General features: G+C 37.0%; 1 protein-coding gene and 2 pseudogenes across 1 annotated transcript in view; 2 read left to right on the forward strand and 1 right to left on the reverse strand.

The window, feature by feature from the left end:
* LOC109676079 (olfactory receptor 7A10-like) overlaps positions 1-349 on the reverse strand; it is a 927-nt gene extending 578 nt beyond the window's left edge. Inside the window, exon 1 of the mRNA XM_020152596.2 lies at positions 1-349. This exon is cut by the window's left edge and continues 578 nt beyond it. Coding sequence (XP_020008185.2) covers positions 1-349 — 349 coding nt within the window.
* An 8,192-nt stretch (positions 350-8,541) lies between these two features.
* On the forward strand, positions 8,542-43,420 carry LOC109676064 (actin-like protein 9; annotated as a pseudogene).
* Positions 43,421-52,559: 9,139 nt separating this feature from the next.
* LOC109676066 (olfactory receptor 7A10-like) lies at positions 52,560-61,126 on the forward strand (annotated as a pseudogene).
* Positions 61,127-72,089: the final 10,963 nt, after the last annotated feature.

A 72,089-nucleotide genomic window follows, 5' to 3' on the forward strand; every position in this document is an offset into this window, starting at 1 on the left:
CAGACAGGAGGAAGTTATCCAAAACTACAAATAATGCAAAAAAATAAATCTGGATAATGCAGCCTTCATAAGTTATTGCCTTGTTGTGTGTCTCAATGTTCACCAGCATCTTTGGGACAGTGGTTGAAGTGAAGCAAATGTCTACAAATGACAGGTTGGAGAGGAAGAAATACATGGGTGTGTGCAGGTGGAAATCCACAATTGTAGCCAGAATAATGACCACATTCCCAAGCACAGTGACCAGGTACATGAAAAGGAAAATCCCATACATAAGAAACTGTAGTTCCAGGTCTTCTGAAAATCCCAGAAGAAGAAGTTTTGAAATGTGTGTATAATTTCTTGTTTCCATTGAGACTACCAGAAAGAGAAAGGGAACACAATTACTTTCCATATTAGCTGTTCATTTAGTTGCTTCCTTGTGCCATCTCTGATTAAGGATTCCTGAGCCTCTATCTGTTGTTTCCTAAATATGTTGAGTATTCCACAGATTTTACACACAAGTCTTTCATGTACTTTAGAAATATAAATTCCAGCCATGTTTCTAGCACGGTCTGGACAATGACTGCAGTGTGCTGACACATCAAAGTCCCTACATTCCACTTGTGAAAATAATATAAACAGATAAGGAAATTATCAAACAATATGACCTTGAAGACGATGTGGAATGTGTTTGCTTTAAAGATATAATGCATGCTGAGGATATAGGCTTGAACATTAGAGTATGTATACATTGTATACATTGACATTGCATCCCACAAATATCTCCAGTTTTATGTATGTTTAAAAACACAGAAAATTATTATATGAAAATCAGATGGGACTAATGGCTATGAACCAAAGAATGCAGGTAAGATGGAGAGGGGATGAATATACTTTTTATGTGGTTTAGGCAAGACAGATAAAAAAGATGATATATGAACCAAAACTTCAAAGAAGAACTATTTTAAACAACAAGGTTACCCCAGACATTTCTGTCTGGCAGGAAGAAGTAGCAGCGCAATGGCCATGAAGATGGGACCCTTTCCACATATCAGATTTCAGAAGAAAGCAATGGTGGTGACCAGAATAAGTAAGAGAGAGGTGGCCTCCCTGTTACTACAGAAAATTAAAGCTTGTCAGATGCAGAGAGTCCTCCATTCTGATGTTATTACTGTACTTTATTTTAAGCCACCTCTTGAATAATAGGTATACAGAACTCACCTATGTAATTGTAAAACCTTTGGAGTTATTCCTTTACAATCCCTGGTCACACCATCATCACAGTTAATATTACAAATATCCATTGCCACTCAGAGTGTCCTCATATCCATTTTGTCTTATTGATGATTCTGGTGGATGGAAACACCTTATATAAGATCCATCCATATAGAAAATTTTGCAGTGCTAGTGCAAGGTACTCTGTTGTATGGGAGAATTAATCAACTCATACAAAATAACTTCATATCCATCAAAGAAAATTCCACATTTCCCCTCCCTTTCTCTTCTGATGTTACCATGCTATTCATGCATATGTGAATCTCACTAACTCAGATATTTAATTTACATTGAATCTGGCAGTATTTTGATTTCAAAGGCATCAGAGTGGATCCTTCCTTATTTCCTTCTTTGTGTAGCAATCAGGCATCTGTATTATAACTATCATGATTTGCTTAGACAAGGATTCTACAAGAAAAAAAATGTTGTAAGTCTACATCCTGGAGGAAAAATATGGAAAAATCTTGTATAGAACAATGAAAAATTGTAAACAGTATCATGTTAAAATGGATTATTTCCACTTTGGAATATATGAACTCAAGAACTCTGGCTACAAGAACTGCAAATCCTGCAAATACATGATTGCAATATATTGGTTTCCTTCAAATGACTCATCCTTGTGGTATTTATACCAGGTATGAATACATTTTATTAGTTTCTGCCTTGGCAATTGTGATGTTATATCATAATATCTTACTTACTTCACTCTGTTTTGAGTTTTCTCAATGATGAAAACAATGTACAAAATGTAGAAAAAGTTAACAAATTAAGAGTTCAAATAAAAAGAAAAATGAAGTAAATAAGTGAAATTATAACAACTGTTCTTAAGAGAATTGAATGAAAATCTAAAATAAAATTCTCAATGAAAATATCTTAAATGGCAATAAATCATAAAAATATTTTTGATACCATGGAAGAAATACTCTAAGGTTATGTTATTCTATGATAATATGTGTTACAATTGTGCTTTTCACACAAGATCCAATAGCAATAATAATGAAATTAAGTACTAAGCATTATTAATACATCCTACTAGCTCCTTTGTGAGTTCCTGCCATTCATATGAGCCCATGTGGTACATGCATCATCTCACTCATTCTTCACAGTGAGATCATGATTCTGATTATTTTAACATGTTGTTCACAAATAAGATCATTGTAAATATAATGAAGTTTATTATATGATGTAGGTGAGGGTCAAGCTTTTGTGTACTTACTTTGGGAATGGCAGCTTTGCAAACAAGAAGATTTGAGGCCAAACCCCAGTCCCACCAAAAAATATACATGTGAAATGGATGTAGGTGATGTTATTTGAAGGCAAAAGAATGAGCTTCACAAGATGGCAGAAGATGATGACTACTTAAAAAATGGAACCAATCTGAAAATGTAAAGAAGGGTAATAAAGAAAAACAGAGGAAATATGACAGCAAAAGGTACAAAAGGAAATTGATTAATACTAATAGTGAAGAACTTTTAAAATTGAAAACTCAAGTGAGGGATTAAGGTATTTGACCATCTATACTACAACTTTCATATACTCCCCAAAAAACTCTATACATATATGGAGGACCGAAATGGCAATCCAAAAACCTAGTGAAAAAACTCCAATTCTTCCTTAGGAAAACTAAAATCAAATGACAAACTCAGTTCCAAAATATTAAAGAATATGCAGGAAAATTTGGATTTGCAAAAGAAAGGAAAAACAAACAAACGTCAGAATATACACAGCCTGAGCAAAAGCAAAAGAATTACAGCATAAGTCTCTTTAGTTTTCCACTTAAAAATATCAAATAAAGATTATTTTATTCCTGTGAATCCCCAGTATGAGTCAAGACATGGTGAAATGTCTTACTAACTGTTGTCCAAAAGAGGTGTTTGTTAGCAAGGCATTAGTGTGTTCTTTCTAAGGAATATAGAAACAATCTCAGGTAAAACTCCATATCAAAAATCAGAGAAAAATGCCCCCACTTCACTATACAGGCTTGCAAGTCTGATACTCAAGTTTCTTCCTCCCTAATACAAAACTCATTGGACGTGTTCTATTTTATTGGAATATTTTACACCACTGCTTTATTCAGTCTCATCAAATTAGACTTCCATTCTCATCACATAATTGTCAGCAAAGATCTATGCATGCAGTCTATAAACATTTATTTAAAAAATATTGAATAAGTTGATAATAAATTAAGCAAACACACAGGAATCTCTCAGATCTCTGCTAGGTGTGGTTCTCAGGTGACACAGGTAAATTTTGTCTTGCTAAAATTCTTGTTGAACCTTTCTACTTTCCAGGGACCCAGACTCACCTGAATGGGGTCAATGAATAGAAAATCTGCATATGGAAGTCTGGATTCCTCCCTGGATGGTTAGGATGAAGAATAAAGTACTGCCCAGACAAGATGTCAAGGGGGAGTGAAGAACTGGTGCACTGGCCAGACTTAGAACTCCAAAAGGAACCACACGTCCTGTCCAGCCCAGGAATATGCCCTCTGAAGAACAATACCAGAGGTTGTATTTGTTCCTCTCTACCTACTTACTAGTCATATTTCCTCTTGTTACTTTAGCCTCTGAGCCACTGATTTCCCTGGGGGCCACTGGTCTGAGCAGAAAGAAGAGCTTCTTGCTCAATGTATGTTCCCTGGAGATCAGCTTAGAAATCAGGTGAATCCAGTCTTTATTACTCCTTTGCATGAATTCTCCTGACTTCTTGGTCAAATCTCCTCAGCACTTTTGCTTAATTCTTTGTTCCAGTTTTACTCAAAATCTGAGTTGCCAGACTTTTCTTGATTTGTAGTGAAAATACACCCCTTGCAAGCTCATGAAATGACTGTTCCCTCTTCATCAAGATGTTCTTTTTATAGGTAATCATGAGACATTATCACAACCCTTGTCTTCTAGTTCTCCATGAAAACTTCTCCATGAAAGCATGGGGAAGTTTTTGTTGACAACACATCCTTAAAACAGGAAATTCAGTTCTAATTTCTTAAATATTTGATATTTAAGATTTATATTTACATTTTTGTCCACTATAAGCCTACATCAAAATCTTATAAGAATTGGATTATTTAAATTCCATGCATGTGATATATGATAGTTCTACCATTCTGTACCCATTTTTCATTTAGAGAACAACCTCTATGTCTCACAGAGGCTTAATTATTTGCCTACAGTTTTGGCCTAAGTAAGGCATAGTTTTGTTTGAAACTCAGTCAGGATGTTCCAGTTCCCATGCTTGAGTTCTGGTTCCCATGCTTGAGTTCTGGTGTCCTCCAGGACAGGAGGATAGGCACCCAGGAGACACTTGGCAGTGTCTGCAGAAAACTCTGTATGCTACAACTGGAAAGTTGGTGCTGTTGCTTGCAAGTTGAAGCTAGAGATGATGGTCAGCATTCTAAGATGCACAGCACAATTCATCACAAAGTGTCATCTGGTAAAATGTGACCACTAGGGAGGATTAGAAGTGCTACTGCAGTTCAGAACCTCTCTACTTCCATGTGAATGTGCGTCACTGGGCATTTTGTTCAAATGCAGAATATAATTATGCATGTCTAGGTTGACTTACAGGATTTTCATTTGCAACATGGTCCCAGTTGATACTGAAGTTGCTGCTCTGAGTTTGTGGACCACACTTTTTTGCTTTAACAGATACATTGAATTTATGCTTTGTACCCTGATGTTTTGAAGTTCAAGTGTTTTGTGAAATAACTAAGTAATCTCGTTAACATATACATTACATCATGCTAGCATTTCATTGCTGAGAATGCTCAATATCAACACTTAATATGAATTATTAGGAACATAATACATCTCTTGGTCTTATTCCTCACACAGAACTGTCAATTTATGTCATGGGAACAACATTTCCTCTACCATTCTCCACCACCACCTCAGTCCCTCATAACAATCACACTAGTCCTGGATGAAGTCAACAATTTTAGATTTCAGATGTGAGTGAGATATTGTGACATTTGTCTTTCTCTGTCTTTCATGTATCACAGTGACTTTCAGTTACATCTCTGTTGTCCCACATGTCAATAGAGTTATCAACACGTTCATGGCTGAATCCTATTCCATTGTGCAGTTGCACCACATTATCCATTTATCCACTGATGAGCAAGGGGATTTGTGTTGCTTATATATAAATTATGTAAATACTAAGCCATTTTATGTAACAGACATGAGTATTTGTGACTTTTGGTATATGTTATGCTGGAGGGTTCTGAAAACAATCTGTTGGTAGTGAAGGAGTGTTTATACACCAAGGTGTGTGGGACAGATCCAGCTCATGGGTTATTTTTGTACATAAAATTTTATTGGCACACATACTACCATGCTCATTGACTGTGTGAACTCAGTAGTGTTCCTGCACACGGGCAGATTGTCTTGTCTATGGAGTTCCTGAAACAACTTCCTCATGTGTACTGAGAGGTGACTGTCTCTTCACTTTAGTTTCTTCTCAAGAACACGATTCAGTTGCTGAGGATGGATGTAGAAGTAGTCATCCAAGGCTTGAGTTGGACTAAGGATTTTTAGTATGTTTTAGCAACAGGATATTTCTGTTGCTCTTTGTTGGAATCCTACCTGAGCCACATGACAAATCCAACTAGACAGCTGGAAGAGCGTACATGTTAAGGAAAAGCTAGGGTCCTGGACAAGGCTATAAATCTGCCTACAGTCATCTGTGTCCATAATATGTTAAAAATCCCAACCAAAATTGGCAGAGCCTCCCCAGCTGACCCACAGTGGATGATAACAGATGTATAAGGGCCAAACTCAGCTCTTAACCCCCCCGCTTGGTACCATCTTGTTTATGATAAATGCATCATATTAAGTGGCTTGGTTTTGAGAGGTTTTTGTGCACCAAAATTCTAACAGTTACCTTAACCAATAGAAATATAACTGAGGGCAATCATAAAAATTTGGTACTTTGTATTTTTCCCATTTCCTCTGATAATAAGGGAGTCATTCACACTTAATTTTTATACAAATATATTTGATACAACGTTACTTAAAATGATTATAGGTAGATTGACTTCCAGGCAAAAGAGTATGGATTTTTATGCAGGAAATATTGTGACTCCAAATTACAAGAATTAGCAACAGTTGAAGCTACCCTACAAATTATGCTTTGATCTTAAAGGTCAACATTAGTCCTGAGCATAAAGTTGAAATATAATGGATGATACTTTCATTCTTATTAGAATATGTTCACTGTTCATGGGAATTTGTTGTGACATTTCTGCATAGCCTTATATTGTGTATTGACTAGATCCCTCCCACCATTTCCCCACTGAAACCATTTCTGCTTCACTTAAAACAAAAGCCCGTAAATCACATTCCTTCACCTTCATGCCCACCATTTATTTTAACCTCTCCCACCAGTACTCACCATCATGCCTATTTTTACATTCCTGTCTTTCTTTTTTTATTCCAATTTCACTGTTCAAAGTGGTTTCTTCAGGTATCCAGCTGTGAATATACTATACATTGGTCAGTTCATCCTCCTCTATTACCCTCCTTCCCCTTTCCTGCCTATTATTCAATATTTTAAAAACATATCATTATGTCATCTACCTGTGTAGATGCAATGTATGTCAATATTTCTGACTCTCTATTTTTCTCTTTAATGGATGATTTTTGATGCTGTTCACTTATCACACTTTTAGTGGTTATGCCAGAATTTAGAAATGATAGGCAATTTATTTAAAACAACTGAACAATTCATACTTATTGGTAGCATTGGAAGTTTTCAAGAAGGACCACACAGATAATCCAATAACAAAATGCAACACATACTATAATCCCCAGGGAATAAATCCCCTTGCACATATATAGCAGCCTTCCACACTTGAATGATTATAATTATGGTATGAAAAAGTTATGTAGAATTAAGACATTTATCTCATCCTGATTATGAGGCCAAATTAATCAATCTTTTTCACCAAATTTCTCCTTCTATATAGAATTCCCTTGTAAACATGTACTTGGTAATCAGATTTTGCCACCGAGGACAGTAGGAAGTGTGGACACAAATATGAATAAAAATCAGAATACAGGTAATGTGTAGAACAGCTAATGTTCAGATCTAGCACATACAGGTCAATTAAAACTGACTTTTTGGGGAACAGCAGTTAATGTAGTGATTGTTCCAAGATTCAAACTTTGTCACAAAATTTCATTTGGTACAAAATTACATAATTTGTTCTAATTGTCAAATGTAGGATTTTTTTCAATAGTATGAGGAGAATACATGTGTATTCTTCATACTGAGAATGTAAGTAATGGGCTAGAAATTCTGCCAACAAATCTGAAGCCCTGAGTTCAACCACATTAACACAAACGAGAACAAAAACCAGTGTGTTTTTGTCCCCATAGGTAGAGTGCACAACAGGATTATATTTTATATATACAATAGAAAAATAATTTGGTCTGATGTATACTATGGGAGAAATTATTGTTAAGAAATTGGCATAATTCCAATTAATTGTTTTCATGTATCTAATCCAATTTGTAAGTTAGATTAGTTTGTAAAATAAATTTTGGATGAAGAAAAGTGATAAATTTGACAATTATTAATATATAAGAGAGAGCAGAAAGCTTAAGAAGAGTAGTTGATCTTTTTTTTCACCACAATTTCATATAGAAGTTTAATTCAACAAAGCAAACAATTCCAAAATTAATTTGTGGCATAATCTGATCAAATATGGTATTTGCTCACTGGACGTCTTGGAGATTTTTATCAGCAGCATTGTTTGATTCCCAGGACATAGGAATGCTTTTATAGTATTGCTCTCAAAGAGGGTTTTCAGACTCCTCTTGATGCCCTTATTCCTCAGACTGTAGATAAAAGGGTTCAGCATGGGGGTGACCACACTGTACATCACTGAGACCATTGCGTTTGAGTTCATAGCAAAGTTGAGGTATACTCACAAAAGCATGGAATAAAGTGAAGTAAGAACTGAGAGGTGAAAAGTACAAGTGGAAAATGCTTTATACTTGCCTTGACCTGAAGAGATTGTCTGGATGGAGGAAACAATCCTACAGCAAGTATAAAGAATGTAGGTGAGAGGACCAATACCCAGCAACCCAGCTGCAAAATTCCTGACATTATTAAGAAAAGTATCAGATCAGGCAAGGTAAACCAATTGATTAGTTGTGCAGAAGGACAATCCAAACACCATGAAAGTCTCTAATAAGGAATCAAGGGCACTTATGAGCCAGAAATATCAACACCAGCAAATCTCAGAGCTGGGAATTCATGATGACTGTGTAGTGCAGGGGCTGATAGATGGCCACAAAGTGGTCACAGGCCATCACAGCCAGGAGGAAGTTGTTCAACACTACAAATAATGCAAAAAAGGGTGATGCAACCTTCACAAGTTATGGCCTTGCTGTGTTTCTGGGTGTTTACCAGCATCTTTGCTGTGGTGATGGAAGTGAAGCAGATGTACACAGAGGACAATTTGGACAGAAAGAAATACATGGGTCTGTGCAGGCAGATGTCACATATTGCAGCCAGGGTGATGAGCAGATTCCCAAATACAGTGAACAGGTACGTTGAGAGGAAAAGTTCATATATGAGGAGCTGCAGTTCTAGGTCCTCCGAAAAGCCTTGAAGAAGAAATTCTGAAATTCATGTATAATTTCATAATTCTATTGCTGCAGGTGAATATCCAAAAGAGAAAAATAACTTGATTACATTAGATATCTACTTTGATCAACCACCAACCTGTACTATCTCTGATTAAAAATTCTTGTCCCTGTCTATACTGTTTCCTAAATATGTTCAATGTTCCACAGTTTTCATAACCAGTTTGTTCATGTACGTGTGGAATGTAAATTGATTTTGCACCATATTTCTGGCATTGCCTAAGCAATGACTTTTGTGTACTGGGAAATCAAATCCCTATAAATCATGCATGAAAATTATACAATAAATAAGGAAATTAACAAACAATATGAGGAGGATATGGACTTCATTCACCCTAAAGGCATGATACATGTTTGAGGAGAGAGAATTGAACATTATACAATATTTGCATTTACTAAAATATTACATTGTTTCCCATAAATTTCTACAGTTTTTAATGTATGTTTGTTAACCAGAAAATTATTATGTAAATATCAGATGGTGATAATTCTTTTTTTACTTTCTTTTTTATGGTTTTTACAATTACATTTATATTTGCTTACATGTGTATTCATTGCTTAAGCTACATCCACCTCTTCATAACTCTAATGAAGGAAAAGTGTGCAGGCAAAAAATAGTAAATATAGGCGTTTCTAGGCAGGGCAGGTAAACACGATGATATATTAACAGAAACATCAAAGAGGACAGGTTTGAAGACACAACATTATTTGAAGTCTGTTTCTAGCAGGAAAAAGTAATGATGGAAAAGCCTGAGGGTGGTACCTTTTTCACATATCAAAGCTTAGAACAAAGCCATGATGGTGACCAGAATGAGCTTGGGGAAGTGAGCGAGAGATCCTGTCTGAGAATGTGGAGGGGGCATGTGGCCTCACTGCTGCTGCAGAAGTAGAAATATTTTCAAGATGCAGAGTCCTTTGTTCCTGTGAGGTCCCTGTACTGTGTTTTAACCAGGCTTTTTGAGTATAATTTGTACGTGAATAACAACTCATATGTAATGTGTACAATTAGTTGTGTTTAGATAAACAAACCCTGGTCAAGCATCATCACAGTCAGTATGACAGACACATCTATCACCTCCCATAGTGTAGTGTTCTCATGTCCCATTTTGTGATTTTTTTTGTTCTATTAATTATTCTGGAGTTACAAACAGTAAGCATGAGATACATCCTCCTGTTAAATTTTGTAGTGCACAACATAACATTGTTAGTGCTAGCAGTAGAAAACATGGCATGTGCCTAGAAATTATTGTATGCAGCAGTAAGATTATAAACAGTAACAAACAACTACACATTTCTCCTCACCACCCCCATTACCCCACCAGTCTATTCAGTGCATCTCTTTGTTTGACTACCTTAGATAGCCTAAGTACATGGACTCATTCTGTAGTTTGATTTCAAAATCTTCTGTGTATCACAGAGGATCCTTTCCTGATTCTTTCTTTGTACGGCCATTGGGCAACTGTATTATAATAGTTAGAATCTGGCTAGTAAGGGACTCTGACATAAATAAATAATACAGGTCACCATCCTTGATGACCATGGATGAAAAATCCTCAGTAGAACACTAGAAAGATGAAATCAGCAGCATGTAAAAAGAATTATTCTCAGTTGGAAATATACGAACTTAAAGAAGTCTGGCTGTGAGGACTACCCATTCTGTAGTAATCTCTGTGAAATCCTGCAGGTATGTCATTACAATCTGTTCTCTTTATACACAGGCTTCATCCTTGTGTGTTTATACCATATGTAGATCAAATTTTTTGCTTTCTATTCAGCAATCATACAATAATATAAAATTGACCACGTATTTTACCTGTTTTGTTCAGTTTTGTGATTTCTCAAAGGTGAAAAATTTTAGAAAATGTAGAAAAAATATAAGAAATTAAGAGAATAATTGAAAAGAATGAGAAGATAAATAAATGGATTCAAAACAACTCTACTAAATGTTGAATGAAAATATAAAATGAATTGTAAATATAACTATCTTAAATACAATAAATAATTTCTCACAACATAATGCTGTCATTAAAAGTTTTATTGAAAAACCTGCAAATAAAATAATAAGAGATATTTTAGCAACAATGGAGGAAACAATATGGAAAATTATTTTATTATACACAAATATACATGGATTTAATTGTGATTTTGACATTGGTAGCAATGGCAATGATAACAAAATTAAAGGCCAACCATTATTAATACATTCTAATAATTCCTTTGGCGATTCTTGCCACACAGGTGAGCAGGTGCATTACATGAATCATCTCACTGATTCTTCACAGTCACCTTATGATGCCAATTATTTGAACATATTGTTCACAATAGGATCAGTGCAAATAGAGTGATCTTTGCATATATAAAATATTCATATGAAAAAGCTGTAGCTTTATGTTTATTTAAAGACAAGAATATGTAGCACAATGACAGAATATTATGGCTACTTATAAAAACAGAACTAATCACAAAAGTAAAATTTCAGTAATAAAGAAAAGTATATATACAATATTATAGCAAAAGCTGTAACAAGAAACTAATAATGATCACACAGAAGAACTTTTAATTTGAAAAAGCATGTGAGGTATTCAGTGATTTGACTAAAAAACTATAGCTTTCATATACTCATCAAACATAGCTATAGATTCGTAAAGGAATTAAATGGCAAACTGAAAACCTAATGCAAAAAAGCCTCCAAGCCTTCCTTAGAAAAAGGAAAATCAAATTATAAATGTGTTCATTCCTCATAGCAGCAAAAAAAACCTCTCAGGAACAATATGGAACTTCAAATAGAAACAAAAAAAAACTAAGAAGCTCAAAAACTCATCCTGAGTAGCAACAAAAGTATTGCAATATTAAGCTCTTTAATTTTACCTTTTTAACTATCAAATAGAACTTATGTATTCCTGTCAACCGCAGCATGAAGAAGAGATTAATGAAATATGCCTAACTTTTGTCAAATGGTCATGTTTATGAGCAATGCATAATTACTCTGTTCTTTATAAGAAACACAGAAACAGCCCCAGATAAAACCACATGTGAAAATTAACGAACAATGCCCTCACTTCACTGTATACCACTCCAAATCAGAGACTCAATTTTCCTCCTCCCTAATTGCATGCTCTTTTACGTGAAATGTTTTGTACCACTTTGTCATTCAGTCTCAGTCAATTAAACTTTTACTTTCTTCACATAGTTGTCAACAATGGTCTATGCTTTGCAAAATCTACAAGTGTATCTTTTCACCATATTAAGTATATTGTCAATTAATCAGTCAAGCAAGAGAAAAGACAGAGATCTCTCAGTTCTGGGCTAGGCTGGCTTGGTCCTCATGTGACAAACGTAACTTTTGTTAGCTTCCATGTTGGTTGAATGCTTCCTACAATACCTATCAGGTTCTCAGACAAAACTGAAAGGGGGATTTGAGAAGAAGACCTGCATTTGGAAGTCTGTATTTGTCTCTGGCTGGCTATGATGGAGACTGTAACTCTTCCTCATATAAGACAGTAGGAGGTACTAAAGCAGTGAACAGCCAGGCTTTGAACTCGAAATCATGTGGCCATGGCCTGTCCAGCTCAAGATTTTATCCTCTGAGAGACATTACCAGGTGATGTATTTATAGTCCCTACCCCTACCTGCTCATTAGGTGTATTTCCACTTGTTATTCAACAGTCATGCAAACTTGATTTCCCTGGACACATTGATAGGAACAGAAAGGAAATTTTCCTCCCCATTCCATGTTTTCAAGAGACAAGATAGAAATGAGGTAAATCCAGCATTCCTTTTTATTTCTCTATGAAATCTGTCTCCCTGATGTCTAACCTCCTGAAAACTTTTGCCCATTCCTTCTTTCTCCAAGGCGTGAGATATCTGGATTTGCTAGATTCCTTGTAAAACCGTGGCTTATAGAGGTGACTAAGCTCCTGACCACTTCAGAAAATTAGTATTTCCTCTTAATCAAGGGAGACAACTGTCTTCACTCATCATAAGACCTCAGGGCATTAGCAAAACCCTTGAAGTTTTGGTTAGGTTGATGAGCTGTTGGAGTTTGATTTTTGGAATAATGTTTCAAAAACTATATATGCATTTTCATTTATTAAATAATAGAGAGTTGTAAGAAACATATTTGGATGATTTTAATGCACCATGGACTGAAGTTATAATCTCTGAAGAATTGTCTGGGATAATTTTCACACACGCCTACGATATGATACCATTATCAGGCACGCATTTGTGATCTGAAGAACTGGGGCTCAGAGGGGCTTAGTGATCTACCCACAGCTGTGCATTTAGTAAGGACAATCTGTGCTTGGAACTCCATCAAAGTGATCCCAGTTTTCATTCCCTAGGTCATTGGTCCTCCACCAGGAGAGAGATCAGGTAACCTGCAGATACTTTGCAATGTCAGCAGAAAACTCTGGTTGCCACAACTGGGGAATTGATACTGTCCCTAGTAGTATAAGTGATGGATGCTGCCCAATTTTCTTAGATTCACAGCACAGTACACCACAAAGTATCCCCTAGCACGCATGTCACCTGTGGAGAGGTTGAAAACCACTACTGCACAACAGAACTTCTCCTATTTCAGTGTGAGTGTGGATCACCGTGGTCTCATTCAAATGCAGGTTCAGATTTGGCAGGTCCAGGTGACCCTGAGATTCTGTAATGTGCTCCCAGATGGTATTGCTACTGCCAGTTCCAGTTTGTTGATCACTGTTTTTTCTTAAACAGATGTATGTGTTATGCTGTGTAGCATAAAGTTTTGTAGGGCATCTACTTTGTGAAATAACTGTATACTGCTAATAACACGAGCACTTCCTCATGTGGGTATCATTTAATTGGTGAGACTGCTTAATATCACCTCAGTATTTCAAGAAGGAAATGTATTGATGGTTATAGTCAACACATTGTATATTTCTTCATCTTTTTTCTCATATGTAATTGAAATTTTGTATCCTTTAACGAACATCATCCCCAAACCAACCCACTCAATCACTTCAATCCATGGCAACCACTATTCTAATTTCTATGAAATATCCTACTTTAGATTCCAGGTTTGAGAGAGCTCATATGATATTTCTCTTTCTTTTTCACTTAACACAGTAGCATCCAGTTACATTTGTGTTGTCCCAAATGACAATGTAGTTATCAGGGTGTACCACATTTTCCATTCTTCCACTAATGAACACATAGATGAATTGCAAATATGAGAAACTTCCAATAATATTGCAGTGAACATGGATGTGCAGGTGTCTCTTTCATACCTTAATTTAATGACCTTTGGATTTTATATTCAGTAGTGAGTCATATTATAGTTCCAAACTGAGCCCAAAGGATGCAGTCCAGCATTTGAGTCAAGTGTGGGCACACTGATTCTTCATCCCCAAGAATACTCTCACCCACCTGAGTTCTGAATGTCGGTGGTCAGATGTTGAGATGTGTAGTTCAGTTTCATTTGCCTATTGAATTCTTTCTTCATGACATAGAAGTAAACTTGCAGGCCTTTGGTTTTTCATATATAATCTTGCAAACTTCCCCTTACTAAATGCAGTTTATGAGTGAACCAAATAGATCAAAAAATTCACTTAGCAAATAGTAGAGTTCAATAGATAATAACCATTGTGAGTATCATTGTCCCTCATTTTCCAACTTCACTGTGTATGACACCAAAAAACATACTTGGGACAAGAAGCGAGTCTGGCATTGCCTTAATTCTGAGAGATGGCAGTGGTGGTGGGGTTGGGGTGATCCTCCCAGGGCCCAGGCAGGCAACATAGAGCTTTGGAGTCCTCCATTCTGTGCTGGCCTCATGATCGTCATGTCTGACACCTCCTACCAGCTCCAGATTGGCACATTAAGACACAGTTTTAAGCAAGGGTCCTATGCTCCAAAACTGGATGTAACTATAAAGCTGATGTTTGTGATACAGAACTGGAGAGGCTAGAGAAAGAAGGTTACTACCTAGCCCTTGAGTACTGAGTTTGTTATGTTGTTGCAAAAAAGAGTTTTTGAATACATCAAGATATAAACCAAAGGAGTTTATTAGTAAAGCAAATCAAAGAAATTATTCTACACAACTCTGCCATGGGTTTAGGCACATCTGGTAACAGGTGTGATAAGTGTTTAATATCAGGGGTTCTAACATCAGAGGATTAGATATTTGTGTAAATTTGCCTTAGTCTGATATTTTCCTTTGTTTGCGACATGTGGTATATGTAATCATTTTGTTGTTACCCTGTGCTGTCAGTTGGGCCCAGAGATATCAAGATTGTTGCATTTATTAAATTTGGGATACTATGACGATGGTGTCTGAGTAATCCATCAAAAAAGAAGGCATTCTGCCAGATGTTCCCTTTAAGGCAGGTATCCTACCTTGAAATAAATAGTTTCCTTTGTAAACACTTTTGTAATCAAAGGAGTGATTTTCTCTAATGTTTGCTCCCAGGACAAGAGTGTTTTTCAAGATAAACTTACTCAGTTTTCAGAGTGTATAAGTATTTGGGCAAGCAGGCAAAATCAGAGGAATAGCTACCTCTATTTTTCACTGAACATTACAGATTAGTGTTGGAATGTGAAGTTTAGAGAAAAGAAGGTAGAATCGTTGTGCTTTTAATCATGCTAAACATTAATAATGTGTTTATCTCTAAATCCCAGGACGCTGTTTATCATGCCTTATTTTCCCTGTGCTATCTTTCTTCATCTACTGGAGAATCAAACTATTTTTCTTTCTTGTCTCCCTCCTTCTTTAAATCTGTAGCTTGTAATTTTTAAACATTTGCTGTTCACAGAAGAATGAAATGCTTTCCTGTTTTTTCCTGCTCCACATAGAATTTGATTAATATTTTATCATTTGTGATTGCTATTATTTTTCTATAGTAAGAATGTTCATCCTCTCCATTGCTTTGGGTCCTGATAGTGAATCACATGATACGCGTGCATGTCACTCCAATGTGGCTTTGGTCTTGGACAAACTGATGCTTAGTTTTGGGAGTGAACTCAACTGGCTTAAGGAATGCCTACAGAATTGGTAAATCATTAATTTTGGTTGTGCAGGAGGATGTTCCTTGGGAAGATTGACACATGGGTTTTCAAACAACCAAGTGAGGACATCCTGCCCAGAATGTGAGCATCAGTGTCCAGTTTCTTGGTGGTCCAGATGGAACAAGAGAGTAAAATAGGGAGAAATCTCTCTCTCTCTCTCTCTCTCTCTCTCTCTCTCTCTCTCTCTCTCTCTCTCTCTCCTTCCTTCTCCCTTTTCCTTTTTGCAGCATGAAATGCTCTTTAATGCTTCTGCCTGGTACATCAGACTCTAGTTTCTTTAGCCTTTGGGCTCTGGGACTGGTACCAGCAGCACCCTTAGGGTTTGATGAAAATTAGCTTTGTCTAGATATTTTAGCACATATACTTGTTCATGTCTGCCATCTCAGATTACTTGTATATGGCCATTACAATCTAGTTAGAAGTGAACAGAGATGGATAGTGGGAAGTTACCCAAAACAGAATTAGAAAGAAGGAATTTTTTCTAGTTCGCTACTGCACAATGGGTGACCATCCTTCACAGTAACCCATTTCATACTTCATTATTAATTAAAAAGAGAAGCTTAGAAACTACACACACAAACTTATAATATACACACGGACATATTCACTACCTAATTTGATCAGTATATCTTTTATACACATATGGAAATATCACATTGTTCCAAAACATGTCAAATATAGTGTGTTACTGAGAATTTAAAAATTCTAACATATGACTTGATAATTTTTTGCTGTGTATATATGTAGCTAACTGCATACTATACCCCAAAATTTGTACATTAAAAATAATAATTCATTAAACTTTAAAACTTGATATTTAAGTACTTTTTTTAAAGTAACATCAGGCATTATCTTCTGTTCTCCAGTGGTTTATTTACAAATCCAGGAGAAAGATACTCAAAACAATCACATGTACCAATGTACCTTCCATTGAACCCATCATATCTTGAAAATGCCATGAGTCTCACATAAATTTAATTCATCTAACCAATTGAACATCATAATACAGCAACACAGTATGCTATAGAGAATTGCTTTTAACCCTGGAGATGAAAAGCAAACAAACATACTACTACTTTGTAATCTAGCAATCCAACTACACAGTAAAAACCCCAAAGGAAAGCAAATCACTGTTTTGAAGATGTATTTGCCCTCCCATGCTTATTTAGGTATTATTCACAATGGCTAACATATGGAATCAAAATGAGCATCCATTTACAAATGAACTGATGACTTAAACATGACAGATATGCACGATGGAATGTTAGTTATCTGGCCAGAAGAAAGAATGAAATTTTGCCATTTGCAGTGGGAAAGAAACACAGAGGGACAGAAGCCCATGACAGAAAGACAAATACATTAAGCCTGCCTTATTTCTGGATTTATTACATTCATTTTAACCAAGCATGTTCAACAAATAAATAAATTTTTAAAAATAAAAGCAAATTTCAAAAGACAAATTTTAAATTCTCACCCATGCATTACTCAACTCGGTTCATGTGGAGAGGCTTGCATTCAATCTCATGTTAGTCACTTGTGTTTAAATTGCTCTGTCATCTGCTGAGTGTTTCCCTTCCCTTAATTTTGTGAAAAACAAGCTTCTCCCAAAGTAAGTGGTTTACAAAATGCAAGATAAATATTATAATAATCCTACCAAACCAATAATGGCATGTAATATGCTTAATTAAAGTGATAAATAGAAAATTTTAAATTTGTTGAAGGGTGGCAGGCATATTCAAAAGTGATGTGGCTGTATGGGAATAATAAATAAGAATTCACAGCGTAGTACTGAAATCCGTGCATCTTGTGCATTTGTGGTTTTTCCTCAGTGATGATCACCTTGGAACCTTGTCCATGTGAATAACAAAAATCTACTCTACTACACATAGAAGAAGTTAAATTAATTGACTTCATCATCAATGTGATGAAGTGTGTGTCTGTGAAGAGAGTAAAATTCTCACTGTCAGCTGGTAAGAAAGGTATAAGGGAGGGAGATGAGAGATTTGTGATGGAGTAGAAAAATGTACTTAGGAAGAAACATTGTAGATTGTAAACTAGCTTGGAAAAGCATTTTGAATGTTCTCTGAAGTAATTAATAATAAATGTTGGAGATGATAGATATCCTAATTACCCTAAGTAAACCACTGACAATTTAAAATATATTGAAGTAACATACTATTCCCCATAAATACAAGAAGTTATGTTTCTTTTTAAAACAAAAATAAAACGTAAATATTTTAAGACATATTACTTTGTTAATCATGTGAAGCAAATTACCCAAAACCATGTGCGTTAAAGCAACACACATTTGTTAAAGTTCTAGTCTATGGATGGGAACTTCACATAGGCCTCTGCTAATTTTTCTGGTCAGGGCTTCACATTGTCCAAAACACACCATTGGTCTGGCTGAGTTCTAACCTGGAGCTCAGGGGCCTCCTCCAGGCTCATCCAGGTCATGAGCAGAATTCATTCACTTGTTTGGTGCCACTGATGTCCTGTTGTCATGCTAGGTGTTGGACAGGACTCACTTTCAGCACTGGAAACTTTCCTTATGCTCTTGGTATGTGGGCTTATCAAAACATGGCAGCTTAGTGCATAAAGTTTGGCAGAAAAGCAATGATTTTCAAGATTTTACGCAAAGATAATTGCTAGAACGTTCCATAACTCTGACATACTACATTTCCCTTATTTACTGCCCTCAGCACTTTTATGTACCTTTGAAAATATTACACACCTCTTCTCTTTCCTACCGCTCACTGATTCTTCATCTTAATCTATTTCACTAGCATTTCTTATGGATGTCTAAATCCGTCTGTCCTATCAAATCATTTACATATTAAGAACTAACACATAGCTACTGAACACCTGCTAAATTGTGGGTCTCTCATCTGTGCCTTCATGGCATTTCCGTTTTTTATGAACTACATATTTCTACCCCACTAAAATTCCTGTGTTTGGATCCTAACTCCTAATAGACCCAGCAGGGCTGATGCCTTCACCATTCTGAGTCCTATTTGTGTGAATGTATAATGAGGTTTATAATGTACTTTTCTAAAGAGTAAATCAGACAAATCTCTTTAGTTGCTAAAATCTGGGTATTATATATAAAATGATCTAAATAAATGATCATTGAATTTTCAAACACTTATGAGTGCACGACTAAACAACAGACCTTAACTTGTTTACCTATTTTGGAAAATGATAAACCAAGGAGTGCAGTATCCCAGCTTTTATATCAAGAGGTCATGGGTCAACCCCTTTATGGAGGAAAATGAGGCAAGTGTTTTAGAAATACTGGGGAAGTGCTCTCAACACTGTTCATAGTGTTGTGGTGTCAAGAGACCTGATCAAGTCAAGCTCATAAGTCTTAGACTTTTGGAAAACCTTATTTGAGGATCACAGTATGGTTTCAGTAGTTTAGAATTCTGGAATGAAGAAGAGTTAATGGAGGATAATTAATGAGGTTGATTTATCTGACATTTAATCAGGTGTCTTGGGAATAGAGAATCAGCAGGGAACTATTTCGTCTGTGCTGTACAAGGTCCCATAGGAAATGGAGATGACTCAGGATTGGAATAACAAGAAGGAAGTGTGTCTAGTGATCACACACACGCAGCTGAGAATAAATCCCCTGCCATTGTTTTGGGCATGCATAACCATGGTATAGAAGAGGTAGTCTTTCCATTACAGTCCTCATCTCTTTGGGGGAATAATGTTTGACAGCTTCCTACAGTTATGTTTAGCTACATAGTTGCAGCCTCCATTGACAACCATCCACAAAGGAATTCGGACTTGCACATGGAGAACTTCCATACAGGAGAACAATCCAGGTGAGTCTGAGGGCTCATTAGTGACCTCAAGAGAATTTCTGAGAGACGGAAGCCAAGGATATTCAGCTAAGGTCAGCCATGTGCCAGCACAACTTCTCTCAGAGCTGAAAGATGGCTGTGGATGCTTCCTTGTTTATTTCATTAATTCATTGATGTATTTATTTGCCATGCTGGAAATGGAAGTGAACACTGAACTCTGCAATCCAGAGTTATTGTTGACAATGAATTGATGGCTATGGAAGTCTAGTTAGAAAAGACATTTGATGCTTAAAGTATGTTCAGTGTCTACAAGGACTTTGTATTTATTTAGGTGGAAAAGAGAAATTGCATTTCCGGTGGACAGACGTGCAGTGACATGAGGGCATTCTTGTTTATGAAGTACAATGCTGTGTTTATTTAATTATTTATGTCTTACACCCATTTTGTAAACTTTGCAGCATTTCCATGGAATTATATTTGCTATTTCTCTATTTACTTGTGGAGTGATACTTTGCCTATAGAAATTTTAAATGGTATTCAGTGAAATAAATTTATATTTTTATGTCTAAGTTTCTTACCTTGGCCACAATAAGTTTGTCCACCCACAGGCTTCATATGTAATTTTCTAGTGTTCTTCTAAAATACATGATTTACTTTCTTACTGTGTTCTTTATTTCCTCTGATTTTGGGTAAGATATTGAGCTCAGGGCTCAATTTCATTTTCCTCAAGAAAGACAATTATTTGTGCTACTTTTTCTTTACACACTTTCAGCTCCTCTAGCCACATTGAAACAAACTTGCCATGTATTAAATGTCAGTACATACAGAGGCATAATTCCTGATTCATTCAGCTAATAGTTATTGAGCATTTGTTACATGCCATTTTTTGTTACTTCTGAAATGCAGGCAAGTGTTAGTGTTTCACCTTGTTTAATGGATGCCCTCTTGGAAAAAGGCTGAGCATGACAGGAATTCCAAATCAGAGTGGTAAAGAGGATTCTCTACAATGGAGAGATTTATATGCAGAACCCGTTCACTGAAGTCTTGACTATAGAATATATGTAACAGTGTTTGGTCAGATTAATATCACATAACTTGGTCATATCTTTTCTCTCTCTTTTTTTGTTAGTCACAATAACCACATGGACCTAGAAAACAAAATACAATCAGAATTTCTGTTTCTTGGGTTTTCAGAGGACTGAGGATTGGAGTATGTCATCTTTGTACTGGTCTTCTCTAAGCGCCTGGTCACAGTGCTTGGGAACCTACTCATTGTCCTGAGCACCATCTCAGATTCCCATATTCACACACCTGTGTACTTCATTCTCTTCAACCTGTCCTTTCTGGACATCTGCTTCACGTCCACCACTGTCTGAAAGATACTAGTGATCATTCATATACATAGAAAGTTCATTATCTAAGCAGGCTGCATCAACTTAATGTTTTTATTCATACTCTTTTCAGGATTGTACATCTTTCTACTAACTATGATGTTTTAGGGCCATCTGTCACCCCATACATTACACAATCATCATTAATGCCCTACTCTGTGTTTTGCTGGTACTGCTGTACTGGATGGTGAATGTCATTTATTCTATCCTACAAAGTTGAATGGTGCTCTGGGTGTATTTCTGTGCAGACTTAGAGATCCCACACTTTTTCTCTGAACTTAATCAGGTTGACCACCATGTGTGTTCTGACACTTTTCTCAATGACTTGGTGATAAATTTTGCAGCTGTGCACTTGCTGGCATCCTTTATTTTACTACAAGATTATTTCCTCCATCTGTGGAATCTCGTCAACTCAGGGTAAATATAAAGCATTTTCCACTTGTGCATCTCAACTCTCAGTTGTTTCCTCATATCACTGTACATACCTAGGTGTTTACTTTTGTTCTGCTTCAATGGAAAACTCACATTCAACTGCAAGAACCTCAGTAATGTACAGCACGGTAACCCCCATGATAAACTTTTACATCTACAGACTGAGAAATAAGGAAATCAAGAGTGCTCTCAAAAGTCTCCATCAGATCTAAACAGTAAAAGAACCAATTGTGCTGAAACTGTAGAAAGATCCTTCATGTTTCTTTTATTCTGATCATCTTTGCTATGTAACTCAAACACAAAATTTACACTATGTACCCTTCTGTTCTTGGTGACACCTACTCTTTTTCATTTTATCATTTTTCATCTTTCCCAAAGCTTTTCCATCTTTGGAAATATTTGGATATTATCTTTTCTCCTATAAGACAAATTTATAGGAATTATTTCATCTTGAGACATATATGACACTAAATAATTAATATTTTGCTTTACTAAAATAATCTAAGTTTTACTCCTGTTGTGGGGGATCAATTTGGAAACACAGGACACTTAGTAGACATTATTTTGGAAGAAAATCTTAGACAATAGTATTTCTCATGTGTTTTTATCATTTCATCTATTATTTCATTAACTTACTCCCATTTTAAGAGAGTAGAAATGTATTCAATTTTAAAGTCTTATTGGTTTCAGTACATGATCAGCTGCCTCTACTGTTTCTGGGCTATAGTGAGATAGAATTTCACTGAAGGTGTGGTGGTGAAAAGAACATCATTTTATGGTGGCCATCAAGCAAAATCAAAAAGTAAAGACAGGGGCAAGATACATCCGTGCAGTGCATGCCCTCAGTGACCACTTCCTCCATCTAGACTTCTACCTCCTACTTTCCACCACCTCTACGGAATGCCATCAGATTGGGAATACAGCAAGGAGTAATCCATTGATTGGAGGAGATCCAAGCACTTCCCAAAAGCCAGTCAGCTAACAATCAGTTGTCAAAAAACATGACCTTGTGGAAGATAATCCATATTCAAAACATAATTACATATTATGCTTAAAGTTAGCATACTTAATTTTTTTCAACAGACGGTAAATAAAAGTGAATGCAAGGGTTGTTTTATTGTCATTCTGGACATGTTGTGAACTCATACACTCTGGCAATCTGTGATTAAGCTTTATTTCATGTTGGTGTAAATAAGTTGAATAATGAAGCAGAGGTTTGGGAATACTAAATGTTGATGGCCTACCTTACATTGCCAAGATCCTGTATTCATTGGAGAAGCTGAGGGAGACAGTGATGGGAATGTGTTCTAAAATGTGGATTTTTAACAGGGAACATCTTCTACCTCCTCTCATCTGCACAGAGAAGCCCCACAGTTCTCTGATCTGACATCCTGAAGCTCACCTCTTCTTACAGCTTCATCAATAACATTGCTGTGCATTTTGTGTCCATTGTCCTAGGTATTTTCCCTCCAGCTGGGATCATCTCTTATTCTAAGATTTTCTCTTACATTCTCAGAATTTCACCAACCTGGGTAATATACATACCCTTTTCCGTTTGGGGGTTCCTCTTCTTGTTGGTCTCTGGGTTAGCTTTCCATTGCTGTAGCAAAATACCAGAGAAAATGAGCTTATAAATAGAGGAAGTTTATTTTGTCTCAATACTTGAAGATTCTGTGGATTTGAACTGTGGATAAGCAGCATAGATTGAATGGGAGAGGTCATGTGGTGGGGAAAACTGCCTGTGCGCCATGGCCACAAAGTTCAAAACTCAATTAGAAACTAGTGTCCCAATGCCCCCTTCAAGGGCATGTCCTCAATGATCTAAGGCCATCTTAAAAGTTCTACCACTCCCTATTAGTGATTTGCTGGGAACAAAAAAGTTAATATATGGGGCACTCAAGGATATTTCAATGCCCAAACTTAGCATTAGCCTTGAGGTTCTCAGTCTTGCAGTCACGCTGTCCTGTAGGAGAATCTGAGGAGCTCAGTGAGGTGAACTGGGGTCCCATCCATACTGAATCCATTCATCTGCATTCTGAGGTGTGGGGAAATGAAGAGGCCCTGAAGAGATATCTGGGCAAGCAAGTGCCTGTTCATGAAGGGCAAGGGCAAGACCCTCATGACTAGAAGTGTGCACAGAATTGGGACAGAAAAAATATTAAATGGGCTCATTTAATGTTTCACTTCTGCTTTTATGTATTTAAAGGAAGTATTCTGTTGGTTTTCCTATTGTGCTCTTCCTGCCACAGCTCCTATTCATGCTGTTACATATTGAGTCACGTTTTTTACTTTTTAACTAGCCATTTTAACCTTGTACATCTAGAAACTGGCATTTTTTAGATATCTACAATAATAATTTGTTTCAAGTTTACAAAGTAAGTGAAATATTGCATAGTTAAGACACACTCTCCAAAGTGATGCCATGTGGAACTTGTTTTGAAATCTCAACAAGGAAACTCAGATACAGAGATGGATTCTGAGATGATGTAAATGAAATCAACTCAAGACTTATTCACATTTTTATTTGATTCACTTTCCTTTCAATCTACTCAATTTACTGAGGTTTTTCTACTCATGTAAATTGAGAACAGTATCTTATTCCTGTTTCAAGCCTAAATCTTATAACATGAGGTTAGGAATTTATACTCAGAGAATTTTTGTCAAATGGAGCAAAAACTGAGACAGGGATGGTTGAATACAAAGTTTGAATAAAAAATGGATGTAGACAGAATGAAACAAGGTTTTGGCATAGAAAAGAATTCCACCAGGTGGCTTAAGGATTAGCTCAATTGGGCAGAGTGCTTGCAGGCATGAATTCCTGGGTTTAATCCCTGGTACTGTAAAAAAAAAAACCTCATTTTTGCATATGCCTATAATCCTAGAAATTTAGAATACAGAGTTGGGAGGATTTCAGTTTGAGGTTAACATAAGCAAAACATTATCAAACTCTCTTTCAAACAATAGGGTTTGGTTCATGTCTGTAATTCCAACTATTTGGGATGCAGAGGTAGGAAAATTATGATCCTGAAGGAAAATTTCCTGGGAATATAGCTCAAGTGATAGAGTGCTTGCCTAGCAAGCAAAATGCTCTGAGATGAAGTCTACAGTATACTAAAAGAGTAGTCAAGCTCAGAGATATTCACTTTGATAACTACTAAGAAAAGCTAATACACATTCAGAAGATATCCCTGTACTCCCACGTTTATTGCACCATAATCACAAGAGTCAATATAAGGATCCAACCTGGACTCCCATTAATGAATAAATGGAAAAGGAAAATGTGGCACTTATACACAATGGAATGTTATTCAGCCATAAAGAATGAAATCCTGACACTTCCAGGAACATGATAAATTGGACATTAGGGTATGTGAAGTAAGCCAGACACAAGACAGATATTGTGTTCTCTACCAATGTGGAAACTCATCTAAGTCCATTTGAATGTAGGATATTGATTCATAAAATCTGGTAAAGATGAGAGAGAGGGGGGATAAGGGGAAGTTGGATAATTATCAAAACAGACAAAGAATCAATAGAACGGTGGGACTGGAGTTATCATTATCTTGTTATGTATTTCATGGAAATCTAGAAAAGAGGAGCTCAAAGGTAAATGATGAATGGCAGGAAATGATAACAATCCTGATTTACTCAATGCACACTGTATGCAAGTGTTGAAACACTACACTGTACCCTATCAGTACATACAGTTATTACATTAAATTTAAAAAATAACCCTGTGACAATTATATGCCAGTACCAATAAATCATATTACATACATTGCCTCATATAGTGTTTCTAGTAACTATTTATTTTGGCGAGGCTGTGGTTTGAAAGCAGGGCTTTATGCTCACAAAGAAGGACTCTACCATTTGACCCATACCTCCCACACATTTTCTGTGGTTATTTTGGAGATGGGGGTCTCCTGAACTATTTGTCTAGGCTGGCCTCTCAATCTCGGACCCTCAAGTTGCTAGGAATACAGGTGTGAGTTACTGGTGCTGGCTCCTAGCAACTCCTTTATGAGGAAATAAGAGGTTATGGTATCTAAGCAACTAGCTGAGATCATGGACTTAATGAAGAGGCTCAAATACAAGCCGTTGGCCCTTGGGCTGCTGTTGTAAGCCTGGTGTTGTCTTTAGGAAGCATTTTGAAATAATGGGTAAAACCCAAAGAAAATAGCACCTTCTGATCTCAACTCGTGCTTCTGGAAGCCTCCTCAACAAAAGGCTCTGGGTGTTGGAAACTGACAAGTAAGGTAACTCCAAAGTATGATTCCTTACAATTTCTTTAATATTTTGATTTTAATTTATTGGTATGTTTATGAAATCAGGTTTATGATTCATTCATATTTGTCTTTCTAAAGCATTGGTTCACATGCTTTGATCATGTTCTTATGTGTTTTCATTCTAAGTATATTGAAATAGTTTATATAGGTCTATTTAGCTATTTGAAACTAAATTTAGCTTAATTTTAAAAATAAATATTATTTTGTATATTTGAGGTTCTTTTTATTATAAAATTTTTATTAAGACATACTCATCATACAAGGGAATTCACTGTAACAATTCTGACTAGGCTTATATTGTGCATTAGTTACACCACCACCATTGTCTTTCACCAACCCCTCCCCACTCCAATTAAAGCAATTTCAAGAGGTTTTCTTTGTTCTACTGAATATAAGTATATGAAGTCCATCACCCAAATAAACTCACCCTAATTTCCTCCATTTACCTTCTCCCTCTAACTGGTACCTCTCACACTCAGTCTCTACATATTTTGTAGTCACGTCTTTCATTATTTAAGTTGATGTTCAAAGAGGTTTCCAGTGTATACCCTCTGTGGGTATATTTTACTTTGCTTTGTTTACCCACTTCTGTTTTTATCCCTTACCCCCATTTTTCAACAGCTTTCAATACATGTCCTTATAGTCTATACATGCACAGATACTATGTTTTAAGATATTAATGGTTTGCTTTCATTGTCTTTTCTGTTTCCTCATTGTCCAAGAATAATTCCATCATTAGTAACATGTTCTACATATGACTTTGTATATAATCATGCTTGATATTTTTTGTATATGTGTATTATTTAGATCTATCTGCCAAGTATGGGAGAACACATGTGGCCTTTGTTTTTCTGAGACTGGTTCACTTCACTTAACTTGATATCTTCCAATTGTATCCATTTACCTTCAAACCACATTTCATTATTTCTTATAGCTGAGTAAAACATCACTTTGTAAATATACCATATTTTCTTGATCCAGTCATGAGTTGTAGGGCATCTGGGTTGTTCCCAAACCGTGGCTATTATGAATAGTGTTGCAATGAACATCGGTGTAAAGGTGTGTCTGTTGTATCCTAACTTAACGTTCCTTCATGTGTATACCCAAGATCAGTATCACTGGATAATATGGCAGTTCTGTCTTCAGGTTTTTGAGGAATTCAAAAACCTGAAGCATTCCATACTGGTTGTACTTATTTCCACTCCCACCAGCACTGTATAAGGGTTCCTCTTTCTCCACATCCTCACCAGCATTTGTTTGTTGTTGTTTGTTGTTGTTGCCCTTCAATATGGCCATTCTAACTGGGGTGAGATGAAATCTCAGTGTAGCTTTGATTTCCATCTCATTTATAACCAGGGATGTTGAATAATTTTTCATGTTTTTACTGACTATTACTACAATTTCCTTTGAGAATTTTGTTTAATTCATTGGGACATTGTTGGGGTTTAATTTTTTGAGTTCTCTGTAGATTCTGGATATTAGTACCTTACTGGATGAATAGGTGACAAAGATATTCTCCCATTCTGGGGCTGTCTCTTGTGTCTAGAAACTGTTTCTTTTGCTATACAGGAGCTCTTTAGTTTGATGCATTCCTATTTATTCATTCTTTTTCTTAGATGCTCAGCCTTTTGAGTTGTGTTTAGGAAGTAGTTCCATATACCTATCTCTTCCAGTGTATTTCCTACTGCTTCCTGGAGTTGTTTCAGGCCTTATATTAATGTCTTTGATCCACTTTGAGTTGATTTTGGTACAGAGTGAAGAAAGGGATCCAGTTTCAGTATGTCACATGTGGATATCCAATTTTCCCAGCAGCATTTGTTAGAAAGGCTGTATGTTTTCCATCATGTGTTATGAACTCCTTTGTTGAAGATATGTTGGTTGTAGATGAGTATATTTATGTCTGGGTCTTTCTATTCTGATCCTTTGCTCTTCCTATATGTTTTTGTGCCAATATCTTAATTTTTGTCTCTGTAGTATCAATTCAAGTCCAATATTGGGATATCTCCAGCATTGAACATTTTGCTCAGAATTCCTTTGGCTATTTGAGGTCTTTTTGTTTCAATATGTATTTCAGGATTTTTCTATTTCTGTGCAGAATGTCATTGGAATTTTGATAAGAATTGCATTGAACATGTAGATTTCTTTTGGTGGTATGAACGTTTCAGTGTTGATTCTACCAATCCACAGCATGGAAGGTATCTTTGATTTACTTCTTCAGAGGTTTAAAGCTTTCATTAAAAAGGTCTTTGGTTTCTTCCATTAAAATTATTCAAAGGTACTTTATTGTTTTTGAGGCTATTGTAAATGGGAATGTTTCTGTGATTTCTTTCTCAGTTTGTTCATTGTTGGTGTATAGGAAGTGTATTGATTTCTGTATAATTTGTATCCTAATAGTTTGCCAAAAGAGTTCATGATATCTGATAGTTTTCAGGATCTTTTAGATATAGTATCCTGTCAGCTACAAAGATGGATAGCTTGATTTCTACTTTCCCTATTTTAATTACTTTTATTTTTTTCTCTTGTCTTATTGTTATGTCTAGGAATTCCAAAGGCTATATTGAATAGGAGTGGAGAAAGCAGACATCCTTGTCTCATTCCTGACATTAATGGACATTGTTTCTGTTGTTCGGCATTTAGTATGATGTTGGTTATAGATTTGTCATATATAGCCTTTATTATGTTGAGGAACATTCCTTCTATTCCTAGTTTCTTCAGAGCTTTTATCATGAAGGGTGGTGAATTTTGTGAAAGGCTTCTATTGCATCTATTGAGAGGATCATGTGGTTTTTGTTCTTGCTTCTGTTTATATGCTGTATTATGTTTATGGATTTATGTATATCGATCCATCTTTGTATCCCTAGAATGAAACTGACTTGGTGGTGGTGTGTGATCCTTTTGATGTGTTGTTGAATTCTGCTTGCCAGTATTTGGCATGAATCCTTGACTCTACATTCATTAATGATATTTGTCTATAATTCTCTTTTTTGGTTGCATCCTTATTGGGTTTTGGAATGAATGTAATGTTGGCTTCATAGAATAAGTTTGGTAGTGGCCATTCCCTTTCTATTTCCTGGAAAAGTTTAAGGAGTATTGTTGTTATTTCTTCTTTAAAATTTTGTTAAAATTTGGCTGTGAATCCATCAGGTCCTAGACACTTCTTTGTAGGGATGCTTTTTCAATTTCATTGTATTTCATAGGTCTATTCAGGTGATTAATATTTTCTTGGGCTCAATTTTTGTTGGTTATATGGATCTAGAAATTTATCCATTTCATCTAGAGTCTCCAGTTCATGTGAATATAAGTTTTCAAAGTACACGCTAATGATTCTCTGGATTTCATTTGTTCTTGTGGATATGTCACCTTTTCCACATGTGGTTTTATTATTTGGGTCTTTTATCTCCTCCATTTTATCATGTTCGCTGAAAGTTTGTCAGTGTTTTTAATATTTGCAAAGAATCAACTTTTTTTCATCTCAATCTCTTTGGTCTCAGCCCTGATCTTTATAATTTCTCTCAATGAGCTAGTTTTGGGTTAGGTTTGTTCTTGCTTTTCTGGAGTTAAGGTGCATCATTAGGTTGTTTATTTGAGGGGTCTCTGCTTTTTTTTAATATAGGCACTTAGAGCTATAAACTTTCCCCTTAGCACAGCCTTTGCTGTGCCCCACAATTGTGGTAGGTTGTATTTTCATTTTCATTAGATTCTAAGGACATTTTTATTTCTTCCCTAATTCTTTGGTAAGCCATTGGTCTTTCAGCAATGTGTCATTCAGTCTCCATGTGTTTGCATATTTTCTGTGGGTTTTTTGTTGTTGTTGAGGCCTCGTTATATTCTGTTGTGATCTGATACAATGCAGTGTTATTTCAGTTTTCTTGAATTTTTTGAGAATTACTTTGAGTCCTAAAATATGACCTATTTTGGAGAAAGTTTCATGAGCTGCAGAAAAGAATGTGTACAACCTGATTGCTTGATGAAATACTTTATAGATATTTAATATGTCTAGTTGGTCTAAAGTATATAGGACTTCTGAAGTTACTTTGTTGGTCTTCGGCCTGGATGACCTATGTGTTGTTGACAGTGTGGTATTCAAGTGTCCCACTATCAGTGTCTGTGCTCTTATGTACATTATAGGTTGTGTTATTAACGTAAATGGGTTCCCCTTTGTTGGCTCTTATATTTTAAGAATTGATGTTACCTCTTCCTGAATTGTTTCATAATTAATATTAAGTGGCATTCACTTTCCTTTTGACTGATTTTATTCTGAAATCTATTCTGTCAGACACTAGTATAGCTATAGGGTCCATTTGCTTGGAGAAACTTTTTCCACCCTTTCACTCGAAGCCTGTGTTTATTTGGGTCTTTTTAAAAACTATATATATACATACATATACATATATATCATATATATGATATATATGTATATGTATGTATATATATGTGTATATATATATATATATATATATATATATATATATATATATATATATATATATTTCCCTGGGGCCATTGATGCCATTTATATGCAATGTTAATAATGAGCGATGCCTATTGTTTTGAGTCATTTTTATTCCCCTGTTGTTTAGTTTTACCTATTCCTTGTTTACTGCTCTGCCTTCAAAAGGGTTTGTTCATCTTTGAGTCTTCCTGTCTCACACTAATTTCTTCATTTGTATGCAAAATTCTTTTAAGTACCTTCTGTAGTGCTGACTTGGTAGTCGTGAATTCCTTTAGTTTTTCCTAGCTATGGGAAGTTTTAATTTCTCCTTCAATTAAGAAGAATAGTTTTGCTGGATAGCCTAGTCTAGGTTGGAAGTTCCTTTCTTTCAGGTCCTGAATTATGGTGGTCCATGACCTTTTTCATTCAGTGTTTGTGCTGTTGTTCTAAAGGGTTTGCCTTTATATTTGACTTGTCTTTTTCTTTTGCAGTTTTCAGTATTCTTTCCTTATTCTGTTTGATGAGTGTTTTGATTATACCCAGGATACAAAGATTTGGTTTTCTCATAGTATTCCAGGTGTCTTGCATAGTCCATTCATATTTTCTTAAGATTCTTTTGTGATCTTTTACTGTTTGATCTAATTCTTCTATTTTGTCTTTTGTTCCTGATATTTTATTTTCAACTTGCTCCATTCTGTTGACCAAGCTTTTGATTGAGATTCTTATTTGGGATATCAAGTTGTTTATTTCAGATTGGTTTTTTTCAGGGTCTCCATATCTTTATGGAATTCCTCTTTCATATGCTGCATAATCTTTTTAATATCATTCATCTGTTTGTATTCTCTTTGAGCTCATCTAATTGCTTATCTCTGAGATAAGATACTAGCTTTTGTATCTCTTTTTTGATGTCATTAATCATTTTACTATTGTTTCCTAAAATTGATGTCTGTTTCTCTATTTAGGTGTTTAGATCCTTAGCGGTGAGGTAGGCTTTTGATGGAAAGCTATTGCCTTGCTGTTTCATTCTGCATTGAGATTTTCACATCAGGAGTTATTTTTGGTTGAGGTTTTAATCTTATGTGCCCCTATAGCTGGAGTTTTGAGCTTTTTACTCTGGGGTTTCAGCAGATTCCCTCAGAGAGTGGTATGCTAGAAATATATCCCCTTACAAGCTCTTGTTGTGGTGGAGATTTCATCTTTCCAACCCTCAGTGATGTATCTGGGTTCATGCCTTTGGATGGAGGCTAGGACTCTTCCATGGTCACAGTGTGAGTGCTAGGCCTCTGTGCACTGTGGGAGGCAGGTCTCCTGGCACCTGCAGCATAGCAAAATACCATACAGTGGATAATCAGGGATTCCAGCTTTTGGGGGAGACATGGCTCTCCTGCGGGCAGGTGCAGTGGGAAGTACTGGGCCTCTTTGCAGCTTGAGGAAGTAGGTCTTCTGGAGCCACCTAAAGAATAGCAGATTACAGCTTTCTTCCCCTCAGCAGGGAGTCTGGAGTTCTCACTCTTTAGTGTATGAGCAGGGACTACCCTGTGGTCAGGCATGGTGGGAAGTGCTGAGCGTCTGTGAATCATGGGGTGCAGGCCTCCTGACATCTGTGGAGCAGCAGATTGTCACCCAGTGGAGGACATGAGATTCCACCTCTTAAAACTTGGGAGATGGGACTCTCCTGAAGGCACATGTGGTTGGAATTGCATAGACTGTGCACTTTGGGGAAGCAGGCCTTCTGGCACCACCCACAGAGTGAAGGTTACTGCTTTCCTCTACTCAGTGGGTAATCTAGCATGCTTGCTCTTTAAAGGGAGAGTAGAGGCTGTCCTGCTTTTCAGCACAGTGGGGAGTGCTGGCCTGTGTATACTGTGGGAGGCGGGTCTCCTGGTGCCCACAGAGTATCAGAATACTTCTCAGTGGAGGAGCTGCTTAGACAACAGAGTTGGGACTATCCTGCAAGCAGACACAGTGTGAAGTGCTTGACATCTATACACCCTGGGCAAGCAGGTGTTGTAGTGCCTCTGACAGAAAGCAGGTTATTGCTTTCCTCTCCTCAGTGAGAAATCTGGGAGACAGGGGCTCTCCTATGGGAAGGAGTGGTGGGGAGCTCTGAGCCTTGGTACACCTTAAGGAAGCATGTCTTCTGGCACCCACAGTGTGTCAGATTACTGCTCAGTGGAGGAACTGGGTTCACACTCTTTGACATGGCAGCAGGGCCTTTATCCTGGTTTGGGGTAGTATGGAGTTCTGTGGGAAGGAAAGCCTCCTGGTGCCAGCAGAATAGCAAAGCGTGGAGCCTCTGGTTCAATTCCATGTGTGACAGCGAGCTCCAGTCACTGAGTAGCAAGCTGCAGGTGCCCATGAAGCAGCAAAGCCATGTGGCTTAAACCTACTTGTGCCGAGGTCTGGGCTTCCAGGGGTCATGGCTATAGACTTGTGATATAGAGCTTTACTAAGTTGAAATACATTCCTTCTATTCCTAGTTTCATTAGATCTTTTATCGTGAAAGGATGTTGAATTTTATCAAAGGCCTTTTTCACATGTGTTGAGATGGTCGTGCAGCTTTTGTCTTTGGTTCTGTTAATATGTGGTATTGCATTTAATGATTTGTGTATGTTGAAACATCCCTGCATCCCTGAGATGAAACTGAAGTGTCTGGTAGAATTCAGCTGTGAATCTTTCAGGTCCTGGACTTGTTTTGGGGGAGAGTCTTTACTGCTGCTTCAATTCATTTCTAGTTATAGATTTATTAAGGTGATTTATATTCTCTTCAGTTTTGGAATGTCATGTGTCTATAAATTTGTTCAGTTCTTCCAGGTTTTCTCATTTATTTGAATATAGACTTTTGAAATACAGTACTGTGAAACATCTGGCCTACCTCTTTTTGCTCAGAGTTGTACTTCCTGTTCAGGCTCTGTTTTTCATATGAATTTTAATATTAATTTTTTTACTTCTCCAAATAATGACATAGGTATTTTTGGTGTGAACTGAATTCTACCTGTACATTGCCATTTCTACAATATTGGTTCTCCCAATCCACATATATGTGAAGCCTTCCCAACATTTGCTGTATTCTTTGACTTCTTTCTTCAAGGTTTTATAGTTTACATTGTAGAGTCAATTCACTTCCTTATTTGTGTTTATTTCTAGTTTTTTTTTTCTTTTGAGGCTATTGTGAATAGCATTGTTTTCTCGAATTCTTTCTCAGCATATACAAAGAACTACTTATTTTGTGTGTTAATTTTGAGTCCTGATACATTCAAAGGGGTTCTCAGACCTAAAAGGTATTTGATGAATCTGTCTTTCATGTATAGGATTATATGATATGCAAATAGGAATAATTTTAGTCTTTTTATCCCTATTTGAATTCCTTTTATTCTTCCTGCCTTATTGCTCTTGCTAGGAATTGCAGTACTATATTGAATAAGATTGGGAAGAGTTGGCAATCTTGTCTCATTCCTAACTTTATAGGTAATGAGTTCAGTTTTTCCCATTTTGTATGTTTTTGTCTATAGTTTTGTCATATATAGGCTTCATTATATTGATGTACTTTTCTTGTAGTCCTAATTTCTTCAGAGATTGTATCACCCAAGATGTTGAATATTCCCTAGTATCTTTCTGCATGTGTTAAGCCCATGAAGACTCCTTATTGGTGTATTTAGCCTGCATTGCCCTGTTTTTCTCTACTGTCACAGCTGTTTTATCTGGGGACCTTGCAAAATAGCAAGACACTCCAATTGTCAAGGTCAATAACCAGGCTTTCTGCTACATCCTGCTGTCTCTCTCACCTTCTGCATTCTCAGTTACTGGTTCTTCATTGCCCATCTTAACACAGCAACCTGCATCTTGCAGCAGACCACATTAGGAATTGTGTTTTTGGTGGCTATTTCCACTGTTTTGACCAAAATTTTACTATGGTTCTGACCTTCAACATCACTTCTCCAGGAAGAAGAAAGAGGTGATTTCTGGTATCAAAAGAACCTATCTTCATCATCCCCATCTGCACCATGATCCAACTGTCTGTGGAATCTAACTGGGAATATCTCCTCCCCTAGGATATTTTTAAACACAGATATGCACTCTGAACATGGCTACATCATCATCATTTATTACAAAGGTTCAGCTGTGGCTTTCCTGTCCAGGAACCTGCCTGACACATTCAATGAAGCCAAGTTCCTGAAGTTCAGCATGATGGTTTCTGCAGTGTCTGAGTCACCTTCCTCCCTGTCTACCACAGCACCAGGATGAGGTCATGGTGGCCTTGGACCTCTGCTCCATCTTGGCTATAAGTGAAGGACTTCTCAGCTGCATCTTAGCTCCCAAATGCTGTGGCATTTTGTAAGGCCAGATAGGAATTTCCTGTATGGGTTCTGGGATAAAACCAATTCTAGGTGCAATAAGACTTCTGAAAACTTAACTTTTGTGTGTCTTAAAAAACAGGGTCTGATGATAAAGCTTCACCTCTCTAGAAGTCAGATACTCAAATTAAGAATGTAATTTACTTCAGTATTTGAAAACCTACTTTTTCTAGCAGAGTTAGGATTTCCACAATCTGCACCTTTCATATCTTCATGATTGATTTTTCTCTGAATTTTTTTCTTTCCAATGAATCTGAAATAATTTCTGAAAACCTTGCTGACTTGTTGTCCTTTTCACCTTCATGTTCCCTTCTTATTTGTTATTTACCATAAGTTATTGTATTTTCATGTACTAAATTTGTAAATATGAATCACACTGTTTTCAATGTATCCATTATATTTTTTCATTATTTTTATATTGAAATCATGTCATGTACTTAACATATTAAAAATAGTATGGTTTTAAAACTAGTAGAATATTTATATTCTAATTTTGTCTTTTGTAATATTCCTGAGACACATTTTGCAGATTTCCTCTTTCTTGTGAACCTTAGAATTGTAGGACCAGTTTAACATATAGTAAAACAAATATTCAGGCATTTTCTCTGTCAATGGATTGATTTCACAGATAAATTCTAGCAGAGAGCAAAGAGATAACCAAAAAATAAGCTTCCCATCTGTGCCCAGAAATGTATTTTTTCTATCCTTCCTCATCAACCTCTATTCATTATCTACATTATATATATACATACTCATAGTATATGTACCTATCTCCTAATTTGTCATGTTATATGCAAATGTATGTATGTAACATATTATATACAATAAATATTTGTCACATCTACCTTAAGTACCTTATAGAGATTGATACAGAAAAGGAAAACTGCAGCCTTTGTCAGGTTATTTTTTGTTGTAAAATATGGGGAGATAAAATATTATAATGAAGTGAATTTGATCAACATACATTATATGCATGTATGAAGGTGTCACAATGAAACACGTTTGTACAATTAATATATGCTACTTTAAAAAAGAAAGTCAGCATTTCTTATATCAAAGTTTAATTCACTTTTGAGTTCCATATTTGTGATATTCGTAGTTTTAGGAAATTACGGGCATATAATCTTCTAATGGCAAATTTATCTCACAATTTGCATTATTTATTCATCTTATTTTTCTATTTATGTGGCTAATATGATACTTGACTATTAGGTGGACATGGATCTCCTCTATTTCTTCTGTATTCAGTGGAAAAGCTGCCAAAGATTTTGCTATGAAATAAGTTGTGTGTCTCATATTTGGGGAACATTATTTCCCAAATTAAAGCTTTTTCTTGCATTAAGAATTGGTCAGAGTATTACAAAGATGAAAATCAATTTGTTTCTTGCTTTCCCTTTAAGTGAGGTTTTTCATTACTTTTATACATTTCATTAATGATGTTGAACTTTTGTTATTGAGTAAAACCTTAATTATTCAGTGTGTGTAGGAGTTTTTATGAAATCATTTATTTTTATCAAAAATATTTCTTCCAAATTATAAAAGTATATTCCTTTGTGCTTATGCTCGTTTTCTCTTTTGTTCACCAAATTTTAAGAAAGATAATGAATTTTATGCCAGTCTACAGCTTAAGAGATATGTGTTAAACAACTGTCACTTCATTTAAGTATACAAACACCTTATGAGTAGAGTCCACATTTGCAGATTAAAATATAAATACAGACAATTTAACTAATTTGTCCAAGGATATACATTTGTTGGGGAAGCAAAGACACTGTATCTTGTTAATGTGACTCCAGTAACAGCAAAATTTTATTTCTATCCATACTAGGTTGTATTTTAATCATATTCATGCCCCATTACTTTCTAATCTCCTTCATCCCCACTTTTAAAATGAATGTTTCAGTATGCTATTTTCATATACACATAGGGTGCATTTAAATCATATTTACCCCATTGATTTGTATTCCTTCACCCCATCCCACAGGTAAACTCTCCCTCTCACATTCATGTCTTACTTATTTTTAGATCTGGATTATGCATGTGAAAGACATGATTTTTGTCTTTCTGACCTTGACTTATCTCATTCTAAATCAGGATCTGCCATTCCATCAATTTTCCTGAAAATGGCATAATTTCATTCTTCTTTATGACTGAATAATCATTAATTGTGTATATATACTACATTATGTTCATCCATTCATCAATTAATGAGCATACAGGCTGACTCAAAAGTTGGATGTTGTGAATACTGCCATAATTAATAGGCGTGTTCAGGTATCTGCTTTCCTAAATACTTTTAGGTTGTGTCCAAGACTGGTAGGGCAGGATCATATGGAAGTTCTATTTCTAGTTTTGATGATTTTGCAGAACCTTTCTTCTGATTTCCATAGTAACTTCACTAAATTCTTTCTCAACAGCACTGTGTAAAGTTTCTATTTTTTTGCATACTCACCAGAATCTGTTGTTTTTTTGTTTTCTTGATGACAGCCATTCTGAAATCAGTGAGGAAGAATTTCAATGTAATTTTTATTTTAATTCCCTATAAGAGGTAGACACTAGAGGCACAGAAAGTATGCCAACAAAATAATACCAGAAAATTTGTCAAATCTTGGGACAGTGATGAGAATTCTGATTCAGTAAATTTTTAGAACAAAACAGATAAGAACAGCAAATAACCTCTCCATGTGTGTTCTAATTAAAACATTAAAATTCATGAAATAAGGGCAGAATATCAAGATTCCAGAGAGAAATTCCAAATTACATACAAATACAAAACCATCAGAACTACAGCAGACTGCTCATAAGAAACACTAACATAGAAGCACATGGGATGGTATGTTTGCTGCCTTAAAATAAAATAACTGTCACCATAGAGCACTGTTTCCAACTAATATCCACATAATTGAAGGAGAAACAAACACGTTCATGATAAGATTAAAGGAATTCATTACCATTAAAGCAGAATCTTTGGAGATACTTAAAGGAATCCTAAACACAGATGAGGAATTAAAACACAATCATGAGAATATAGGAAAGAATTCTCATGAGAAAAAGTAGATAAGCAAATGAGTATAAGAAATGAATTAAACATTAAAAAAATAATGAAGTAGGGATTAGTACAGATCTTTTAATAATATCTCTGAATGATTGGAGAACTGATGGACTAGATTAATAAACAAGATGCAATCATTTGTTGCTTACAGGAAATAAATGCACCTCCATCAAAAAGACAAAGACTTTAAGTGAAAACATGATAAAGGATATTCCAAAAACATCGAACCCCAAAACAAGCAAATGTAGGTCAACTCATATCTGACAAAGTAGAAATCAAACTGAAAATAATTGGGAGAGAAAAACAAGTGCAAGAAATTCCCTTTATCAAAGGGAAACAAGCAATCAATAGGTTAGAACAACTGTAAATATATATGCTCTGAATATTGGCACATCCAATTTTATAAAACATACACTACTGGATATAAAATGACAGACTCCCTAACACAACTTAGTAACTAATTTTAACTATCCTTCTCTCACCACAGATAGGTTGTTTGGGAAAAAAAATCAACAAAGAAACTTCAGAATCAAATGGACTTAATGGACACCTATAGAATATTCACTTATGAGCTGTGTAATATACATTTTCCCTGCAATAAATAGAACTTATTCCAAAATCTATTGTGTTTTAAAGCATAATGCAAGCCTTCAAAATGGAAGAAAAATTAATAACATCTTTCTTTATTAGATCCAGAGGAATAAAATTGCAAAGAGAAACTACTGAAAAAGTATAAACTCATGCACATTAAACAATTTGCTTTTGAATGACAAGACATTGAGGATATAAAGTTGAAATTAGAAATTCTTAAAATGAAATGAAAATAAAACACAACATATCAGAACCTATGAGATACAATGAAAGCCTTTTTAAGAAGGAAATTTATAGCTATTATTGTCCACATTAAGAGATCAGAGATCTCCCATAAATAACCTAATTATACACCTAAATGTCATTAGAAAAGAAATCAATCCCAAAATTAGTAGAAGTAAAGAAATAAGAACTATCAGAGCTGAAATTAAATGAAATGGAATAATGCAAAGGATCAATGAAGCAAATAATTTGTTCTTTGAGAATATAAACAGGGTTAACAACCCCTTGGCCAAACAAATAAGAAGAAAGAGAGAGTAGATATAAATTAATAAAATTATAGTTTAGCATGGTGTTACATGCCTGTAATCCCAGCCATCAATACCCTATATCACAAAAATAATAAAATTAAATATAGTAGATGAAAATGGTAATATTTTGACAGATACCACTGAAATCTAAAGAAATGACTAGTAATGAAATAAAATTATCCCATATCACCATCCATCTTCACTATACTGCTTGAAATCTTAACCATAACAACAAAACAAGATAAAAAGTAAAAAAGATAAATATAGGAAAGTTTCAAGTCAAATTATTCTTGCTTGTAGTTGATTTGATCCTATACTTCAGGATGAAAGTAGAAGACTGTTGATCAATACTTTCAACAAAGTAGCAAGATACAAAATCAACACACAAAAATTAGTAGCTTTACTATATACCAGCAATGAACTCATGACAAATGAAGCCAGGAAAATAATCCTACTCACAATAGGCTCAAAAATGCCAGGAATAAACTTAACCAAAAATGTTAAATACTCAAACATGCAATGTGTAAAGAACTGAAGAAAAAAATGACATCCTTTGTTCATGAACTGGAATAATGAAGATAAATAAAATGGCCAAATTGCCAAACTTGATACACAAACTCATTGCAATCCCTACCAGATATCCAAAGGCTTTCTTCACAAAAAAGAAAAATGAGTCATAAAATTCATATGGAAATACTAAAGACCCCAAATAGACAAAGCTATTCGAGCAAAAAAGAATATTGTTGGAAGTATCACAATACCTGACTTCAAACTATTCAAAGAAGCGATTGTCACAAAACCGTCATGGTACTGGCAAAAAAACACATTTAGACCAATGCAACACAATAGTAGATCCAGAAATATCTCCAACACAGCTGTATCCATCTGATTCCAGGCACAAAACACTAAAAACATACATTAGGAAAAAAAGATCACCCGTTTAACAAATGGTGCTGCAAAAACTTGATATCCACACGTAGAAGACATTTCAAGGACATTAATGCAAAATCTAAAACTTTGAAGCTAGTAGAGGGAAACACAGGACAAACTTTCAAGGTGCAGACATCAGAAATGACTTTCGGAAGAGAGCACCAAAGCTCAGGAAATAAGAACAAGAAGTGACAAATGAGATTGAATTAAGTTAAAAACCGTCTGCACAGCAAAAGAAACAATCCAAACTGAGAAAAACAACCTATAGAGTGGGAGGAAATCTTTGCCAGGTATTAAACCAATGGGAGATTAATATCAAGAGTGTATAAAGAACTCAAAAATGTAAACGAGCAAACAATCCAATCAGTAGATAGAAAAATGAACAGAACTGACAGTTTTCAAAGGCAGAAACACCAAGGGTGAAAAATACATGAGATAAAGTTATATATCCTTATCAATGCAGATCAAAACTGCACTGAGAGTCCACCTTACCAGTCATAATAGCTATAATCAGGAAAACAAATAACATCAAATCCAGGCAGGAACATGAAGGAAAAGAAATGCTCATTTATTGCTGGTGGGATGTATATTGGTTCATTCACTATGGAAATACATTTGGGGGTTCCTCAAAATATTAAAATAGCACAGATTACCCAGCCACATGACTTCTAGATATATAGCTTAAAGAAAGTCAGCTTACTACAGATATATCTGCATACGCATGTTCATCCTAGCACTAATCACACTATTCAAAATATGGAATCAGCCTTGATGTCCACACAGTGATGAATGGATAAAGAAAAAATGGTATATATAAAAAGTGGGGTCTCAGTAGTAAAGAATAACAAATGATGTCATTGGTAGGTAAATAGATGGAACTTTTGATCCCCAGGTTAACTGAAATAAGACATTCCCAGAAAAGGAAGTACCACAGGTTTTCTCTCATATGTGGAATCTAGGGGGAAAAAAGCACACAAAAGTAAAATGGATAGAAGGAGGACTCCTAGGGATGTGGAAAAGGAAGTGAAGAGCTGATAGCAGAAGAGGACATAAGAAAGAGTAAGGCAGTGAGTATGATCAAAGTACATCATACACATGTATGGAAGTATCATAATGAAAATCCCAAGTTGTAAAATAAATACATCCCAATAAAAAGGAAGTAAATGTATCAGAAAACCATGTTTGAAATCAGTGAATTTGTTGTGACCAGTCAAAACAATCCTCAATAAATTTCTGAGTGAATGAAAATTTTCACCAGCATGCATTAGATCACTCACACCTAACTTAAATAAGTGAATTAATTTAAGTGTCCAAAAAACCCACTATTCAATAGACCTTACTCACTGGCTGAGGAAGGCATCAACACACAATTAGAGAAATAAACTCATTTTCATTCAATAGTGCTGTTCCTGGTGATTTTATCCCTCTGTGTGTGCACACACACAAAGAAAATTTTTCTTTTGTTAGCAGGTTATATTTGCACAAGGGGTACATTGTGACATTTACGTAAGAGCTTACAATGTAACTTAGTCACATTTTTAAAAATTTCTCTCTCACAACAGATATCAGTCCTGGGTTTGACACAACTCTCCTAATGCACTGTGATGCCTTCTCTCCATTGGTTTTGCTTTGTTTCGGAGTGCTGGGGATCAAACCCAAGGCTTTACACACATTAGGTAAGAGCTCTAAAATTGAGCTACATCCTCAGCCCAACTATCCTTTGCTTCCTAAAGCACATTCACTTCTATCTGTACTTGAAGGCCTGTATCCCACAGGGCTCCACTCCCAGGGGTTGGGGAGCAGATAATTCTTCCTGGAGAGAAGGCATAACCCTTGCTCCATACAGTGAGGCCTCAGAGAGGAAACCAGAGAATCTGGGGACAGAGAAAGGTAGAATCTGTATTTGAAATGGCAAATGTCTGCTGGGCAAAACAGAATGTGGAGTGTGATTCAGGCAAGAGGGAAAGAGTAGGCAGAATAAAACAGAATAGGATGCCCCTATTCCTCCCTATCTCTCCCTAAACCCTATGCTAGGCTGACCTCATTTATTTAGCAAATCAGAAAGCCAAGCTGGACAGTTACCTTCTGCTCAATATTGTCAGGAGTCATGGCAAGGTATCCACAGAAGGAACCTTGAATGTTTGTTGTCAGTTCTGGGCAGTAGATACTCACATGAACTTTAGATTGTATGTGTGTTATCCATGGAGGTGGTTCTGGAATCCAGGAGCTGAGTCAGAGGCCCATACTCTGTGTTCAAAGTTGGCATTTTGGGGATAATCCTGAATAGATGAGGGCCCTGAGACAAAAGGGGGCCCAACCGTCACCCTGCATTGTGAAGTCTTCAGAACACAGGGCCCAGTAGGGTGCTGTCCTAGACCACTGGCCCTCCCCTTTCCCTGAAGGCCCTCTAAAACCTGGCTGACCTGGCCTCTTCTTGCTGCAGCTTTCCACTCCAGTGAAAAGTGGGCAGCCTTACCAAGCAGCCCAACAAGCCTCCTGAAGCCATGGATGTAAATTGTCCCCAGTTCCAGGAGCCCCAGCCTTCCCCAAAGGCCCCCAGTCTTGACCTGAGCCCCAGTTCAATCTTGGTGAAAAATTCTGCAGCATAGCTGTAGGACTCAGCAATCTCTGGGAACTCTGGCTAGAAGACACCTAGATTCTTGCATCCCCTGTGAAAAGAAGGCAGGACACAGAGATGTAGTGAGGTAGATAATGTAGTTTATTTTAGGTGAGGTATGGCACCATAAAGTATTGTTTCTGCCAGGTGGGGTGGAAGACAACAGTGTGAGAGCTGGCACTGGTGCAGCCCATTCATAATGGCATTGTAGTGGACTGGGTAGCAGCCAACTCATCTGGTGCCATATGCAGGAACATGACCTCCAAGTGGCAGCCCACACCACCTGCTGCTCTTCTCTGGTCCGCCCTTCAGCACAACACCGAGTGCAAGAAGCTGCTGAAAGTGGCCCTCTAGTCAATGTGCTCACCAGCCATGTATGTGGTGCCTAGTTTGGTTTTGTCACTCTATTCTTCACAGGCATGTCAGTGAGCACATGGTAGACAATAGCCATGGGGTTAGCAACATGGTGCCTGTTTAAGAGGGCTACAACCTGCCTGAGGCTATGAAGTTCTTAGACCTGGCTGGGAATGATCTGACCATCTTTCTGGCAGAGTTGCTGCTGAGCTCTGGCTTCTCACTGTGACAGCAGGACCTGGTCACTATGGAGAATATCAAACATCCTTACTGCTACATCACTTTGAGTTTCCCTAAGAAGCAGGTGTAGCTGCATCAGGACTGCTAGAATTTCCCAAAGCTGCCTGAGAGCTGGGCTGTCATGCTGGGCAATGAGCTGTTCCACTGTCCAGAGTTATTTTCCATTCCCTGGAGATCCCAGGGCTGTAGCCTGTGGACCTCTGCACCATGCCTGAACAGAGCCTTTGCAAGGTACTCCAGGAACACCAGCTTCTAAGTTGCCCAGAACATGCTGCTGTGTGGAGGTTCCTTGCTCTTAACCCAGTTCATTAACTTCATGGTGGAGCTTCTGCATGCTCTCCCCCTTATGACCCATATGGTGGTGACTGCCCAATCCACCAAAAATGTCTCAGTGTGGAACAGGGGCTTCATCTGGCCTCCCTGGACACTTTCAGTCCTTCTGGGTCCTGTGGGTCCAGTATGAGGAACAGGATCCTACCTCATATATGGCAATTGCTAATGACCCAGGGATCAGGTAGGAAGAGAATTGGGGAGGAAAGACTTTCTACATACTCAGCTCTGTTCTATTGTCCTCTGACCACTCCATCTACAAAGACTCACCCAGATACCTCTTAGGTTCTGAACCTAACCAGATACCCATCCCACTGAGATTCCCCCCAAAACATCCCTGGCTAGAATCTGTCCAATAATATATCCCATGACCCATTCTCTGAGACCCCAATTCTAAATCAACCTCTCCCATAACCAACCTATGACACAAAATTCTTTTCTAATCCTATCAATCAGGAATCTTTAGCTCAAACACACAAATACAAGGCACCTTAACTTTGGAGAAGCACAAACCCACACATGATCTCTCCAGACACCATCAGATTCTGACCCCTAATATGATCAACATGACATGTCACTTTAGATAAAGCCCCCAATACTGCTTAGGTCTCTAAATCTCCATCTCACACAATTTTGAAGTGCTCCTCAAAGCCTACCTGAAGCCTCCTCAAAGCCTACCTTTCTCCAAGGAATCTGTACAGGGCTCTCCATGAACACTTCCTGAATTCTAACTAGGGCAGTCCAAACCCTACATGATCTTAACCCCATTTCTAATGCTCCTAAAGGTATCCATTAAGTTCCACTGATTTTCAGAACCCCAAATGCACCCTCCTCCTAGTTTACTCACAGAGTCTGTATACAAGTCTCCACCTACCACAGAAACCCATATTCTGATATCAGTGGTCTCCCATACAATGACCATTAAAGTATCCCTGGTATCCAAAACTCAAGGCTGAAACTGTCCCTTCCCCCTCATGATTTGTTCCCCCAAACCTCCCACACCTGTGCCCTTGTCATCATTTCTCCCACACACTATCTCTAATATATAGTGTACAATGAACACCAACATCAAAACTTCAAAACCCAGGATGGCCCTAGTATTCAAAGATCACACTCTTGCTCCATTTCCCCAAGAAACACACCCACATAGTCTCTATCCTCAGGCCCCTTCTGACTCCATTCATCAACTCCTCCATCCTCCCAGAAAGGCTCTGGAATTTAGAGCCTACCCTTGTCTCTGATCCTTCATAGGGATCAACCTGTGACAATTCCATTGATACCTCAAGCTCTGATCTGTGTGATCTCCCAATTTCACCACAGATGCTCTCCAAAGAAACACTTTCAGGATTATACATGTTTAATCTCCAGAACAGCCCTCTGTGGAGCTTTCACAGGTTTCCTAGAACCCAAACCAGGACCACTTCACAGGACCCTACCTATCAATACAGACTAAGAAAACAAACGTTGGTCATGTATCCAAGGGTTTCTCAGCCCAATGTAACCCTTGGGCAGATACTTCAGTGAGAGCTCCTTACAACACTGGCTCCCTCCACTTGATCCCAGAAAGGTAATAAGGCCAATTGTCCCAGGCATTCCAGTTTCATTTCACCCCATTCTGCTACAGATGTGTTCAGAGGCCAGAACACATCAGAGCCCATAGCTGAACACAGTCCCTAGGCCTTTGTCCTTTGTCTGGGACCCGCCCTGTACTATCAAGCCTCCCTATCCAAACATGTCCATACCAGGGCTGAGAGTTTGAAACTGTCCCTTCATTGAGAGAAGACTGGTCATTCTCCCCACAGGACACCTGGAGTCCTCTTCAGAGCCAGGCACCGCATCTCACACACTCCAACCCAGCTGGAAGAATCTCATGACATTCACTCAGCAGTGGAGACCCCATCGGTCAGTTCATCAGTACCATAAAGAGAAAATGCCAGAGGTCATACATGTCATACAAGGTCCTTTCTTTTCCTTTTTTTTTGGCAACACTGGGGTTTGAACTGAGGGCCTCATCCTTGCTAGGCAGGTCTTCTACCACTTGAGCCACACCGCCAACCCACATACCAGGTCCTTATCCCTTCAGCACAAGGAATAATTTATCCATTCATTCCTTCATCATTGATTACACAGGACTCTCACACATTTTGTCCTTCCCTGTCTTTCTCTGCATCCTTCATGTTTTATTTTTTCATGTTGTATTGTGTTTTAGCTTTTGGAAAGAATCTTCCTATGTTGTTCAAGCTGGCCTCAAGCACTTGACTCAAACAATACTCCTGCCTCAGCCTCTGAAGTATGAAGTAGTTGGGAGTACAGGTATACAAGTGTGCACCACTTCACAAAACCCCTGACTTTTTAAACTTTGCCCCCTTCCTGTGTTTCTTTCTCTCTAATGATTAGTGTCTCTACCTTTCTGTGGCTCTCTATGTCTTTTTCTTACGTCCTCTCCCCCTATATCCTTCTCTCTCTCTCTCTCTCTCTCTCTGTATTTCAGCATCACAGTTACACTGGAATTACCCCCAAAGTAAATGCTTCCTGTTCACCCCTTCCCAAGTCTTTTGCCAGAAAACAAGAACGGATAAGGGTCCTGGTTACCCCACCTAAACTGCCGCACTGTTTCCAGTCTAAGGACTGCATTCTCAGTCTAAAGTAAGGTAGCAAGTCCAAGATCCTTAGATCCCAATCATGATGAGTTCAGAACACACACACACACACACACACACACACACACACAAACTGTCATACACCTCACACACACACATACACACCCCTCACACACATGCCTCACACATACTGTCATAAACGCACCTCACACACTCATACCTCACACACACACACACCCCTCACACACACACCTCTCACACACACACACACCCCTCACACACAGACACACACACACCCCTCACACACACACACACCTCACATACACACATACTGTCATATACACACCTCACACACACATACCCACACACACACACATACTGCACATAAACTGTCATGGGTCCCCCTCCCTCACACCAGCTTCAATCTATGGATGTTCAAGAATTCCCTGACCCCTTTAATCTGAATCTTGGAGTTTAAGTGCACACTCATTATTTTATCCACAAGGGGGCAGCACGTCCAAGTTCAAGATGCCCAAAACTGCATTATGTTTAGTACAAGGTCAGAAGGAAGCCAGTACTCAGACCTGAAGTGAAACTCACCCCAAATGAGAGTAGGGAGAGTTAGGGAGAAGGAAAAGAGGTAAAAAGAGTGAGAGGGAGAGCAGAACTGGGAACAGACAGGGTCAGCAGTAGGAGAGAGGGAGAGAGGTGAGAAGAGGTAAAAGAGAGGGGAGAGAGGACTAGGTTGACTCAATGATATCACAGACAGTGAGAGAGCTGAAAAAATACCTCTGGCCCTAAGCCTACTATGAAAGCCACAGGACTCTCATTTATACCAAGCTACACTTAACACAGCTCTCAAGTTATCTCACCAGAAATTTCATGTACAGCCCTACTACTACAGGAGCGTTTGCACATTCCAAGTGAGGAAGAGTTCACTACCACAAAGAAATTAGAAATTTCACCTCCTCCAATCAATCATAAGTAAGGCTCTATCCAACACCTAACCCTAGTCATAAGAACTGATATCCCCCAAGACCCTAACATACAACCTGACCACCACCCCCTAGATTCTGCACTCTCCCAAGCACAGTGTCTCCATTTCCTCAATTTCTGGTTAAAGTCATTGATGCATCAACCTGAAAATATTCATTGATCATGCCCTGTGCTGAAATCTAAGGAAAGCACAGTCAACACGACCTGGGGTGTCTGACCACCAGATTCTCTGGAAAGGGTCTGACCAGGAAAAGCATGTCAGTCACTTCTATATGCTGCACACATTTCTTTCAACTCCTAACAAGCTGGAGTCTATTCATTGCACTGCTCCATTAGTCCTTTCTTTCTTTGTGAGAGTAGCCAAATTCCAAAGTGGAGGCTGGTCCTTGCCAGAGAACTTGCACAAGATTTGGATGAACATTCTTGACAGAAAACAGCTGCTCATGTGACCCACCTGATATACTTAGCAGAAGGGAAAGCATTCCTTTTGTTCAAGACTATGCACATGTCTGTGAAATCAAATTTCCTGGTCAGTCATGGCTACGTATGTCCACAGACCTCATCTTTCAGGAAGAATGCTATAGGAAAGAGAAAGAATATTCAGCTGGCAGAACAGTTTATGTGAAAGATTCAGACTTCCTCAACCAAGATGAAATGGCAGAGGAAACATCAGGCCCACCCTAGTCTTGGAGACAGATCTGCAGTCCACTTTTCTAGATGGGACAGGACACATCATGGGAGTGCACCAGAGTTGAGTACAGTCAGTGGCACCATGACCTTCTATAGACAGTTCTATGCTTTTCCTTTGCACAGAACAGTACCTTACACACTGGATAAGAGTAGTCTGAGGTCACCACTCTCCTACTGATGAAGAAACCGAGGCCCAAGAAACCAAGGATTGCTCAATTCATGGCACCTGAAACCTATGTTTTTAGCAGCTGTGTTGTGAGCACCCACACATCCTGTAATTTTCCTGAGAACAATATTTAACTTCTAGCAGAAGACAACCCACAGAAAACATCACAATTTCTTCACCGATGAAATGAAGTTTTGAAAAGACTTCAATCCACTCCTGGTTCCCAACTGCATCATGCAGCTCTCTCTCCTTGCAGCTGCTCAGACTCAGGATGAGATATTATTGAGGCAAGGCCCACTCCACCTTAACTGACATAACTGAGACCAGGTAACCACGAAGGTGTAGAGAGCAATCCTTTGTGTTCCTTGGTCCTGCAAGAGGTATTGAGCTGGGGCCAGTGATGCATGATCCACAACTCAGACAACATGATGTCATCAGGAAGCATGAGAGCAGGAGGAGAAGACAATCTGTGCCTCTGTGAAACAGAGTGACAGTGGCTCTGTGACAGTGAGTCAGGTTGTGAAGTATGGACAGCACATCAGGTCAGAGTACACAGCCCTAAGCCCATAGTTTCTCTGTCCCCTTTTCAGATTCCCAATGCCAGCGTGGTTCATGATCAAAGTTTAGCTCAGATGGCCCATATATCCTGATTTTCTGATCAACCATGGAGATATGGGCTGCTCTGCAGCTGGACCCATGCATTCAATCACAAGTTCTCCTAGATGAGTGGAGGTTCTCTACACAGTCTCTAGACCTCACACACCTTAACCAATGCAGTTGACCATGATGGGTCCTAGACATGTAACTCTGGGCTTATTTGTGCTTTCCACCACCTGTTCCAACTCAGTATTAATGGAAGACACTGCATTCGCTTTCTGTCACTTAGAACCTGTTGTATACACACACTGTGTGCATTTGTGTGTGTGTGTGTGTGTATGTTTGTTGTGGGAATGAACCAGGGCCTCACTCATGCAAGGCAAGCAATGTACACTGAGCCACATCCAGGACCTGTTTTATAATCATTATGGAGGGAGTAGATGCCAGTACTCTTTTCCACCAATTAGGGTGGAACATGCAGAATAATGGATCAAGGATGTCATTTAAATGAACCCTCATTTAGTATTTTCTTCTCTCTGCAAGATGTGGAAGAAGAAATGCAGACCCTGGCTTAAAATAAGCAGCTGGAGCCTGTGGCATGTAATATCTATCATAGGAAATGAGCAGGGCCTAAAGCCTTTTTTGCCAAACAAGGAATGGGGTCTTCCTTTAGCACCAGGGGATGTGCTGTTGCTGCAGAGCCTGAGGCATCTGAGAACGGTGAGCTTCCTGTGCTGATGCTGGTGGTGGGGAATGGCAGAACATGAAGGAGAGTATAGGAAGGCCACTTGGATGAGGACAGTGGCAAATCAAGAGCTGTGAAAGGAGTATGCAAGAAATCACCAACTCCGTCAAAATACTAAACCTGAGAATCATGAGTATTGAAGAAGGAGAAGCGGTCCAAGCCAAAGGGATTCATAATATAGTCAATAAAATAATATCAGAACATTTCCCAAGTCTTCAGAAAGTATTGCCATTTCAGGTACAGGAAACCTAAAGGACACCAAACAGATTTGAACAAAATAAAACCTTTCCACAGCATATTAAACAATAATCACAGAGAACAGAGAAAGAATACTAAAGACTGAAAGAGAGAAAAAACCAAAATTTAAAGGTAAACCCACAAAATCACAGCAGATTTCTCAATGGAAACCATAAGCATAAGGGCATGGAGTGAGGTATTTCAGGCACTGAATGAAAATAACTTCAACCTAGAATACTCTACCCAGCAAAACTATCATTCAAAATCGATGGAGCAAAAAAAAATCTTCCAATATAAGCAGAAACTAAAACAATATATGACCACTAAGCCACCACTACAAAAGGGTCTCCTAGAAATTCTGCACACAGAAGATGGAAGCAAACAAAATCATGAGAGGATGAGAAGTATCAAAAGCAAGAGCACACAAGGGAGAGGTGAGGATAGGTAAGACACCTAAAAAATTAGCTAGCATTTGTTGCCCTTAATGCAGAGAAACTAAAGCAGATACCTTAAAAGCAACTGAGGCCAACAGGAGAAGGGGACCAGGAACTAGAGGAAAGGTTAGATCAAAAAGAATTAACCTAGAAGGTAACACACACGCACAGGAAATTAATGTGAGTCAACTCCCTGTATAGCTATCCTTATCTCAACCAGCAAAAACCCTTGTTCCTTCCTATTATTGCTTATACTCTCTCTACAACAAAATTAGAAATAAGGGCAAAATAGTTTCTGCTGGGTATTGAGGGGGTGGGGGGGAGAGGGAGGGGGTCGAGTGGTGGTAATGGAGGGGGTAGGGGTAGGGGGAGAAATGACTCAAGCATTGCATGCACATATGAATAATAAAACAATAAAAATTTAAAAATAAATCACAGGAGAATGAAAGACAAGGAATCAGAGAGTAGGACTGATTCAGCTGCACACAACAGACACTTAAACAACAAAAACTACTAAATAGGATGAATCGTGACATACATATCAATATTAACACTGAATCTAAATGAACTCAAATTCCCCATCAAAAGACACAGCTTGGCAAACTGGATTAAAAAGGAGACCCATCTCATTGACAGAAACAAACACTGGCTCATTGTGAAAGGCTGGAAGATTTACCAAGCCAATGGCCCCAAAAACAGGCGGGAGTAGCAATACTTATCTCGGACAAAGTAGACTTCAAACTTACATTGATCAAACAAGATAAAGAAGGACTCTACATACTAATAAATGAGGAAGTACACCATATCAAATAACAACTATCAACATATATGCATCAAATGTAAGTATAATTTCATGAAAAATGCACCAAGTGTCAGTAAAATTTCATCAAACATACTCTAAAGGACTTAAAAGCACATGTAGACTCCAACACAGTGGTAGCAGGAGATTTTAATACCCCCCTATCACCAACAGATAGATATGTCATCCAAACAAAAACTCAATAAAGAAATTCTAGAACTAAATCACACCATAGAACAAGTGGATCTAACTACTGTCTACAGAATTGTTCATCCAACATCTGCACAATATACACTCTTCTCAGCCAGTGAAACTTTATCCAAGACTGATCATATCTTAGGGCACAAAGCAAGCTTCAGCAAATATAGGAAAAGAGAAATAATTCCATGCATTAAATCTGATGCATTAAAACTAGAACTCAACAACAATAATAATAGCAGAAAATGCACAGACAATTAGAAGCTGAATAACACATTGCTCAATGATCAGTGGGTTATAGATGAAATAAAAGATGAAATCAAAAGTTTCCTGGAAGTTAATGGAAATGAAAACATTACCAGAACCTATGAGACACAGCAAAGGCAGTGCAGTTTATAGCCATGGGTGCATATATTAAAATGACAGAAAGATCTCAAATAAATGACCTAATCCTACATCTCAAACTCCTAGAACAATAAGAACAAGCAAAACCCAAATCAAGTAGGAGATAAATATTAAAAATTAGAGCTGAAATTAATGAAACAGAAACCAAAAAACATACAAAGAATCAACAAAACAAAAGCTGGTTCTTTGAGAAAATAAACAAGTTTGACAGACTTCTGGCAAACCTGACTAAAATGAGGCGAGAAAAAAACACTAATCAGTAAAATCAGAAATGCAAACAAGGAGATAACAACAAACACTTTTGAGAATTCACTTATCCATTGTATTCTTTATCTATAAAAGGTCTGTAATCATTGCCTTCACAATGCTAAAAACAAGGATAGATCTCAATTTAGATATCTCAATTGCATAAAGGAATTACTTATTCAACCTGTAGTCCAGGCAATATATTTAAGAAAACATAGACAGGAACAGGAATTCTTAATCAGAGATGCAAGGAGGCATAATGTAAAGAAGACCAGATACAAAATGTTTTCATGTAATTATTCTCTTTTCTGATAGTCGCAAACCTTACATTGAACCAAAAAATTATACCATAATTTCTGAATTTCTTTTTCTGGGATTTTCACAAAAACAAGACCTTCAGTCTTTCATATATGGACTGCTCCTGTCCATGTACCTGGTCCCTGTGCCTGGGAACCATCTCATCATCCTGGCCTTGATTTCAGACTCTCATCCACACACATCCATGTACTTCTTCTCCAATTTGTCCTTTGTGGTCTTCTGCTTCACCTCCAACAATGTCCCAAAGATGCTTGTAAGCATCCAGACACAGAGGAAGGTCATAATTTATGAGTACTGCATCAGCCAGATGTATTTTTCTGCATTATTTGTATATTTGGACAACTTTATCCTGGTTGTAATGGCCTATGACCATTTTGTGGCCATCTGTCATCATAAACAACCAGCTCTGTATTTCTGGTCATCAGTAACAACCAGCTCTGTATTTCTGGTGGTGGTGTCCTGGATCACAAGTGCCCTGAATTCCTTGTTACTCAGCCCCATGGTACTGCAGCTGTCTTGTACAGTGGTGGAAATCTCTCACTATTTCTATGAACCTAATCAATTGTTTCAACTTGCATGTTCTGACACATTTCTTATTAATATGGTGATGTAAATAACAGGTATGCTGCTGGCTATTTGTCCCCTAAGTGGCATCCTGAATTCCTAATCCAAGATCATGTCCTTTATCTTTGCCATCTCATAAGATCATGGGAAATACAAAGCATTTTCCACTTGTGTGTCTCACCTGCTAGTTGTCTCCTTATTTTATTGCACTAGCCTAAGTGTGTACCTCAATTCTTCTGTGACTCAAAACTCCCAGTCAACTATAAAAGCATCAGTGATGTACAGCGTCATCACCTCCATGCTAAACTTCTTCATCCACAGCCTAAGGAATGCAGATATCAAGAGGTCTTTGAAAAATGTCTTTGACAGAGAAACTGTAAAAACCGTCATTGACTTAATCCTGCAAAAGCACTGTTCAGCAAAAGGTTGGAAGCCTCAGAACAAGAAATTACCATCATTTGATCAGACATGGAAGTAATTCTTGTTTCTTGCACTTATTTTTAGAAGTTTCTGTTTCTTTGATTTCAACATTTCTATACAATTCATCCAAAACATCTTGTAAGAATTCTGCTTCCCCTGCCATCAAACAGAGTATACTTTATCAATCTGATACTTTCTTAAAGTCATTTCACTAAGGTATTGGTAATATCAGAATTTCTTTTTATTATACACAACATGAATTTTTTTACACTTTTATTGTCATGTTAGTTTACAGGGAGGTTATTTATGAAATGTTTCTGTGTGCAATGTGCCTTGATCAGATTAACCACATCCATCATTCTTCTGCATCCTCCTCCTCCCCTATTAAAACAATTTCAGCAGATTTAATTGTTGTATTCATATAACTACAAATATACAAAGATCGTCAACCACATTCATCCTCCATCCTCTCTATTCTCCTCCTTCCCCACTCCAACTACTACCCACCCCTAATAGGTCGTGTTATGCATTCCTGTCTTGCACTTTTAAAGTGTATATTCATGCTCATGGGGCCTTCCCCTGATATTTCACCCATGAATATATTGTAATTTAAACAGATTAACTCCCTCTGTTGTTCTCCTTTTTCCTACTATCACGTACATTTTCCCTACCTTTTCCCCACTATCACATAAGATTCAACAGCTTTCAGTGCATTTTTCCTGTGTAGGAAAACAATGCATACACAGATCCAATGTATTTCGGTATTATTCACCCTATAATTCTCTTCTCTTCTCTTGCCTGCCTCTTGTCCCTTTGATCAGTCCCACTATTACAAATGAAGAACATGGATTTCTTGAGAATAATTTCTGATCACTTACATTATATCCTATTGAGTTTTTGTCTATTGTTTATTATAAAATACATGGTTGTGTTTTATTCTTTGTATAAAAAAGTAATAAAAGCCATTTATATAATTTTATAATTAAGGAAAGTCTGACACTACACTTTTTCCCTTGTGGGTCTATCTTCCCTTCATGCATCACTATCTTTCACAGTCTTTTAGACAGTATAGGGTTTTAACAGTCTAGGGTGTCTTAAAACAGATGGCTGGCTTTTCTTATCATCAGAATTCTATTTTTATTCAGTTTGCTATGCATCATAGCTACAATACTCACTGTAAAAAACTGATTATCAAATAATGTCTACATGCAGACATTTTGAACTAATACACTGATTCATTTGAACTCAATATGAAGAACTGAAGTAGAAAGAGTTAAAAGTCTATCTTAAATATTGAATTGCTATGAAAGATATTTCCTTTTTATACTACAAATATAATCACTGAGGTGTTTAAAATTCTGTTCAATTGTAATGGGGTTTACTTGTTGAAGATTTGTTGCCATATTTCCATATTTTATATTTTATTATTGAATTGTCTTCTTTAAATTCAATTATATCAAATAAACTTGAGCAACATAGTAACTGTTAGTGTTGTCTTTTGCTTTCTCTTTTTTGTTTTGGTTGGACTGGGGTTTGAATGCCAGGCTTCACATTCATAAAGCAGGAAATTTCTGAATTAAATGACATTACAGATCAAATGGATTCAATAAAATATATGTACTCAACAACCACAAAGATACATTCTTCTCAATAGCACACAAAATATTCTCTAAAAATTCAAATATCATAACATAAATTAAGTCTTAACAAATACAAGGAAACTGAAATAATTTCTTGTATTTTGACAGACCACAATGGGTAAAACTAGAAATCATTTTGGAGTTCAGACTCCAAAATGTGGAGACTGAACAAGTCACTCTTGAATGATCAGTGGGTCACTGAACAAATAATGGTTGAAGTACAAAAATTCAGAGAATCAAATGAGAATGATAAAACCATATTACCACAACCTTTGGTCACAGAGAAAGCAATGCTAAGAGGAAACTTTACAGGTATAATTGTCTTCATTAGAAAATGAGAAAGAGCCTATGTAAACATATCAAGCTCTTAGAAAAAGAAGAATAAACTATACACAAATGCTGTAGATGGAAGGAAAAAAAATGAAATGGAGATTAGAAGAAAGAAAGACAACATAATCCCAGCTAGCTACTTAGTAGTTGTATGCTGGGAGGATCATTGTTTTAGGCCAGCCCAGGCAAAATGTTCCTCAGATCCCATCTCAACCAATAAGCCAGGTGTAGTGGTGCACAACTGTGTTACCAGCTAGATCCCAACACAAAACCATAGTGTAAAAAAACAAAGCAAAAATGGACTGGGGTATGACTTGTGATAGAGCACCTGCCTAATAAGTGGAAGCCTCTGAGTTCAATCCCCAGGACCACCAAAAAAAGTAAATGAACAATAACAAATGCTGGTAAGGATGAAGGGAAAAAGGACCCCTCATAGACTGTTGTTGAAAATGTAAATTAATGCAGTAGCTATGCAATTAGTATTAAGGGTATTTGAAAAACTAAAAACAAAAGCTACACTATGATCATCCTATTGCACTCATGGGCATCTATCAAAAGCAATGCTAAGTCAGCATACCATAGATATTTACATATACCCATGGTTATTGCAGCACCATTCACAGATGTTAAACTATGTAAACAGCCTAGGTGTCCATCAGCTGTTGAATGGATAAGGAAAATATGGTGTATATAAACACTAGAGTATTTCAGCAATAAAGTAGAATGAATTTAAGTAATTTGTAGAAAAATGGGTGGAACTGGAAATCATGTTAAGTGATATAAGCCAGACTGAGAAAGACAAACATCACATATAACAATTTAGAACCAAAGGAATAAAAAAATGACAAGAGTTTAAAGCACAAGACTGTTTGGGGTGAGAAGCAGGATGGTGGGAGATGATAAAAGGAGGGGTGAAAGAAGTGAATATGATTAAAGTATTTCATATGTAAGTATGAAAATAGAATAATGAAATGCACTGAAATATTTTGAAAATGGAAGAGGTTGTATTACAAAATAGTTGAGGGGAGGAATTTGATTGAAATACATTATATGCATGCAAGGAAATATCACACTGAAGCCACTTTATATGATTAAAACATTAAAAAATGCAATACACACCTCACAATAAGCAAAGAGATGTAGACCAGATGAATGAACTAATAAGCAAGATCCAACTACTTGTTGTCTATAAGAAACCAAGTGTGAAACCCTGAATTCAAACCCAAGTAATGCCAAAAAACAAAAAAGAAAATAGCTCTCTCCTTTGATGAAGATGCAAGAGCAATATTATCAGGTAGGACCACCTGTGTTACCTATAGCATCGATTTGGGAACCCAGGAATCCAGAAATGCCAGGCAATTTAGACTTTGGGGAAAATGGAACTAAGAATTGGGCAAAATTTTTATGGTGGTTACGTTTTTGAAAGGCAAGAGACTTCATGGAGAAGAAGTAATAAACTCTGGGTTTACCTGATTTGTAATCTGGTCACTTGAAACAGAGAATTAGCAGGAAATCATTTATTCCTGCTTAGTACATTGCCCCTCAGGGAAATCAGGAGGGCACTCAAGAGTTGGCATAATGAAAAGTGTACTAATCAGCAGAGAGAGAGAGAGCTATAAATAGATGCTGAGATGTTGTCTTTCAGGGGCAACAACCTTGGGCTACATAATACACAGTTATTTCTTTTGGAGTATTAATTCTAGTTTGGGGACAAATGCTTCACTCCCTTGTGGTCTCTTCTCTGGGATGGAGCTTCAGTCTCCATCATCAGTTAACCAAGTTGGAATCTAGAGTTGCATACAGAGGCCTTCATCTCATGGACCCCATCCAGGTGAGTCTGAGACTCCAGTAGTCAATAAAAGAAAGGATGGAACCAGAAAACCTGGATGTACATGAGATCCAAGCCAGCCTTGTCCAGAGGTGAGAGATCACACATCACTCACTAGTTGGCAGCTTATTCAATGTATTAAAAAGACATGTGGTTTTAGACTCTGCCATTGTTGACAATTATGTAACAGCTATGGAAAAGTCATGTTGGATGAGGATGAATGAAGAAGTGCTTTAAATTATTTCCCACAAAATTAAAATATATTGAAAGTTTTTTATAATTAGGGAGGAAGAGATTTGAGTTTCCAGTTTTGAGGGATATGAAGTGAAGTGACGGCATTTTTCCCTTAGCTTTTTATTCTTTTAGGTTTTTATTGTTGTGCTGGGAGTACATTGAATTTACAAAATTTCTGCTTTTTTCAGTACTGGGGCTTTAACTCAAGGCCTTCACCTTGAGCCATACTGCAAGCCCTTTTTGTGTTAGGTATTTTTGAGATAGGGTCTCACAAATTATTTGCCCCAAACCACTATCCTCCATATCTCTGATCTCTGCTTCCTGAGTAGCTAGGATTTCAGGTGTGAGCCACTGGCACCTGTGCAAAACTTCTTACAATATATCATGTTTGAATTTTCCCCCTCCATCAATCTCCTTTACCATCTCCCTTGTTCCTGGAATAGTTTCAACAGGTCTCATTTTTCTTTAGCTTTTATCATGAAATATTTTTGACCTTATTTTCTTATTCAATAAAAAGATTATACTGAAGGATTACTTAAGAACGTGACCTTGCATGATCATGATACATAGATTTTTTAGAGTATCTTCTCAAACTATGGGTATTCACATGAAAAATAATTTTTATATGATAGGGAAAGGGAGGAATGACAGGGATTTATGTTGTAATTCATTCATCACTGTTGAGGCTAAAATATTTGAGGGGTTGTTAGCTGTGTCCTTTTGATTTCCAATTCAGTAGTTATGCAATTTCTTTGCCTTTTAGAGACTGAGTCGTTTTTACATTTTGATCTCATTTTTTAAAGGAAGAATTGGAGATTATTTTCACTAAGTTTCCTGTTTCCCATTTCACTGCTTTAGATAGATGACAGATAGATAGATAGATAGATAGATAGATAGATAGATAGATAGATAGATAGATAGATAGATTTTTCACAGGATCTGTGAAACTTAATAAATTTTTGTGATCAATCTATTAATCATTAAAATTCCAGGCTCATCATCCTAATTGCCTTTTACAATTGGTGTTTTTTTCTGAATCGTCAGTACTAATAATGTGCTCTTTACAACTTTATTGTTTTATTTCCTGTTTTTCCTTGCTATTACCATCTTGCCTTTTGTGAATTTTATAAATAGCAATCATCCTCTGCCATCTTGTACAACATATGCTTTTAAATTCAACTAAACATCACCTTCATCTTCTTCATAAGCATATTTTTGAGATAGTTCTTCACTATGTAACCCAGGCTAGCCTTGAACTCACAATCCTCCTTTCTCAGCTTCCCATGTACTACGGTTATATGCGTGCACCACTATCTGGCCTCATGAGCATATGTTTAAATTTTTTAGTACGATATATTTGCTGTACAGGGGAATTCATTTTGATAATTCCAAATAGGCTTATATTACACGTTGGATAGAATACCCCCACCATCTGCCCCCCTCAGTACCCTTCCCACCTCACTTAAAAAAATAGAAAGGGGTTCCTTTTTTCTATTTCATATAGGTATATGAAGTCCATCAACCATATAAACTCACCTTAATCTCCTTCATTCCCCTCACTCCTCCCACAAATATCACTCATACACACTGTACCTATTTAACAGTCCTTTCATTATTGATATATAAGTTGATTTTTCAAAGGAGTGCCTCAAAATACCCCTTTTGTGAGTATACCTTACTTTGGTCTGTTCAACCCCTTCCATTGTTCTTCCTTATCCTTTTAACTCCCATCCCCCATTTTCACCAGATTTTATACATATTCTTACATCCTTTACCTTCATAGATGTTACGTTTTATGCTATTGTTCATACTATATCATTCTCTTTTCCTCTCCTTTCCTTCCCTGAGTTCCATAGACTAGTTTTAGCATTGCAAACATATTCTACATATGACTGTATATGAAAATGATTGCACGATTGTTTTTGTGTATATGTTTATCTTTGGATCCATATTTCATGTATCAGAGAAAACACACGACCGCTGTCCTTCTGAGCCTGGCTTATTTCACATAATGTAATGGTCTTCCATTTACCTTCAAACTACATGTTATTATTCCTGAGTAAACTTCATTGTGTATATAAAACACATTGTCTTGATCCATTCTTCAGTTGAGGGCACTTGGGCTGTTTTCAAAGCTTTGCTATTGTGAATTGTACTGTGATAAATATCAGTGTACAGGTATTTGTATTATGTCCCGGATTACGTTCCTTTGTGTTCATGTGCATATTTTTATACACACAAGCCTCAATATGTTTGTAGAGTTTCCCCTTGTGCATAATAGTCATAAATATGGTGTTACTGAGAGGAATAAATGAACGAATACATTACACTTAGCTCACATTTTATGGTAAGTGCTCAGAAAGAAATCTTTTAGAATATTTTAATGAAAGCTGTTGCTTAATTTTGCTGTTGTTTCTTGAGGTATAACCAGTGTCAAAAACATATACAAAACATGACTGCAATTCTCGGACTGGGGTAAGGAGAAGGGAAGAGCAGAGGGGAAAAGAGATTGGGGTGGGAGGACAATACCTCAATATGTTGTGTCTAGGTATGAAAGTGACACAGGGCTACTCAGTGAACGCAACTGAAAATAGGAGAGGTAAACAGAAAAGATGGAGCAACAGAATGCTTTAATCTGATCAATGTGCAATATGTCTTTTTTGAGGGATCTCCTCCAGCTTTCTGTGCAGATTGCACACCTACCAATGTAAACAGTGCATTTGAATGCTGTGAAATTGTGTACCTGAGCTTCTGGCTGATGCTTCCCTAGTCTGTTTTAACTGAATCCTCTGAGAGGGATTCTCCATCTTCCTTACAATTCAGTTTAACACCCAATGGTAAGCTCCTTTCTCTCTATTACAAATCTAAAGTGAAATTTTCTGCATTTCTCCTGGTCGACAACTGTCCACTACTTACTAGTACACTCCCACTACCTGCCTTTATTACCACACACCACACCTACACCCTGTAGCTGATGAAATGTGTGATGCTTTGTTTCAGACTTGAGATGCAACAATGTATGGGTGTCTCTAATGTTCTGTCTTCCTTTTAAGTTGTTTACTTTGATAATCACTGTTTTGAAGGAGTTGTGGTTTCTTTGTTTTTCCATTCTAGTGATCAAGCATAGGTCCTCATGTGTGTTGTCACACACTCTACCATAAAGCTACCTTCCTCATTTTAGATAATTTCTTGATGAATTGATTTAAAGAACATCAGTTTATCAATATGGTGTGGGTGGAGCTCAAATTACATTCTCAAGTGAATGATAGAGTTGTTCATTAAAACCACAGGTTACACAATATATTGTGGAATATGCAGATGGAGGAATAGAAATTCCCAGTTACATGACACAGGGAATGTCAAGAAAAGATTAGCCATGAAAATTAGTCATATTGTTTTCTATTTCATAGTAATCATCTACAGCACGTGGAATCAACAAATGATACACGAATTTCAGAATTTCTTCTTCTGGGACTTTCAAATGATCCAGAAAATCAGCCCTTCATGTTTGGACTATTTCTATCCATGTACCTGCTCACCATGCTTGGAAACCTGCTCATCATCCTGGCCACCATCTCAGACTCCCACCTGCACACACCCATGTACTTCTTCCTCCACAACCTGTCCCTTTTGGACATCTGCTTCACCTCCAGCACTGTCCCAAAAATGCTGGTGAATATCTAGACACACAGCAAAGTCGTAACTTATGAAGGCTGTAATGTCCAGATTTATTTTTTCACATTATTTGTAGGGTTGGACAACTTCCTTCTAGCAGTGATGGCCTATGACCGCTTTGTGGCCCTGTCACCCTCTGCACTGTACAGTCATCATGAATCCCCAGCTCTGTGGATTGCTGGTGCTGGTGTCCTGGATCATAAGTGATCTGAATTCCTTTGTGCAAAGCTTCATGGTGTTGCATCTTTCCTTCTGTACCAACTTGGAAATCCCACACTTTTTTTGTGAAACAGACCAGTTGGTTCACCTTGCCTATTCTGATACTTTCCTTAACAATATGGTACTCTATTTTGTAGCTGCTCTGCTAGGTGGTGGAACCCTTACTGAAATCCTTTACTCTTACTGTAAAATAGTTTCCTCCATCCGTGCATCTTATCTGCTCAGGGGAAGTACAAAGCATTTTCTACCTGTGCATATCATCTCTCTGTTGTCTTCCTATTTTATTCTACACTCCTGGGAGTATTTCTTAGCTCTTCTGTTCATCAAAACTCACATTTGAGTGCAACAGCCTCAGTGATGTACACTGTGGTCACTCCCATGTTGAACCCCTTCATCTACAGCCTGAGGAATAAGGAGATCAAGAGAGCTCTAAAAACACTCTTTGAGAGACTAACTATGAAAGAACTCATTATACTGCATCTTAAAAAGTGCTATTGAATGTAAGACTAGTTAGCTCATAATATTTTGAACAGATTTTGGAAGTACATATTGTTATTCTAGAATGTCATTACTTTGATTTCAGCTTTTCTTTAAAATTTATGTCTTGTTTAATCGAGATCATATATATATATATACACACATACATACATATATTGGTATTTTCAATAGTGGAACTGTTAGAGAAGACTAGGAGAGGAGGTGAAGAAGAAGGGAATGGTATTGAGTGAATAATATTGATATAAATCACATCACTGTAGGAACAAGACACAACAAAACACACTGAAAAATGGTTGGACCATAGATATCAGGGGGAAAAGGATAAGGAAGAGTGATAGAGGGTTTAGATTGATTTTAAACAGTGTATTTTTGAGTAAAATAGCAAGGCAAAACACCACTGAACATTGAACAGTCCCTCAAATAATGAAAAATTGGGGTGTAAAACAGGTCATGTTAAAGGAAGGGTACTAGTGGGAGGGGGAGAGTAAATAAAGAAGGAAAAGAAGAGTTGAAGTACTTTCTATGCATGTATGAATATGAAAACTCTAAAGCTGTTGAAGTCATTATAAGAAGGGGTAGAAGAAAGAGTGAGAAAAATGGAGGGGATAAACAAATCCATGGTACATTTGTGTGCATGTATGGAAATGTCATAACAAAACCCCTATATAACCCTTGTATACTAATAAAAATGTTTTAAAAAAATCAAACTTATGTACTGCTAAGCTTTCTGTTCTCTCTTCTATCTAAACACTGTCCTCCTGTATCTTTTTCATAGCTGCAGCAAGAAAGCTTGAATTCCTAGTGTGTTGAGATTTCAGTCAACAAGTTTTCCTGCCATCATTCATAATCTTTTACCCAAAAAGTGATCCCCATATAGTCTCCTTTAAATACAGTTATTTCCAATGAACATGAGAACAGAGCAATAGTAGATGTTGCCCTTAAACACCAGAGCACAAGACAAATATACAAGTAAGCAGGTTATAATAGTTGCCTTCCTTGATGATCCATTTGATTAATGTCAAATAAACAGTTTTTAAAATGTTTAATATAATGCCTGTGTTATCAATGGGACTACATGGTTAGAAGTTACTCTGAGATTGACCTGTAGACTTATGCATCTGTGGTCAGCTGTGGATTGGCCTTGGGCTATCAACTGATTTTGGCTGGGCATTCTAATACACTGGGGACTCAGGTGAGCCTAGGGACTGACCTTAGGAGGATCTAGGGTGGTTTTGTTTTTCAGAAATGGCGTCTCCTCCCCACAAACCCTCCTCTTTGTTAGATTGTTATGGCCAAGGCAAGAGTCAACACAGACTAGTAGAAATTTCCCCTTAAGATAATACTAGCACCCTGGACCCTTCCAGTCACTCTGATTCCTGGCCCCAATGAGGTGAGGGGCTTTGCTCCAACATGATGCTTTACCTATGGCAGACCCAAAGTAGTGCCTCCAAGAGACCACAGACTGAAACCTTTCTCTGAGCCAAAGAAAACCTTTCCTCCTTCTAAGTTGATTATACTAGTATTTTACCATGGAGAAAGAAAGCTGACTGACACACTTTGCTTAATCACATCTGCAAAATCCCTTTGCATGCAAGATAAAGTGAAAGTCACAGGATGCAGGGGTTAATGCTGGGATATATGTGGGGGACTATGATTCTATCATGTCTACCATCCACCAGGCAGCTCTGACCCAACAAAGTTTATGCACACTTGCTTGAACACACATGAATGCATATAGACACACATTCTCAAACGCAAACATAACATTCAATAACATAGTTATCACCTTGCCTGCTTGCTTGGAGTGGCCAGAAAACATCTTCCCCAAAGGCCAAGTTTAAATGCCTTGTGCCTCATAGGCAGATGGTCTTCATAATGACTCATCTCTGTCGTTATAAGTGTGCAAGCAGTCATAGGCAGTTCATAAATGAATAGCAGTGTCTGTCTTCCAACAAAATTTTATCCATTGGTAACAAAATGTGAACACTTTGCAAATCAAAACCACAATGAGATAAATCTCCCACCTATGAAAATGAATATCAGAAGACCAATAGCCATGATCTTACTCTTAAGTGGAATCAAAATTGAGAATAGAATAGGAGCTACCAGAGGATAGATATGGATGGAGGGAGGAGAGTGTAGAGAGGTTGTCCAATGGTAGACAGTTACCATTAGATCCGAGGAGAAAGTTCTAGTGCTCTGTTGCACAGTTGGTGACTAAAGCTAACAAAAATGCAGTACATATTTTAAAAAACTAAAAAAGGATTTTGAATGGTTCCATGTAGCACAAAAACGGCATATGTTTAAGTTGATTGATATGCTAATTAATCTGGATTGCTCTTTACACCAAGTATATATTCTTGAAAATGTGTTACAGTATACCACAAGTATGTACAATTAGTGTATGTTAAACAAAAATTAAAACTATAACTTTATTAGTGTATATTACTTCTAAAAAGAGGTTTCATTGTGGTATTTCCATATATGTCTGTAACATATACATAACATATTAACCATATACTCTGTTACCTAGCTCGCCTTTCATGTCCCCACTTTGTTTTACAATTTTAATGTGTTTCATTATTTGAAGTTAGCACGTGCATTCAATGTGTTTCCATCAGGTTCAGCATCCATCTCCCTCTCCTTTCCCTGTTTATCTTATCCTTGGGTCCACCTCAAACAGGCCTCCTTTCATGTTCATGCTGTATGTTTCTTTCAAGTCTAGATTCTGCCTATGACAGAAAACATGATGTTTTCCTTCTGAGCCTGACTTACTTAGATTAAGATAAACTCTGATTTCATCCATTTTTCAGCTAATGAAATAAATTCCTTCTCTGTTTCTGGTTTAAATAATCTGTTGTGTAAACATCACATTTTCATTATGCATTCATCAGTTGATGGGCACCTAATCTGATTCATAGCTTGGCTGTTGTTTGTAGTGCTGCTACAAGCATGGGCATGCAGATGTCTATATTGCATGCTGATGTACATTTCTTCCAGTATAAGCTCAGGAGTGGTATAGCAGGATGATTTGTAGTTCTATTTTTAGTTTTTTGAGGAACTTCCATAACAATTCCCATAATAGCTATACTAATTTACATTCCCACTAACAATGTACATGAGTTTCTCTCCCCAGTGAGGAACAAATCCTCACTGGCATTTGTTCTTTGTTTTCTTGATGAAAGTCAATCTGACCTGGGTGATTGAATCAGGTTGATTTGAGTATGGGCTATTAGTTTTTGGGAGAATCTTTATTGCTTCACGTTCATAGCTTGTTGGACATTTATTTAGGTGTTAAAATAGCACAGACTCTTGGTCAAATTTTGATTGTTCCAATGTATACAGAAGTTCATCCACTTTTTTATGACTTCCTAGATTGAGTGTAGGTTTTCAAGGCATTCCAAAATACTTTTCTGGTTTCATTGGTATTTTTTATGTCCACTTTTGAAAACTGTATTTTATTAATTTGTGGTTTTTTTCCCTCCTCTTCTGAGTCAGTCTGGCTAAGGATTTTATTTGTCTTTAAAAAAACAAATTTTATTTTGTTCACTCTTTGTATGTATTTTTTGTTCTCTATTTCATTGATTTTTGACCCTTGTTTTAATAATTTTTCTGCTTATGTTTATTTGGGGTTTAGCTTGTTGCTTTTTCTATTCACTTGAGATGTAGCACTATGTCATTTATTTGAGACTTTCAATAAATGACTTTCTCCTTAGCACTACTTTTGGTGTAACTCATAGATTCTGGTATTTGTGTTTTCATTTTCCTTTGAATATAGGGATGACTTTCCTACTTTCTTTAATTATCCATTGATTGTTCAAAAGTGTGTTGTTCAATCTGCATAAATATGAATGGTTTTTGTATTTTTCCTTGTGATTAATTTCTAATTTTATTTCTTTATTGTCTATTAGGGGATTATTTTGTATTTGTTCAGGATTTCATTATGACCTAGGATATATGTGATCTATTTTGGGGAAAGTTCCATGAGATGATGAGAAAAGATGTTTACAAACTCTGGCTGTAGGATGGAATAGACTACAAATGTCTGTTGGATCCATTTCATTCATGGTTTTGTTAGTTTTAATAAAGTTTCTTTATTTTATAAATTTTTAGTAGGATATATTCATTATACAGGGGGTATTTATAGTGAGAATTCCAATTAGACTTACATTGTACATTTTTTACTGAGCACCCCTTTTCTCTCCCCCTCAGCTTCTCCCAAAGTCACTTATAGTAATTGCAAATGGTTTCTTAGTTCTATTTTGTAAAGGTATATGAAGTTCATCTACCAAATACCATCACCTTAATTTCATTTCATCTCCCCCTCCCACTAGTACCACAACACATACTCTTCCTATTTTACAGACATGGTTTTCATTATTAATATTTAAGTGGATGTTCAAAAAGGTGTCTAAATGTATGCCCACTGTGGGTGTAATTTACTTTGGTCCATTCAACTCCACCCAATACTTTCACTTTCCACTTTGTCTCCCACCAACAGTTTGTGTCTGAATGTTCTGTCTATTGATGAGACTGAGATTTTGAAATCTACCTCTATTATGCTGTCTGGACCTATCTGTTCCTTCAAACTCAAAAGTGTTTGTTTTATGAATTTGCAATGATGTTCAGCATGTAGCTTTAGAATTGTAGTATCATCTTTCTGAATTGGCCCTTTCATATATCATGAACTTTATCTCATCTGACTGATATTTGAGTAAAATCTGCAGTGTACTCATGCTTTCTTTCTGTTTCCACATGCCTGATAATTTTTTACTAACCATTAACTTTTGATTGGTGTGTCTTCTGTTTTGAGGTGTGTTCCTTGCAGAGAACAGATTGCTGGATCTTGCCTTTTGATTCAATCAGACAATTAATGTCTTGTGATTGGGGAGTTAAGTCCCTTTACATTTAGAGTTATGATAGATTTTTACTGATTCTTGTTTTTCTGTTGCTTATCTTTGAGATTGCGTCTTACGTTGATTGTTCTTTACTTTTGGCTTTATTCAACTTTAGATTTTGCTGTTTAACCAAGTTGATAATGTTTGCTAATTTCCTAGTTCTTCTGGCTCATTAATTCCTCCTTTAAGCTTTTTTCTTTTCTGTTCTCTCATATTTGTGATTGTTTTTCCTCCTCTTCTCTTTGAATTATTACCAAATGTAATATAGGCTTGGTAGACATAAATCACTATAGATTACCTTATCTAGGAAGGTCCCTATTTCTCCATCAAGATTGAAAGACAGCTTTGCTGGACATACTATTCTTGGATGACAGTTTGAATTATATCGTTCCATGCTTTTTTGGATTTTATTGTATGCACTGAGAGCTCTGAGGTGATTCTTATGTTTTTTACTTTGGATGTAAGCTGGTATTTTTCTTTTGAAATCTTTAGTATCCTTTTTTATTCTCAACTTTTGACATTTTTAATTCTGATCTGATATGCAGTTGTTCTTTTCTGGTCATGTACAAAATGCCTCATGTACATTAGTGTCTATATTATTGCAGAGATAAGGGAAAGTTTCTGCTATGATTTCATTGAATAGGATTTCTAGGCCTTTACTTTGTATTTCAGCTCCTTCGTCCACCCCATGAATTCTTGGGTTTGGTTTTTGATCATATCCCAGAGTTATTATGTGTAGTATTCACATACATTCATTTTAGTGATAATTTGTATGAAATAATTCCGGGGTATTCTACTCCAACTTTGATATTCTTTATTCTGCTAATCTTGTCTGTTGATAATACTATTCACTGTGGTTTGTATTTGATTTTTTTAAGTTTCCATTTGTAAATGTTGTTGTTGGATATTTTTCATAGTTTCCATTTCCTTGCTGAATTTCTCTTACATGTTGCTAAATTTCTTGTCTCAGCCTTGGATTGATTTCCTAACTTCATTTATCTTTTTATTTGAATCATTATTAACAAGATCACTCATCTTCTGATTCTCTCTCAGACACTTGCGACGTTCATTATCCTTAGATTCACGTATTGACTTATATTGGGAGCTCAAAGGTAAGAAATTACCTTAGTTTTTTCATATTCAAATTTCTATGCTGTGTTTTGCACATAAGTTGGTCTGTTTCCTTTTAGGTTCTTGTGTATAGAGATAACTTTCTGGATAAAAAAATCTAACAATTTTAAATGAGGAAGGAAGAATTGTAAACCTTATCTACCTACCCAGTAAGGTTATATAAGAGCAAAACTCTCGTTTCTATGGGGATGATTGTGGACTTAACTCAAGATAAAATATATAAGTATTTGAAATGGACTATTATGGAGGGTGGGCACAGGGAACAGAGGTGAGCAGGAATGATGGAAAGAAGTGGAAGTGTGTTAAGGAGATAATAGTAAGAGAGAGCTTGATATAGTTACAACAGGGAAATAGAGAATGATGTGAGGAATAGGAAGAAGAGAAAAAGTGGAGAAAACATTGCATCAATAAGAAACCAAATTTTAAAAGAAGGAATAATACAAGAGAAAAAGGAGAGAAACAGCCAAATGAAAACAAATTGGATGAAAGGAAAAGCATACAAGGAAACAACCCAAACTAAAACACCCCCAAAACAAACAACAATCAAGAAACTATTTATGTTTCTTGTTAGAAAGAATTGTTGAAAGGGGATTGGACTTTGAGCACATGACAAAAGCGAAAGCACACAAGGGAGGGGTGAGGATAGGTAAGACACCTAAAAAATTAGCTAGCATTTGTTGCCCTTAATGCAGAGAAACTAAAGCAGATACATTAAAAGCAACTGAGGCCAATAGGAAAAGGGGACCATACATAGAAGGTAACACACATGCACAGGAAATTAATGTGAGTCAACTCCCTGTTTGGTTATCCTTATCTCAAACAGAAAAACACTTGTTCCTTCCTATTATTGCTTATATTCTCTCTTCAACAAAATTACAGATAAGGGCAAAATAGTTTCTGCTGGATATTGAGGGGATGGGGGGGGTGAGGGAGGGGGTGGAGTGGATGGTAAGTGAGGGGGTGGGGGCATGGGGGAGAAATGACCCAAGCCTAGTATGCACATCTGAATAATAAAACAATAAAAAAAGAAAGAATTGTTGAAATCCCCAGCCTTTCCCCAAGTTAGTCCTGCCTGCCTTAGTTGTTATGGGAACAGCTTCAGAAGAGTGGAATGCACCTATAGCTTAGGTTGTGGCAGTCTTGATAGAGGACAGATGACAGAGAGTGATTGACATTTTCCAGACCAATTCCCTTAAAGAGCTTGATCCTCTGAGTTGTTTTGGTTTATGTAGCCTCTGCAGATGTGGGTGAGACTTCTAGAAATGTGGAGAGGTTTGAGTGGGCAGGGCTGCTCATTCTGTAAGGTATAGGTAGCTTGCATAGGCAGGGCCACTGACCTCTGGCGTTTTCCTGTTGCTTAGATTGCCCCAAAGTCTCTCTCTATACCACCCTCTCATGGCAATATCCCATGCAGATGATTTGTTTCCAAGACCTGGGACTCCCCAGGCTCTAACCTTTAAAATCCCTAAGTGGATTGGTTTAGAAGTTCATTCTTTCTATTTTTTTGCACTCAAGTATTTGGTTTGACTTTATTTCTCATCAGTGGTGTCTGTGTTTTGTTTTTTAATTGACCTCATTTGATGGGGCTGTTGTAGAAGGATGGGCAAGTCACTTTCCTCGGAATGTTTTTGCTCTTTCCTTGGCATAAGCCTGGAGACTGCCGGTCCCACTGACTCCTTGCTAAGCTCTCTTGCCAGTTAACAGTAATAGTCCCCAGTGAAACCAAGTAACAAGCTGTAGTTTAGTAACATAGGGTAATGTACTGTATTTTAAGCGTGTGGAAGTTCCTCCAACACACCAATGCACTGCCTTATGGAATTATGTGTCATGTCAAAGCAAGATAATATTTCAATAGGAAAAAATGATATGATTTGCTTGTAAACTTTAGAATCAATCTGTCCATTTCCATAAAAGCTTGGTGTGTTATGGAAGGTATTAGATTAAATCAATAGATCATTTGGGGAATAAGTGGCATCTCGAAAATGGAAGTATTCTAATACTTTCCTTAGATATCCTTCTTCATTTACTTAATGTTTGCCTTCAGTAATCCTTATTTTTGTTTTTACTGAGATATTGCAATTACTTCATGTCACATTTATCATTAACATTTGAATTTTTATGCAATTAAAAATAATTCATAAGTACCAAATGTTTGAGAAGTTAAAATTTAATTGACAAGTATAAATATGTGCTGTAAGCACAAGCTCCTCCATGTTTTGCAAATGAATCAAAAAAGACAAGTGTTCTAGTAACATTTCATTATTACATACCAAATGAACAAAGTTATCCCTCTTGATGAAGGAACAGGAATTCCATGAGCTATCAAGGGCTGTGTTCTCACTACAAATTAGGAAAATTAGGAACTCAGATTTTGGAGAAAAATCAAACTATGAATTGGGTAAAAGTGTGGAGAACATCAGCCCAGGAAGTCAGGAGAATTCATGCAAAAAAGTAATAAAGACAGGATTTACCTGATTTCTGACCTGGTCTCTTCACAACATAGATTGTGCAGGAAGCTTTTCTTTCTGTTCAGACTGATGGAACTCAGGGAAATCAGTGTCTCAGATGCTGAAGTAACTAGAGTAAATGTGATTAATTAGTAAGTAGAGAGGTACAAATACATTTTCTGGTATTGTCCCTCAGAGGGTAAAATCCTGGATTAAACAGGACTGGTGTTTCCTTTTGGATTCCCAAGTCTTGGTAGGGCAACAATGATTCACTCTCCCCTGCCATCTTGTCTAGGCAGTACTTTAGTCTCCATAATAACCATCCATGGTTGAATAAAGATTTCCACAACAAGACATTCTACACATAAACCCCATCCAGGTGAGTCTGAGACTCTGGGTATGTAGTATGGGAAAGGCTCAGCAAGAATGGAAGCTAGCATTATTTAATTAGTGTCACCTGAGGACCAAGCCATCCTACTCAGAGCTGAGAGATCTCTATGTTTGTTTAGTTCACTAATTAAGTTGCAATTTGTTTAACATTTTATAAAGGGGAATGTCTTTTAAATCCTTTAATACATCGATGCCTCTCAACAATTATATGATGAGACCAAATTAAGTTGATGAGACCAAATGAGAAATTTACATTCCTCAAGTGCATGAAAGAATTTCTCATGAAAACTGTAGAATAGTTTGGCTATAATGACTAATTCCTCTAATCAAAGATTCTCAATAGGCAGATATCAGGATTGAGTTTCAAGACCAACATGGGCAACTAGTAAATGAGACTAGCTCAAAACAAAAAAGTGTTGACTGATGAATTTGATTGAGTGCCTGCCTGGCAAGCATGAGTCCCTGAGTTCAAATCCAAGTCACAGAAAAAAACATGTAGAAAAATCGATATATTGAGAAAAAATATAGATAGGGACAGGAAGTCATAATCAAATATAGCATATGGTATTTATAAAATAAGACCTAGTAACAAAAGTAATCATGTTATTTTTTTCTATAGTCACCTTCAGCACATGGAACCAAAAACTTATACCAAATCTTCAGAATTTCATGTTCTAGGATTTTTAGTAAAACCAGAACTGCAGCTTCTCTTATTTCTTCTGTTCCTGTCCATGTATCTGGTCACTGTGCCTGGGAAAGTACTTATCATCCTGGCTCACACACACACACACACACACACACACACACACACACATACTTCTTTCTCTCTGAATTTTCCTTTGTGGACATCTGTTTCACCTCTGCTACCATCCCAAAGATGCTGCTGAACCTACAGACACAAAGCAAGGTGATAATACATAAAGGTGGCATCACCCCAACTTACTCTTTCAAATTTTTCTAGGGTTGGACAACTTCTTCCTGGTTGTGGTTGGTGGCTTATGATCCTTTTGTGGCCACCTGTCACCTCCTACACTACATAGTCATCATGAAGACTCACCTCTGTGAGTTGTTACTGTTGCTGTCCTGTTTCCCAAGTGCCCTGAATTCCCTGTTACACAGCCACATGGTGTTTTGGCTGTCCTTTTGCACAGATTTGGAAGTCCAGTACTTCTTTGTGAATGTAATCAGCTGGTTCCCCTAGACTGTCTTAACACTTTCCTTAAAAATGTGGTGATGAACTTTGTACTTGCCTGGTTGTTGAGGTCCCTTCATTGGCATTTTTTACTCTTACTCTAAGATACTTTCCTCCATCATTGCAATCTCATCACCTTAGAGGAAATACAAAGCATTTTCTGCCTGTGTCTCTTACATCAGTTGTCTCCTTATTTTACTGTACTATTCTAAGATTATATATCAGTTCTGTTCTGACCCAAACTCTCATTCAATGCCAGTAGGTTCAGTGATGTACAGAGTGATCACCTACATGCTGAATCCCTTCTTCTAAAGTCTAAGGAACAAAGACATCAAGAGAGCTCTGAAAACATTCAACAAGAAATAAAAGACAAAATTACCCATTTTCCTGGGTGTAAACAATTGTTGTTGACTCCAAGACTGATTCTTAGTGCAATACATTTATTTTTATCAAATTTGAAATTAGAACTTGCTCCTGTTTATTTGATTTATATACAATTCTTACGAAATTTATATTATTCCCCTTTAAGATTTCTGCTCTTTCTGACATTTAAAAGGTTCGCCATTATTAGTTTCATATTTCATTATTTTCAAACATGGATTACAAATCTAATCCATTTATCTCTTGGGACAATATAAATTTCTGAAGAGTATTTCTTTTAAGTGCTATAGAAGATACTGGTTTATTTTTTCTTATTTCTACAAAACATATTTCTGGTGTGTTCTCCACCAATGGGAGTAAACCACAGTTGATAACAAAGGCCAATGACATAATTTTATGGTACAGGACATTATTGGACCATAGATTTGCATTTGGGAACCATGATTCTTTTACATATCACTAACTCCTGTTCATGGAGATTTTAGCAAACTTGTGTGCTTTAGAACCAATCATGGTGTTTCTTC

The sequence above is a fragment of the Castor canadensis genome, chromosome 14, assembly GCF_047511655.1.
Source record: "Castor canadensis chromosome 14, mCasCan1.hap1v2, whole genome shotgun sequence".
Classification (NCBI taxonomy): domain Eukaryota; kingdom Metazoa; phylum Chordata; class Mammalia; order Rodentia; family Castoridae; genus Castor; species Castor canadensis.